Source organism: Hakea prostrata, chromosome 9 (genome assembly GCF_041222555.1).
Source record: "Hakea prostrata isolate BN-2017 chromosome 9, UWA_Hpros_2, whole genome shotgun sequence".
Lineage (NCBI taxonomy): Eukaryota > Viridiplantae > Streptophyta > Magnoliopsida > Proteales > Proteaceae > Hakea > Hakea prostrata.
Window position 1 is genome coordinate 18255503 of NC_142608.1, and position 72089 is coordinate 18327591.

General features: G+C 37.7%; 4 protein-coding genes and 1 pseudogene across 5 annotated transcripts; 4 read left to right on the forward strand and 1 right to left on the reverse strand.

Annotated features, from left to right (window-relative positions):
* Positions 1–1204: 1204 nt before the first annotated feature.
* On the forward strand, positions 1205–5714 carry LOC149004906 (putative aminotransferase TAT2; annotated as a pseudogene). The gene is made up of 7 exons (XR_016175539.1): positions 1205–1972; positions 2149–2489; positions 2594–2812; positions 3678–3737; positions 4441–4596; positions 4681–4774; positions 4909–5714. The product of XR_016175539.1 is annotated as a putative aminotransferase TAT2 (transcript).
* A 292-nt stretch (positions 5715–6006) lies between these two features.
* On the forward strand, positions 6007–9365 carry LOC149004907 (D-amino-acid transaminase, chloroplastic-like). Its single transcript, XM_089168247.1, has 5 exons — positions 6007–6269; positions 6373–6434; positions 7532–7707; positions 8300–8973; positions 9085–9365. Exons 1-5 carry the CDS (start codon positions 6251–6253, stop codon positions 9180–9182), a joined length of 1029 nt encoding a protein of 342 aa, XP_089024373.1. The 5' UTR covers positions 6007–6250; the 3' UTR covers positions 9183–9365.
* A 1480-nt stretch (positions 9366–10845) lies between these two features.
* On the forward strand, positions 10846–13174 carry LOC149004908 (reticulon-like protein B18). The gene is made up of 8 exons (XM_089168346.1): positions 10846–11586; positions 11681–11834; positions 11928–12002; positions 12076–12217; positions 12307–12376; positions 12491–12556; positions 12654–12776; positions 12873–13174. Exons 1-8 carry the CDS (start codon positions 11043–11045, stop codon positions 12992–12994), a joined length of 1296 nt encoding a protein of 431 aa, XP_089024472.1. The 5' UTR covers positions 10846–11042; the 3' UTR covers positions 12995–13174.
* Positions 13175–14544: 1370 nt separating this feature from the next.
* Positions 14545–22742, reverse strand: LOC149004909 (protein DEHYDRATION-INDUCED 19-like). The gene is made up of 5 exons (XM_089168575.1): positions 22385–22742; positions 22117–22256; positions 17933–18010; positions 17509–17786; positions 14545–15960 (listed from the first exon to the last, which is right to left on the reverse strand). Exons 1-5 carry the CDS (start codon positions 22455–22457, stop codon positions 15852–15854), a joined length of 678 nt encoding a protein of 225 aa, XP_089024701.1. The 5' UTR covers positions 22458–22742; the 3' UTR covers positions 14545–15851.
* A 30739-nt stretch (positions 22743–53481) lies between these two features.
* Positions 53482–69023, forward strand: CBP20 (CAP-binding protein 20). Its single transcript, XM_089168383.1, has 8 exons — positions 53482–53595; positions 60876–61099; positions 62641–62779; positions 62867–62900; positions 65037–65147; positions 68001–68048; positions 68232–68335; positions 68618–69023. Exons 1-8 carry the CDS (start codon positions 53578–53580, stop codon positions 68690–68692), a joined length of 753 nt encoding a protein of 250 aa, XP_089024509.1. The 5' UTR covers positions 53482–53577; the 3' UTR covers positions 68693–69023.
* Positions 69024–72089: the final 3066 nt, after the last annotated feature.

Here is a 72089-nt window from a genome sequence, read left to right on the forward strand (position 1 = left end):
GGAGCATAGCTTGCATCTTGAGGAATTGAATCTGCATTTTATTCATCTGCTGCTGGCTTTGATTCATCCGTTTTTGAATGATTGGGATCATCTGAATCTCCCTAATCTGGTCGTTCATATGGACTCCTCTAGCTACCTCTTCTTCCTTGTGCTGATCATCCTCACGAGCGTGATTCTCCTCTGGAGGAGCAAGATTTTCACCCGAAGGAGGTGGATGAATATGATTTTGATGCCTCTGAATCGTAGATTTGGTATTTACCATGGCTTTTTGAAGCATTTTCCACAAATGGTGCCAAATGATGTGTCCAAAAATTGATCAACCTTTGAATTCCTACAAAACAACGTTAGATGTGAGCCGACTCTGTGATCGGGAAGCCACCTTTAAAGGCTAAGTCAATAAGTGAATCGCCACAAAGCTCTAGTGCAGAGCTTAATTGAAAACAATAATGGAAGGAAACGATTCAGATAGCTTTGATTTGTATGATACTTTAGTTTATATAGTATTCACCTCTTATTCTCGATTATTAGATTCATTTATAGTTCTCTTTTATGGCCTTCTGATAGTAAGGTTTTTCCCCTTTCATCTGAGTTAGTTACAATTTCCATGTAAAGCACAATCACCTATCTCAGGATTGCGTCTCTTTCTATAACCGTCGAGTTTATTTATGCTTATGCTATCTCTTCACTCGGTTCTTGAATAGGTCCCAACCAGATTAATCAAACCGACCGTGGTTCATCCAGTTCATTGTTATTTTTTATTTATCAAGTAGTCATACATCTCAATTGAAAATTTTATAAAAATAAGCAAAACAAATCCAAAAAGTAACTTAATTGGATAACTTTATCGGATAACAATCAATAGAAAATGGGTATACCATATTATATCATATCTGCATCCTATTAATAATTGGATAAATTTATATATCCTTGCACGAATGCGGATGTAGATGTAAATTTAGAACTAAATTTCAGTTATCTATTTACACCCTTATTGGCTTGTGTACTTGTCTGCTGTCACGAATGCGGATGTGGATGTAAATTTATAACTGAATTTCAGTTATCCATTTACACCCCTTGTGGATTTGTCTGCTGTTAAAGTTTTACCTGTGGGTCCCACATGATTTGTGGTGGTAAAGCCGTCAGGAAGCATAGATTGCTATCCTGATGGGGTGATGATCCGAATTCGGCAAGGGAAGGCTTATGTCGGAACGAAAGCTACTCTGATAGGGTGACGATCCGGATTCGGCAGGGGAAGGCTTCTGTCGGAACGAAAGCGAAGCTATCCACATTTTAGCTGACCTGTCGATGAAACCACAACCAGAGAATCTTCGGGTCCCATGATTCTCCTAATTTGGTCCTTAGACCTGTAAACTCTGTCACGTTCCGTACGCCTGTTCCCGGTTTCCGCTTACCGTTGGGATTAGGTATGGGGGAATTCTCTCCAGCGACGGTGTGGGTCCGGTCCGTCGTGGACGAGAGGCGTGTCACTCTAGAGTCTAGACTACCGGGACGAGCGTTTCTCTCTCTCCCCCTATATATCTGCATGAGCCGCTTCTGAGTGGTCTCAGGCTCCGTTTCTGATAATAAGTAAGGTTTCTAGTCTCCACAGAAAAAAAGTTCTAATGGAGAACGGAAACGACTTGAAGATAATGGAGAATGGTTTGGGAGGTATGAGTTCGAGTTTGAAGTTGCAGAACGGAACGAAGAGTGAGAATGGTACACACTGGTGTTTCAGAGGGAACAAAGACCTAGATACACTTCCTGAAATCTCTATTAGAGGTGTTCTTGGCCTTCTCAAGGATAATATTAATCCTTCAGACCCCAGACCCACTATTCCTCTCGGCCATGGCGATCCTTCTCGCTTTCCTTGCTTCCGAACTGCCAAGGTAGCAGAGAAAGCTCTCGCCAATGCTCTTCACTCTGCTAATTTCAACTGTTATGCTCCCACTGTTGGTCTTCCTTCTGCTTCCAGGTAGTCATTAATAGTGGATTCCTTACTCTATTACTAGAATATGATTTCAGGCTTACCCCTTTTTGTTTTTTCTTCAAAATTTGTGGGTTAAGAATGGAAGTAACATAGGATTAAGAGATTTCTTAATTTTATATTTATGCTGTAGTAAATGTTCATCTTCTCTTTCACGAGTATAGGGCAGTGGCAGAGCATCTTTCAACTGATCTTCCATACAAGTTAACAGCTGAAGATGTTTTCATCACTATCGGTTGTACGCAAGCGATTGAAGTGGCATTATGTGCATTGGCTCGCCCTGGAGCTAATATTTTGCTTCCTAGACCGGGTTACCCTTTGTATGAGGTTCGTGCGGCTTATAGCAATCTCGAAATATCGGTTCTTTGATCTTCTTCCCGAAAAGGGTTGGGAGGTTAATCTCAATGCGATTGAAGCTCTTGCAGATGAGAACACAGTTGCAATAGTTATCATTAACCCTGGCAATCCTTGTGGGAATGTTTTCACTTATGAACGTTTGAAGAAGGTAATTGATTGACATTGGTTTGTTTATTTTTTTTCAAAAGAAAATTTTGGTTCTTGATTAGGATAGACGTTCACCCAGTTAATTGGGGGTTTGTTTTCCTTCAGGTTGCTGAAACTGCGAGAAAGCTCGGAATTCTGGTAATTTCGGATGAGGTTTATGATCACCTCACTTTTGGGAGCAAGCCTTTTGTGCCAATGGGAGTGTTTGCTTCCATTGTTCCAGTTCTTACTCTCGGCTCCATATCCAAAAGATGGATAGTGCCTGGTTGGAGACTTGGTTGGTTGGTGACAAACGATCCTAATGGCATTCTTAAAACAACTAGGGTAATTCTGATCCTTAACTTATCCACTGTTCTCATCCTACATTGGTTTTAGCATTATGTGTTTCTTCCATTGCCCACAATACACTTTGTCAGCTGTCTCCTACATTGAGTATGGAGCAGTCATACTTCTAATAGATAAGTATGCAATTCATAAAGGATATACTAAAATATTCACCAAGTAGAAAAATGATTTGACTAAGGGAAACAGCCAGCTCAGCATTGGATGGCAAGGGGCTAATGATAAAGGCAATTCAAGAGGGTGTTCCTTTACCTACCTCTATAATGTTGGGACAGAGCATTTGGGGGGCTAAAAGAAGGTTAAATTTGTCTGTTGGGATGACTTAACAGCAAAGCCAATGAATGAGGTAAGTTGCAAGGGTTTCTAGGGAACAGGGAGGGTAACACATCTTCTAGTTACAGAGGAGAGGTGTTTGGCAGTGATCAAGCTAAGAGCGGGGTAATGCCATTTTCTCTAGCCATAATTATGAAGGCAACGTCTTATTTATCACTCTTTTTTTTTTTTTTTTTTTTTGTTAATTGGGATGGGGATATTACATATGCCGCCAGCAAGGGTTGAACCCACAACACCTCTCCTCTGAAAGTCAGGTTCTTAATGATTCTACTAACCCTCCATTGGCTTATTTATCACTCTTACAAGTAAACGAGACCCAAAAATTTCCCTTTTTAACTACAACATGCATAAATTTGATTTGTATATGTAATTTACATGTACAGATAATGATTTACCAACAATATGAGTTTTTTTCCAACTGCTTTAGTGTAAGAGCAGACTAAAATTTTAACAAGTTATTGGTTTTTAATGTGACAACCTGTGCTGACTTCTATTTTGTTGTCATTTGCCTCAGATTGTGGACTGTATTAAGGGGTACCTCAATATTTCTGTTGATCCAGTAACTTTTATTCAGGTTTGTATATCAGATGCATGGTTGTTTCTGCCATACTTTTTATGGATAACTAAGTATGCATGTGTCATGCTCTGTAGTTCAAGAGTTGCTGGGTTTTGAAAACCATTTGATCCCTGGGCAAACCAACCACAGAAGCTAATGATGCCTCATTGGTATGAAAAAACAAAATCTGAAAATCGAGTGTTTAGATTGACACATGACCCAAGCAATCAAATGTGATCAATGATACTAGACAGGTAGACTAGATAGACTCATGTTAACTTGTCTGGATTGCATCCCAAAATAATAGAGGTTGCTCAACAACCAAAGGTATCCTGGCTTTTCTCCTGGCTTTATTCAATTACCATATATTTTCTGCATTTATTGGCTTCGACTATCTTGATTTAATTTAAAAAATGTGTCATTTTCCTTTCTTTGCTATGGATAATTAATTGGTAGCCATAAGCAACGTTAGATTTTGGATCAGTTTGTTTCTTAAAAGATTTAATTGCTGTTTACAAACATAAGTTATCCAAACATCAGATAAAATAGAGGAATCAGGTGAAATGTACTGTGTATCATTAGTTCTCCCAAGTCACTTATTTGAAGCTCATCTCTGAAACCATTACTGTTGGATGTACCCATTGTTCAAATTTTGTTCTTTCTAGAACCATTTAATTGTCGTGCTCACTTGATGTTTCATGACAAAATGCTTAACTCACAGGCAGCACTTCCACAAATCCTTGAGAACACAAAAGAAGATTTCTTTCAGAAGAACATAAATTTGTTGAAGGACACTTCTGACATTTGTTATCAGAAGCTGAACGAGATTGATTGCATTAATTGTCCACATAAAGCAGAGGGATCCATGTTTATAATGGTAAGGAACCTGGAAAATTGGGTTTGTTGCACTTGGAATCATATAGGAGCTAAAGGTCTTCTTGCTTTTTTCTTGCAAATGCAGGTAAAACCGAATTTTGGGCTTCTGCAAGACATTAAGGACGATATGGACTTCTGCTTCAAGTTGGCCAAAGAAGAATCTGTGATTGTTCTTCCAGGTGAGGGAGAAAATATAAAAAAAAGCTGAGAATTACTCATATCTTGAATTTTTAACTTGTGATGCACTAGCCAAACCACTTATTTTCAGGAATTAAAGTGCTTTGTAATGGATTTGGAATGACATTCATTGCAGGTTTTGTGGTGGGATTGAAAAACTGGCTCCGCATCACCTTTGCTATTGATCCATATTCTCTTGAAGATGCACTGGGGAGAATGAGAGCTTTCTGCCAAAGGCATTCAAAGGTGTAGAGGAACTAAATCAGCTGCTCGTTGGATGCCTGTCCTTACTCCTTAGGGCTCCTGAGCATTTCATCAAAGAGGAAATCATCTGAATAAAATAATTATAATGTTAATAAAGTAATAATAATTTTCATTTACAACATGTATATCATGGAATGTAAAATCTTCAATCAGCACTGGATTAAATATAATTAATACTTACAAAGTTATATTTCATTACATTAGAGCTTCTATTCCTATATCTTATCTGATCATGGCTTTCACAAATGGCAGTATAAACTTGAGATTAAATCTCATCAAATCTTATTGTATACTTCCACCAAGTTTATATCAAATTCAGGGCATGTAAACTCTGTTTATGGAAGAAAAAGGGAACTTTCTTCATAATAAAATAGTCCAGATCCGGATTCATTTCTTTATCAATTCTTTCAGTATCAACACTTGATATTCTGGAGCTGTTAGCATGAAGCAGTTACAAATATGACAGAAGATGACTCATGAACGAATCATTTTATCCGTTCCAGCATGAATATGGACATAACAACATTGTCTGATTTGCTGGAATACGAAAAAAAATTGACATAGCACCAGCAGCTCCACTAGTCTTCTTATGTAGCTGATGTGACAGAAATTCGAGCAACAATACCTTTTAACCTATCTCATATTTTGATCAAGTATTGCCATACTACATGGAAGCAAACCCATCATGGCGTCGAATCAGAATATAGAGGATCCCAATTCGATGTGGGCTTGATTTTTTGACCTTCGAAGGGAAAAGATAACAACACTATCTGAAGTCCAGTCATCATCCATTTTTAGGGAATATCATGGCATCAACGCAAAGCACTCCAAATCCTAACCAAACGTGGGAAACTGGAGAAGAGACAAGAAAGAGTGAGTCACAGCCCTGTTTTGGAACTTTCAATTCTAGTAGTTTATAGAGTTTCCTTGTTTTTCCCTACTCTGTTTTGGTTTCTTTCTGCTGTCATGTTGTATGCCTTTTCCGAGCAATATCAGTGACAGTACCAGATGGGATTTGAATTTCCAGTCTTAAAATGAATCCAATCATATATTTTGTTACTAATTCAGCTTAACATCGAATTTTTCCAATTCAAGATCATCATATGGTCTCTCTGAGCCTGAGTTAGAAGCTTGGACGGATAGTGGGCAGAAGGAGAAAATCAAAAGTTTGAGCCCTTCTTATTTTGTCTCGTCACTCTAATCTTCATTTCGCCATGGAGAACACCTCTTCTGGTATTTCTTCTTTAAAATTTCCCATTTGCTTCCTCTTTTGAAGGATGATGATCCTTTCATTTCAATTCTGATGGTTCTTCTTTCCATTTTTGGATCTGAATAGCTGCACCAGAGGTTGACAATGGTAGTGATCTTGCCGTTCCTGTCTATTCATCAGCGGTGGAGGTGAACATTCCTCGTATTGTTTGTGCTTCGTGTTATTATGGGTTACTGTTAATTTAATTATCATTCCACAATTTCACCTTTATTTTTGTTAGGATCGCATATTGGTTAAGAGTGTGATTTTCATGTCATCATCGACCTATCAGTCCCTTCACCAGAATATAGTGTTCAAAAAGGGCCAAACCTGTTAAACCCCCTTTTTTTCGACTAGAAACTTTTTTGTTGCAGAGGATCAAAGGAATCAGTTGACAGGATGACATAGGTTTAAAATTTTGTAACTACTATATTAATTACGTGGGCTTACATTCATGTCCATCTCTGTTGATTGGTTTGTGTGAATAATGTAAAAATTCTGAATGGCCTAGTAGTTATCATCCCGGCTACCTGTAGGGAGAGGATCCTGGCGGGTTAGCTGCACCATAACCACTGAACTCATAAGTGATCTGTGCAAAATTATAATGAATCCATCATATTGATTTATTACTTTGCAGGCATATACAAAAACATAAGAAGAGTAAATATATAATTTGAGGCAACTGTATCATGTAACCTACCAAAGGCATATACGAGGCAAGATGCTTGTGCCCCATCCATCCCCATTTATTTTTTTATTTTGCAGTAAGGAAGAAGTACATTTATGATGAGTTCATACAAAATTGGTAGCTAGATCCTGGAGATACCATCTGACCAGGTGGCCCTTCATGGTTGTCTATATACCGTTGGAGTGAAAATTTGTGTAAAGCTTCCAACCAATAGAGAAAAATGATTGTGAACTCAAAGTAAATTCTGGCTTTGATTGGTCCTTTTGGAAGATATTCAACAGTTGAACCATTTCTGTAGTTTCAGAGGGTGAGGTTGATAAAAATGTAAAAACTGGATCATGTGCTGAGACTTTGTATTATGCACAAATCGTGCGAGAGATTTTCATCACCTGCAATTCCATACCAGCCACTACTTATTGTAGTGAATTGATATCTGCATTTCTCATAAACTCTATATTGTTGTAAACTTTTGTTTTGGTTTTTTTTTGGGGGGTGGAGTGGATGTTGTTCACTTGTTCTTGCCCTTTCTTATTTTCTACTCCTGAATTCTGTCTTCAGTTACTTACGAAGCTGCAAGAGAAGTGGAGCTCACGCAAAGAGAAACCTTACCCAGCTATGTATTCTAGTGTGTTTGGTGGTATTATTCTTGACCCAGCGATGATGGTTATTCCAATTGATGATCATATGGTTCACCGAGGACATGGTGTCTTTGATACAGCGATGATTCTTGGCGGGTAAGAACATTGTTTCATTTTACTTCTTTGACAATTATTGTGTCTTGACCATGGCTCATATGCCCACTGGCACTGCATCAATATAGACCCCAAGGATGCTGCAGACTGTATGTTCCAACATCTTATGATTTTCTCAACAGTCTTGACTCTTTTTTCTTGTAACAAGAGTGGATCATCTAACCCCATCGTTACTGCCATCAGAAAATAGCAGTCAATTCATCTTTATCTATCCTCATTGGTGGATGAGGATGTTAATCAAGCATTTCTAATACCTTCTGAGCTCTGTGAACCTAGGACTTTTTTATATTTGTTTGGTTTATCTTTTATACACAGCATGAATCCATTTAGACCTTCAATTTCTGTAGGAAATATTATTTTTTATTTTTAAAGAAAAATATTGTAAGGAGGTGGTTAATAATTAGTTCTTAGATGTTAAGTGTAGTTTCAAATGTGCTTCAATTTCCCTTCTTTGATTTACCTTTATAATACATGAAATCTGAACTAAGCCATGAAAACTCACCTTTGATTGGTCCATTACACTTGAACCTATTAAGAATGTAGTTTTTTTTTTTTTTTTGGGGGTTGCTGATAGATACTTGTATGAGCTGGACACCCATCTGGACCGGTTTTTGAGATCAGCATCAAAAGCGAAGATCTCTTCTCCTTTCCCAAGATCAAGTCTCAGAAGCATTCTTGTGCAGCTGGCCGCAGTATCACAGTGCAGGAAAGGCTCTTTGAGATATTGGTTGAGTGCAGGCCCAGGGAACTTCTTGCTTTCACCTTCTGGCTGCCCTACGTCTGCATTCTATGCAGTAGTCATTGCTGATGACTACTCCCAATGCAAAGCAGGGGTGAAGGTGATAACTTCCTCTGTACCCATGAAGTCACCCGAATTCGCTACCATGAAGAATGTGAATTACCTCCCAAATGCCTTGTCAGTGATGGAAGCTGAAGAGAATGGAGCATTTGCTGCAATATGGGTGGATGATGAGGGTTATGTTGCTGAAGGACCAAATGTAAATGTCGCTTTTATAAACCAAAATAAGGAGCTTCTGTTGCCGTCGTTTGATAAGATCCTCAGTGGATGCACTGCAAAGAGGCTTCTTGCTTTAGCACCCAAATTAGTTGAGAAGGGCCTTTTGAAGAGTGTGAAGACTACCAATATAACTGTGGAAGAAGGTAAAAGGGCAGAAGAGATGATGTTTGTAGGAAGTGGTCTTCCAATACTACCAATTATTATGTGGGACGGAGAACCCATCGGAGATGGTAAAGTATTCCTAAAGCTGTTTTGTCAGTCCTCAAATGATTTTATTTTTATTTTTCAAAGAAAAATTAGTTATTTTCTTCTGATGGAAATGCTTGGTTGTATCTTGGCAGGCAAGGTGGGAGAATTGACACTTGCGCTCTCAGATCTGCTGTGGGAGGACATGTTAGCAGGTCCTGAAACTCATAGAATGGCAATTCCTTATGTTTAGGGATCAGAAATGATCATAGCAACATCTCCCTCAGAGATATCAATGTCCTCCATCTTTGCTGGTCATGTGATAAATATTAATAAAGACTCAGACTCGCCCTTCTATATTTTCTTGAACTTACTCTTTCCTTGATATCAAAAGCAGTTGAATAAGTTGTTGAGAAAGTAATTATGTTTGCTTCAATTCAGTGTGAGGTTGTGTTGCACTTATCATTTGATGGATGTTTCAATACATTGTAATTATATATAGCAGCCTGCCGTATTTTAGAAGCCACTGAAATTAGAGAACATGAACTTATATGTATTGGCTCAAAATCATATATAAAGAACATCAGCAGCCATTAAAATGTTTAGCAGTTACCATTATTGATAAATTGATCTGATCCCACCTCCATCCTGGCTCTGTTCCACAAACCCATTACAGGAACCCAAAGCATGTTTCCCCCATTTCTGTGCAATTTGTTTTTAGGGGCCCAACAACAGGCCATCAGTTTTCACCTACCAGGTCTCATCCAAACACATTTTAACTCAAAATTAATAATAATCCACCAATGCTATTATGAACCCTAGCAATCAGGGGGACTTACTCTGGCTTCTTCAACCTTCAAATCACCTCTATTTGTCATGCCTTCTAGTGTTTCAACCAAATCCTTAACAAACAGCCTGGTTACTAAGTGGCATCAGCATCTTCATACACCATGGAAACACAAACTTTGATTTCTTATACCTGCGTTCCTGACATCTGAATCCAGACTGCACGAGAATCTGGATGCATTATAAGGGATTGCCTGGCATAGCTGGTGAAAACCAGGAATGGGTTACCAAAAGACCAAACAGCCTCTGCTTGCCTGTTGAATAGGCTATCTGCCTATCCTCTATAGCCTCAGATAAGATAAGGCCACTAGGCAAGCCTGTGGGTTCCTCCAAAAGCTCCAATCCAAGAACTCAGATCCTCTCCATCCAGGGGCTGTCCCCCCAATAGTTGGGCTGACACAGGCCTGCCCTGTGTATCTTGGGCCTGCTCAGATGGAGAGGATTTGGACTCCTGATCCAACAGCTATTGCTAATTTCGCATGGCGAGCACGAGCATATTAATTCTCCTGCTGTAGCATTCTGATTTAGTTCACAATTTTTCTATAGTTCATTTTATTTTTTTAACAAACTCTACTATATAACCCTTGAATCAAACCATTGTTCCAATTGTTTATAACCTTTGATGGAAGGAGCTGGATAACCTACAGCCATGGTTTTAAAACCCAGATTAGATTAGGACACAGAATGCTCTCCATTATTCAAAATTGAATTGCATCAGAATTTGTCAGGAATCTGTCGAATACAAACGAAATTTTTTTCTTTTTTCCTAGACAAGGGGTTTGACAAAAGAAGCAAAAAAATTTGTTTTACTTGGGGGCATGGATAGAAGATGGTATTCCATGTTATTTTATTTTGTTTGTAGTTCAGCCCCTTTAATATCTTTTTCTTCTGGTAAAAGTTCAGGTTCAGCCCTTGATGTCACACGAAAGAGTCTTTATTTAATTATTTTCTCGCAACGGGCAACGGCTACAAAATTATTACATATCTCCCAACGTTATTGCATACCGGAAATTTAAACAAAGCAAGACTAATTAGTTTTCCATATCGGCCCTACAAATGGAACCAAAAAGAGAATCGGGTTCGATTCTTACCGTTTCTCATTCCTCTACGGTAGGTAATCTGGGCCCCACAATACCCCAAAATTCAAACTTCTGATTCCATTACCTCCTAACGGCTACTTTATCATCGTCCTTTTTTTTCCTTCATTTACTGCTCTCGTTTCTCAATCCATCACATGCCAGATTTCCTGCAAAAATAGAAAGCCAAGATGCATCATGCTGTCATGGATCCTACTACCCCTTCATCTCATCATTCAGGGCGTTTACGGAGAAAATCTGTTTCTTCGCTCCTTCCAATCGGTGTTTTAGGTGGTGAAACTGAAAATCTCGCTCCTGAGCTGATTACTTCCACTTCTCCCCAACCCAAGAAAACCCCTTCGCCTTCTCGCCTCTCTCTTCGATCCTCCACCAACTCTCTTCCACTGCAAGAACTATTACTACTTTCTCCTACCTCATCTCGACGATCTAGAACCCGTCTCTCTGAAAGAACGGAGATGGTGGAAGAAGCCCTTGAGCCGGTAAGCCATCGTAGACGGTGCAAGAGCAGAGCTGCTTCCATGGCTCTTATGGCCTGTTCATCCCCAAGAAATGCAAGAAAGACTCGGAAGCGAATGGAACTTGAGGTCCGAGAAGAGAGGGATGTGGGTTTGGGAGATGACATTGGGAAACCAAGGAGAAGAAAACAGAGCAGTCGATCTCGAAGGGAGAATCTGAGCATAGTCCCCTCGATTCCTTGTTCAAGCCCATCCCCAAGTATATTCGTAGTCTCACTTCCTTATCGTACACTTTTCTTATTCTTCTAGGACTCTGGTTCTTATCAATTTGTTGCCAATTTCTTGATTCCCAGGAATCGGCGATGAAGATCAAGGTAGCCTAGATCGTATAGGGCAGCTGATATCCGATCTCATTATGTGGAAGGATGTCGCTAGATCAAGCCTCTGGTTTGGGTTTGGGTCAATGTGTTTCCTTTCTTCTTGTTTTACCGGAGGATTGAGCTTTAGGTAAGCAATTCCCTATGTCTTCTCTGGAGTTAACTTCTTTCAGTTTCTTTGATTCTGGAAATATTGAGTTAGAGTTTTCTTTATCTTCTGCAGCCTTGTCTCTGTGGTTTCCCAACTTGGGATTCTGTTTCTGGGTTTATCATTTTTCTGCAATTCACTTTCCCAAAGGTATTCAAAACTCACTTTCTCTGAACTATAGATTTCATCTTTCTTTTTCTGAGCTGTAGAGTTGATATTGCAGAAATGAGGAACCCAAGAAGAAGGATTTCAAGCTGAAAGAAGAGGACATTGTACGGGCTTCTCAAGTGATACTTCCTGCTGCAAACCTTGCTATTGCTAAGATCAGAGAAGTCTTCTCAGGGGAGCCATCAGTCACTCTTAAAGTGAACCCATTACCTCAGTTATCCTTCTTCCCTTGTTTATGATTCCCAAAACAAAAACCTCAGAACACATTAATTGTTTACTTTTGCAGGTAGCACCCATACTCCTATTTGGAGCAGAATATGGTTACCTCATAACTTTGAGGAAACTAATTGCAATTGGTAAAGCAAAAATTTCCATAAAACCCACATCCCCAAACTTTGTTTACACACTGTTCTGGTGGTTTCACTTTTTCTTTAGACAAAATCTATAATAAATTCTTGAAATATCTGCAGGGTTTTTTGGAAGCTTCACTGCTCCCAAGCTCTATTCTTGTTACTCTGAGCAGATAAATAAAAAAGGTAAAGTCGAACAGGAAAATTCCCCCTATGCTTTTCAAGTTATACAGCTCTCCTCACTTGAACAGATATAAAAAGAAAGTTTATTCTGCTTAAGCAGTTGAATACTTGAGATATTGCGTATGGGATGCGTGGGGAGCTTGCTCTCACAAGAAGATTGTAGCAGCATCAGCAGCTACGGTCTTTTGGAATTTGTCTTCAGTGAAAACCCGTGTTTTTTCAGGTACCACTGTCCTATATTTTGGGCTATTATTTTCTTATCTGTTAAAAATTTAAAACGGCATGCTAGTGTTATCATGTGATCTGATACTCTGTGCAGCATTTATTTCTGTAGTAGTACTCCGCTACTACCGACAACACTTGCAAGTAGAAGCAGAAGAAGAAGAAGAGGATGAACAGAGGCAGCAGCAGAATCAGGCTTTGGTGGTGGTCGAAAAGTGATCAGAAGTTAGGAGCATAGCTTGTTGTAGACCACATTAAAATTCATTCTTTTAACCCTATCTATATATACTGGTGTTATCTTTGTTGTATGAATATATAAATTATTAATAACAATGACTAGTTATTACATCACAAGGTTTGTTGTGTTATCAAATTTCACAAAGCCATGGGAAAGAAGGCTGTTTTTTTTTTGGGGGAGATACGAAGATCTATCAATTACATATCAGCCGAACTGTCATAGGTTGCATTAACAGAGCTTTCCCTCTTATGGAACCCACAAATTGTGTTCAATTCTCTATGACTATATGAAATTCTGCATTCAAGAAGATGAGGGGCCAGGGGTAAAAGATCTGAGGTAATAGGGTACAGCAAGCAAGAGTAGGATATTTCCTTCCCTCTAGACAAGAGAAATGCACCTTTCTTGTTTGTTTCTATTTCAACCGAGTCAATCCTCATGACCAAAGCTTCAAGCATGCCAATATGAATGGTTGGTTTCACCCAAAGAAAAAGAAATATGAAATATGGTTGGCGTTACCCTTAGAGATATCCACAAAGCTATAGCTACCTATTTCAGACTTGGCAAATGCTGGATTTGTCGAAGAAACCACAGTTCAGTTGAGGTAAGCCTGAATGTGGATGGCTTCCATATACTAGTGAAAGGAGGGAGAGTTTGATAAGCTATGGATGGGAGAACTCCAAAAAGGCTGTTACCTCTGACAATGGCCTGCTCTAGAAAGTAATAGGACTTACCAAGGATACACCATTCCTTGCCTTCCACAGAATCCAAGCAGTGAAAGCTGCACAAGCTATTAGCTTGTTTTCTCCCATCTGCTTGGGGAGAAGATTATCAAAGCCCTTTTGAGAATAGAGATTCATACCTTGGAGAACTGATTTGGTTATATATGTTAGATCCATGACACAATCGAACTACTTATGGAGGATTCTTGGCAAGATATAGAGATAGCAAGAAGGATCTCCATAAGGTTTTATTGATTTGGAAAGCCACTGTTACTGTGTCCCTAGGGATTAGTTTTAGCATGTAATAGTCCAACAAGGAGTAAGACATTAACTATTAGAACTGAATTGAGAATGAAAAGTAAATGAACTATAACTGATTTCAGAGTTGCTATGATCAATTACATACTCTAAATGATCTGTTTGAAGTGGTATGGCCGTGCTTGAAAGTTGCATAAAGGATCCTGTGTAAGAAAGAGGCATGCATCCTAATTGAAGGAGCTAAAAGAGCTAGAGATAAGCCTAAAATGACCATGGAAGAAGTGAAGGACATGTATTTTCTGCCTCATATGGAACATGATCGACCTCAGATAAATCCTATTGAAGGCCAATGATTCACATAGCATACCTAAGTTGCAGAGCTGTGCCTCTTTTCTCGTCTTTGTCCGTCATCATATGTTTGGAGAGAGAGAAGAAGAAGAAGAAGCAAAGAAAAAAAAAAAAAAAACGATGATTGATTCGTGCTTGTCTCTCCTCAAATTCGAATTACTTCTCTTGATATCCAAGCATTGTTCATATCTCGGTTTTCTTCACTATTCTGTTTGGATTTATGTAGTCAACACTATCAAGTTGGAATTAAACTGAGTTTGTCGTTATTATTGTTTGGGTGTCAAGAAAAATCTAAGCAATATTAAACAAAATGCATAATAATACAATGATTGGTCTGTGTATATATCTTCCCCCAAATCCAGAATCTTTTGATTTTCTTTTTATTTCGTATGTGGTATCGAAACATATCCTAAAGTGAAAATTTTGAGAACTTGAGAAAAATGCTTAGAATAATCAATCAAAAAAGACAAAAGCCTAACCTAAATCTGTGCTCATTCTGGTTCAATGTAAACAATTTCAAACAAGATGTTGTGGACTGAATCCTTGGGGCCACAAACCTACTATGCAAGTGCTTAGGAAAAGATGGCACAATCCTTGAGGCCACAATCCCCAAAGGCTAATTATAGCAAGAACTTCCATACAAGTAAGACTTCCATACAAGTAAGATTGAATCTTAACCTATTTCAATTGGACATTTTCTACACAGCTGCATGATGATCTGCAGGAACATCAGACTTTATCCTAGGAGAAGAGGGTGAACCAAAGTTGGCCTAGTGTCCAGTGCAATCTTCACAAAGAAAACAACCCTGAAGAGACAAATGCACGAGGAAAGGTCAAAAAGTAGAGCACAAGAAACCCAGGAAATTTGAAGTTTTCCTGCACCAATAGAGCAGGAAAAGCACACCTACCCAGGGTAAGTAGAGTCTGCTGGTTCCATTGTGCAAGATTGATGATACCCCTCACTGTTTTCGCCGGCTTCTCAACACCATCCCATCACCATGAAATTGTGTGGGAAAAAGGGTGGCAAGTTTCACACAGCCTTGGGTTATCCTGGGCTTACCAATGAACAAGCGCAACTGACCACTAGTAAGTTTAAGACAGCTTTTTTTTACTTTATGATAATGCAAACAGTCTCTTGATAGCTAATTAAACAGGAAATCACAAATAGACATTTAATCCAACTATGATCCCTTACTAGTAAGGAATAAGACATCACAATGTCATAACATAGAATAGATTAACTAATAGTGAGAAACTTTAAGATGGTCAATCCAGAATGCTGGTTGACCATCCACTGCTCCAGAAGTTGTACATCTCTGGTGTGATGAAACAGCAGAAACGGAGGGGTTACTTCAATCAACATTCAAAACTGCTGTTTGAAACATCTGATGGACTGGATTGTGTCATCCCACAAAGCACTTCACCGACAACCATCAGGACTAAAACTGCCATCTCCAATCAGAATACCCAGTAGATCAGCTACAATTTGTTTGTGGCGCTCCCACTGACTCTTTTAATCTCCAAAAAGAGTGGACAGAAGCAGATCTTGCATGAAACCAGCTCTAACTGTAGCCTGTTTCATCTTCTGTTCCCGCTCTTCAGAGCTCAACGAGTAATCAAAACTGCAAGGAAAGAATGTAGAATTCATAATGGTTCAGAAGCACTATTTAATATATTCTTCCAACTTTACATGTATTGAAGCACTGAAATTTTCAATAAGAAAAAGTTAAAAAAAAAAATTAAAATGAAGAAGAACTAAAACAAAAAATGAATGATCCATTATCGAAAAGTCAAACTGAAAGACCTGACATGCTCTACCCAATTGTCCAATATGGAAGAGCAACGCAGCAACTCTGTCTGTAGGATAGTAGGTCATGGTCCACTTTGGGGCCTTCCATTCATTTTTAACCATTTTTCAAAGGGTTCCTTTTCTTAAGTAAATTTTAAAGCTAATAATTTGCAACATGGCCTACTCCCCTTGAACTGAACCTCGACATGAGCAACTGAACCTCCTACAATAATTTAGGCCCCAGTTGCTCCATAGCATGCAGATAATATGGCCATACAGGGGATCCATATAGGCCATGCTGGGAAACAGATCCAATATGTTAAATTTCTCTCTATTTGATCATCTGCTCAAAGGATTGGTTTATCTATGAGATGACTGACTCCAAGGAATGGAAATAAATAACCTAAGAATGTAAATACACACACTTCACAATTTACAATGAGATTGGTCTTTTTTTTTTTTTAAATAAAAGAAAGGTCCCTATAGTTGTTGGTTACTGTATCAAATAATCATGGAGAAAATGTGATTTAGCAGAAGAGGGAAATGAGAGGAAATGAAGGTCTGTTTTTCTTCTTCTACTTCTTCTTCTTCTTCTTCTTCTTGGGGAGGGTGTTTGTGATGTGCAAGTCACTATAAAAAGTGTTGGTTGAGTTCTACTAGGAGTTCAACTCTATTAGAGTTTTTGTTCATGTAAATTTTTATTTCTTATTACCCAAATAAGGGTATTTATGTAATAGTGTTCTTTCTAATTTATTATAAATAGAGGGCTTGAGATCACACTGATCAATTTAAGTCATTCTACCACAATCGGCCTTCTCAACAAAAAGTCAAGTTATTAAGCATTGCAATATAATTATGGGACAATCAACTACTTAAATTTCCTTTTAACCAAGCATGATGGAAAAGGAAACAAGTGGAATGAATATAGATATTGTTCACCAGAATCATATTCATAATTTGCTAGTGTAACCTACCATCACTTTAATGATCATAACTAAATAAAACAAGAACTCACAGAATATATTGTTGTCTTTAGAAGCAACAAACAAAAACAATTTTACTGCCTGCCAAGGAGAGGAGAAGCTGCTGACACGGGCAGTCAAGAAAATCTATTTCATTATGCTTACGCATAAAGTAATAGACAGCTAGCAATGACATCTGACTCCATTATTTTGGATGTAGATACGGAAGGATGAACAAATGTGTGGATAGAATACAACAGCAGTTCCAAGGAAGGGAAATTTCTTTTGAAAACTACTCTTACGAACTTTGCAATAATAGATTAGATTAGCCAAATCAGACAAACTTATACAGGACCTATAAGTCTAGCAGATAAAGATGCTTTATACAAGTGAGGGGAGAGAGAGCATTAGCCCAGTACCTCGATTTCCAAGGATGTGTTGATGATACATTCTTTACAGAAATGCCATCTACACTGGAAGCTGCAGGTTTTGAAATTTCATCTGCTTCCGATGTAGGAAAGTTCATTACAAGTGATGAAAGAAATGAGTCAGGAACTGCATTAGATGCATTAGCATTGCTTGACCAGTGTCCACCACCACCTAAGAGCATCTGTAGATGGGCCTCACGAAGATCCCGACCTAGAATAGACAGAGTCTGACTATTGGGAATAGCAACCCTACGTAATCTGCGTCGTCTCTGCAAGTGATCTCTTAGTTAAGGGAAACACTCTGCTATTGAGATTTATTAACCTATGACTTACTGGACAAGCAGACACTACAGGATCATATAGAACATATTAAATTTAATATATTTCGTTTCCAGTATGAAACTTGTAAGGATACCTTGAATAGATTCCCATGTTGCAAAGTAATATGACTGAGAATGTCTCTAGAAACTTTAACAGAGCAAATGGGACAAACCTGCAAGCGAAGAGTAAAAACAAAGTTAAGCAGTTCATAATATCATAACCCCATGCAAAATCAATCAAAATTCAAATCCATAATTGTGAGATGGATGCAATTCAGTTTCCACCAATTCTGCAGGTGGAATTAGAAAAATTTGCGAGAATGGATACTATACTTCCTCAAATCTTTTATCCTTTTCTTCTCCAAGCATGTAGTAGAACTGATACAGATTGGGTTGGGTTATGTATGTGCTGGGTCTTTGATTCAATGTATTCTCATTTTAATGGGCCTCCAATGTGGGTAGAGGCTAAGCATACTGGATTACTTAGTATCTTTATTTCCTTATTTTAATTTCCATGAATTGTTTCAGCTAGGCGAGATATGGAATCTGTTAAGTCTAGTCCTCTCTCGTCTCAAGTAAATTTCTTCATTATTCCAGTTTCCTAGTAATTTTATGTTGCCTTGCTTTTTGTCAGTTGAAGATGGGGTTAGACCTTTCCTTTTTAGTGTTTAACTTTGTTTCTTAATCTTCCATGTAAGTTTGAGAGGGGGCCCACCCTTTGTAAATGAATTTGATTAGTGAGATTTTAGTTCCACCCTATTCTTTATTCTGAGAGATTCAAATTTTCTGTGAGATGCAGTGCTATCTGGTGGGACTTCAGTCAACTTTAATTTGAATTCTTGTTCACATTTTCTTCTTTGTTATTCTTCTATTTCAATATTCAAGTACTCTACTGTTTTCTATGACACCATATCCTGTTCAACAATCTCAATATCAGTAATGTTCGAATTAGTTCAATTCTGCAACAATCTAATGCTTGCTGCTACAATCCAAATGCCACTCATACAAATGCATGACCCCATTAAAAAAACCTGGGAAACTAAGGACTGGATCTCACAATTTTCAAGTCTACTTGAGGACTCTTAATTGATTAAAGAATCTGTTCAATCAAAGGTTGTACACAGTGCACAAGGCTCCAGCCTTGTGCAGTCTCTGGACTGTCAGAAATAAGCAATCTACCCTGTTTCTAGAGAGGCTGTTTCCAGGACTTGAACCTGTGACCAAGCGGTCAGCAAGGAATCAGTCCCATCCTACTATCTAATTTATTAATCTGAGATTAGACTATGTTATCATCCTCTGTTAGATCTATTTATGCCCTTATCTTGAGCACCAATACCAACTTGGTGGAACGTGGAAGGCCAGCAGAAAATTGGAAAATCTCTGAGAAGGAACTCAAAGTCACATGGGGGAAGAAAAGCCACACAGGCACAGTCACACTTCACTCACATGTTAAGCACATTCCAATCAATTTTTTATTCTACTTTGTCTATCTCTCTGGATGCCTGCAGGCATACAAAGATAAAAGCAAAGACTCCTTACTTGGACTCTTTTTGGTATCAATTCTCATTCTCTATTATGCCTATTTAAAAGAAATAAGTAGAAGAATTCATTATTGGTCAATAATGAAAAATGATTTGGTGAATTTTTTCGAAAATAGATTATGAAATGAAAAATAAGTTTGGTGTCAAAATAAAAAATTGTTAGGAAATGATAGTGAACAAGTGAGAAAAGAAAGAAAAAGTATGATTCTTATAAAAAAATATGAATTGACTATTTTACTCTCCTCTTAATTATAAAATTTTAAGTAAACTTGTGCATAAATAAAGAGGATGAAATTCTCACATAATCCATAATTGACAAAAACTCTATTATGGATTTTGGAGGTTTTTTTATTATTTAAAATAAAAATCAGACTGATAATAGATGCCAAACAATTTAAAATAATGAAAAATTCTCATAATTAAGAATGATAATTGATACCAAAAAGAGCCTTAGACTCTAAAGCTGAAAATAATTTATAACCAAATTCTATCATCTATCTTCTACATATCCTACCAAAAGCAAATAGAAGAAAATAGAAGGTTTAATATCAAACTTAGCTACTTCTAACCCTTGTTGAATCAAAACCCATGTCAGACCACTTTTGTCTGAATTTGAGTTTCCAAACTATAATGCTTGTCTAACCAGTGAACTGCTACTCCACAAAAAATGGCAGCAGGGAGCCCTAGGATCGAAGACGAAAGCATATGTGTGCTTTATATGTTTATAAATTATAACACTAGATATTTTACTAAAGAGAAGTACAGGTGATGTAACATTTGAACAACTTTCCTCATTTTACGGCTGTTTTCTCATTAACAGATTGATGGACCTATTTGGTGTACTCTGAAGTAAGTTTCCATATTGCATGGGACAATTTGTAAAAAATAAATAAAAAGATTTTCCATATGGCTAATTAGACATCAATATTAGGTTAAATAAATTAGATTGAAACAAGCAAGAGTGGTCCAGATAATAAATCCCATCCCTTAATTTGGGGGTAGAGATTCCAAATGATGGGTCACCTTATAACTGATGCTCACCCCATACAAATAGGGATTTAACCTAATATTGATGACAATAGTTCTTGCATTGCTGTTGGTTGGGAACCCCCCCCCCCCCCCCAAAAAAAAAAAAAAAAAAAAAAAAAACACATTATAGGTTCCTTCCCCAAAAAAAAATGTATTTAATATTTTAATTAAGTGAGAAAAATCTAACCTCAAGCAGACTACTAGACATATTTCTATTTTATGAAATTATCTCAATTGACGCACCCAACAAATTTCAATTTCTTGACAAGAAATCCATTTGTATACTATTTCATGAAATTAATATGAAACTGAAATCAAAATTAAACCAAAGATATCCTTTAGTATTCTTAAACTATTGCTGAAATCTGTTAAAATTTTGACACCATGTGATTTCTGGTTTGAACACCATGAGATCTCCCAATTACAGTAACTTCCAAATATTTGTTTTAGAAGAATCTTATTCCTAACAGGCTACCCTTACAACTACAGATCAGACCATTGAATCAGACATCTTTTGAGCAGTTACTTGGCCAATCTATTTTGGCCAAGTAATCTGGGAGACCTGTGATCTACATTTATGCCAATCTAAGTTTCTGATTCTCTACTATCAAATTTCCTTCCCTCTGTGCCTAGATGACATGATAACTAAGCTAGAAACCCAAGTCCCCAATACCACGGGGAAAACACAACCAACTTCATGTGAATGCAAAACAATTCATGGAAAAAATCAGGAGGAAAAAAAAACTGATTGGAAATATAAAGAAATTCAAATAAAAGGTAATAAATTGCCTGGAAAACATTTTAAGACTGATGTCATGTGTATATCTCCATCATTTCACCAGGCAGTATTAACCATCCAGTACAGGGTCTTGGTTGCAATTCAACTAGATTAACCAACATATTACAGATTACAGATTACATCCCAGGTGTATTTGACTCCTCTCTTTGGAGGGAATCTTCCAATGAGTGCCCAATGAGTTGTAGGATTCAGCAACATATAATATTCTAACTCAAGGATAGTTGTCGGATTTATCCTAGCCCTTGGATTAGAATATTAAACATGGGCACTCATTGGGAAAGCCACTCCAAGGAGATGACCCAAACTCTGTCTAGGTTAAGAACGAACTTCCAACTATCCACACACCCTGCAGTGGTCATCCCATCCAAAACCTATAACACAGAGTTTGAGATGGTCTCACAAGGATTCCCATCGTCAAGTGAATCTCCACTTTTAGTGCACCGTAACATGTTGTTCAGGGAAATTCAGGGAAAGAAAGAAAATTTTCAACAATAATTCGTGGTCATCAATTATTTATGTGTCATTTTTCAACTCTTATAATGAGATAATTGTTTCAATTTTTTTAACTTATTTTATTTTATTTTTCTCGGAGTGGAGAACAATGAGCAAAATCACAGCAACAGAAGGTAATAGCAGATACATGGTCTTTAGGCACAAACATCAAAATACGAATAACGGAAGAAATTCAACATCAAAGCAATCGAAATTAAACAATCAATAAATTAAGATTCAAAGATTACCCATTTTTAACCAAACAATAAATAGATGTTTCCGGAAAAATCATCATTGGAGGAAAATGTTGAAAAAGATCGTAGAGTTTCGACAGAATCAAACCAGACAACATAACCACTGCCCCCAAAAAGAAAAAGAACTACAGGTCACAAATAAGTCAATTAGAGAAACAACTCACGGTAGCTCTGGACTCAAATGGGTGTTCGTCTTCGAGATGTGAACACAAAGAAGCGATATCGTAGTCCTCAAAGCAATACGGGCAGGGAAAATCAGGTCGAACCTCCTCTTCAACTTCAACATCGTCCATGTTCAACCGATCTAATAACAATCACGTCCACCAAAAGAAATCGAAATTTAAAAAGGATGTAAATATCAAATGGTGAATTGAAACCCGCAAAACTACAAAAGGAACAATATCAAAGGGGAAAAGAGAAGGAAAAAAGAACCTGATTGGGAGTTCTGCAACGAGTACTGACGTTTGGCAGCCAGAAGACGAGATATCCAGAGATCGGAATCCATTGATCATGAAAGGTCGAAGACTGAATAGAATGCACCAAATTAACCAAAACGAAAATTTTGATTTATTGATTTCTCCTTCTCCTCTCTCTTCTTCTTCTTCTTCTTCTATTGATTCATTTTTTTCTTTTTCACGTTCCGTTTGATCTTTCTTGGATTTGCTAATGGCTTGCTAAGAAGCTTGGCGATGGAAGATATTCAATAGAGCCATGAGAGGAGATAAGCCATTTTATTCTGAGGTTAAAGCTGTTATGCGGTCTTTGCAGGAGCCAGACGAGAGAAAAACGACGTTCAACTCACCGTTTTAAAAAGAAAATATGTGGCTCTGCTACAGTGCTACTCGTATCCATGGTTCTCAAAATAAAACCAGACCGGGGTTACCTCGTTTGTTTCGCGGTTCTTAAATAAACCGGATCAGATTTGTATTTGGCTCCTCTCTTTTGAGTGAATCTCCTAATGAGTGCCCATGAATTATAGATTTCAGCCATGTATAATTCTAGTCTTAGCATTCTCCAAATTGTACCATGATTAAATTTTATAAGTCAATGGACACCCTCGATAGAGTTTCTCCAAGGAGAGGATCCAAAATAATCGGGATTACTTCATTTCTAGCGTATATGTGACTTGATGCTTTATACCATATTGTATTACTGGAACCACATTGCTTGACATCCTTATTTTACATGAAGGTTAATACAAACGAAATTAATGAATCGTTTACCTACCACATGTTATGTGTGGATAACACGTTGAATGAAAGGCTAGAAACATCCCGAAGCATTGTTTAAAGTATCACACAATACGTATTCATATTAGATACAATTGATACTATACATATCGATTCAACTCTCTCTCTCTCTCTCTCTCTCTCTCTCTCTCTCTCTCTCTCTCTCTCTCTCTCTCTCTCTCTCTCTCTCTCTCTCTCTCTCTCTCTCTCTCTCTCTCTCTCTCTCTCTCTCTCTCTCTCTCTCTCTGATTACGTATTTGATTGCACCAAAATGTATTAGCCAGTATGATACAATATTCGAATACAAAACCATACATCTCTTAAAAACATCTTATTGATATGATACTAAACCTTGTCCTTGAACCCAGAGATTAAAGATTGTTCTAATTGGCTGATATTGACATTTCATCAACAAGTTCTTTTCACAAAAACTTTAACCAACCTCTTTGGCATAAAGCATGCTTATGGTACTTTGTTTGTTGTTTTACCCTTACCAAACAAAATTCAATGGCGAATAATCAATTTAATGTCTTAATCAAAAAAATATAATTACTCCTTATGAAAGAGTTTATAGGAGATAAATCTTTTGGAGTGAAGGGAAAAGTTCCATCATGTATTTAGATTATTGTTCGTGTCAAATCTTCCGACGCAATAGACCAAACCAAATTAAATTGTCCTAATCTGAAATGGTTGAACTTTTGCTTGCCTGAAAATGATCCCAAGAACAACATTAGAAACAAAGCCGATCAACTTTCAGCGATCCGTCTCCCACAATCAAGTCAATGTAGTTTGAGTTGAGGAAATCTAGAGTTCCAAGGAACCCTAGGTTCAAAAGGCTAAAAGGCAGTGAAGTTGCAGACTAGTTTCTATGGTTTTGAAGTATTGTACCTTTGCATTTGTCTTTCTCCAATTTATAGGTTTCAACTTCAGCTTTGATTTCATATGGACCATTGGATGCTTATCTCTCAATCGATGGTCATGATTTGTCCTGAGTGTAATGTGTGGTTCAACATTACTTTATACTTAGACTGCCGGCGGACCAGATATGAAGCAATAAATGGTGGTTTACCCATAAAATAAGCCCCCAAACCTATTGACCAGGTTGACTTTTGTTTAGACTCTGGTTAGGAGGCTTAGATTATATTCTTGATTCGGGTATCAATGAATCTTCTACAGGACTTCACTTGAATGAACTTCACTGTTCCATCTTCTTACTAAACTTCCTATGAGTTCATCTCTAGTCAAGAGAGTTCATCATAATCCGTCTTGAGATAATCTATTTGATCAAATCCCACCTTTCGACTTCTATGGATTGCGTGGCTGATTTTTAACCCTTTAACACCTGATATTCCTTGGGGACTGATCATTCATTGCATTTTTATCTTGCTTTGAGATCATCTGGATCCTAATCTTTTCTTGCGTTGGGAACATGCTTAGCCCTCCTAATCATTTTCAGCTATCTAGTAAAGTTTTTCTCTGTCAGTTTTCACATGCTTCTAATACATGCTTGGTTTTGATCATCAAATATGCCAAGACTCTCCAAGCAAGACTCTGCGCTTTTTCTTTTAGCTAACCCGCTCATTCCACGTGGTTAGTCATCTTCTTCCAAAATGAAAATTGAATCTTCTCCTTTCCCCAACCGTTGGTTCAATTGAGTCACAATTGTTGATTTAAAACATTGTGTTCTTTCCCTCCAAGTTCAGAAAACTTCCAATCGCATTGTTTCACTTCCCTTATTTATTTGTCTCCTCCATTACGCTTTTCTTCATCTTCTTTAGCCCTATTTCATGCTTTTTAACTCCGAAATCTTCGTCTACAATTTTGGTACTTCTGTGTAAGTTTTTGTCCCTGTTTCCTCCTTTTTCTTTACTTTCAACTTTCTATCCCTTGTAATTGCACCTTTCTTTTCTTTTTTTCTTTTTTTTTCCCCCTTTTTTCTTTTAAAGCTTAGAATCTTCTCATGGACCCAAGTAATGGCCCTACTAATCAAACCATGGTCTCTGAACCTGATCCTTCTTCACCTCCTATTCAAAGAAATGCTCCTCCAAGTTAGGTCCCAATTGATCCCACCGGTGTAGGACCCAACAGATCCCCCATTTATAGTTTTGCTGCTAATCCTAACTAGGTCCCTATCCCCTATGTCATGATGAGTTCATCCTTCCTTACAAGTCTTAAAAAAACCATTGGGAAACGTGATTCCAACACGACTAGTCTTGAATGGTATCCCTCAAAAATCAAGAAAGGAAAACTTCCCTTCTTCCTCCAGGAATTTCACTTTCCTCCGGATTTTAGGGCTTGGATCCCTAGGCCTAATGATCTCACCTTCTAAATTGATCCTGGCGTGATTGATATTTATACCAAATCTCTAGAGGGAAGTTTTAGGATTCCTTTGAATCCCTGGTCTCAGTCCATTCTTGATCATTATCAAGTATGTCCTTGTCAACTTACCCAAACAATTGGAGAATCGTCAATTGTTGCTGGGCTTTTGTTCAGCGTCTTGGGTGCAAGCCCTCTATCAACTTGTTTCGTATCACTATTCTTTAAAGGTTTCTAGGGGAACATGGCTTTCTTCAATTCTCTAGAAGAAACAGTGTGAGGCTCTGAACTTGGGACTGATTGTTTCATTTTTGTTGATAAGTCTATCCCTCATGATAGTAAAGTTTGGAGAGAAAAATACATCTTCTATTCAATTCCTTTTCCAAACTATCATTCCTGTTGGGCTTCCCATTCATTGGAAACTTTGGCTTCTTCAAACCAAAAGCCAGCTTTGGATGCTTACGACCAGGAGTCTCTTCTAGAATGGTGAATAGATTGACGTTAATGAGTTCAAATCGAAAAAGAATTAACTTGATATGGTCTTATGACTCTTCTCTCATGTACATTTTTCTTCCTCCATTCAATTTACATCTTCTGGTGTGTTTCTAATCATATTAACATATTTTGTTTAGGAGTTGACATCTGGAATGCTCCCAGTATTGTTGACATTCAACAGGCTGCCCATGCCGAGAAGGAAGTTGATGCTGGTTTAAACAAGAGGAACAAGAAGAAAGAAAAGAAGTCCCCAACCACTACAAGGGATGGCAATGTTTCAAAGAAAAGAAAGTTCAATGTGAAAAAGAAAGATTCTGACAAAGATGATGATGCTTTAGAAGAAGAGAGTGAGAGTGATAGAAGGAGAAAAAAGGAAGGTGCAACAAAGAGAAGAGGAGAGATGGAGGAAAAAGAAAAACAAAAGATTCTAATGAGGAAGAGGATGATGAAGGAAGGAAAGGATAGGATAAGGAGATGGAAACACAAGATGATGAATATTGAGATTAGTGGCAAGGCTTAAAGTATCCCACGATACCATACAATACTAGCCAATACATATCTATATTTGAAACAACCGATACGATACATCTCGATATGTTTCTCTATTGAATTGCACTAAAATACATTAGTCAAAATGATACAATACTTGATACAGGACGATACATCTCTTAAAAAATCACCTAATTGATACGATACTCGATACCGATACTTTAAACCTTGATTATTGGTGCTAAGGTTGACAAGACCATTGCCAAAAAAATCTTCTAATAGAAATCAGGCTCCAAGGATGAGGCTTCGCTCTATGGGTCCATCATTTGGTCAATAATTAACCACTTGTAGAAAAGGTAAGAAGATGCGGACGAAATCTCCCATTCTGAAAGAGAATCTTGGGGGGTATAAGGAGTACAGAGGGGGCAACAACTTCAAACCTGCCCTCTGGACCTGTTGTCTTGTCCTTGCCTTCCCCAATTCACCCTCCTGCCAGTGAAGAACCTAATCCTGCCATGCAATCTTTAGAAATTTTCAACCCTACTAATTTTTCTACTTTGCCACTTTTTTTATTAGATTATTAGAGAATCCCATGCTTCACCAAAAAGAATTCCTAATCACAACTTGAGAGCTGGAGACCCTCAAGTGGGTTAGGATGCTGATGATGCTTAGATCAAACAAGTTGTTGAAGATATTGTTGTTCATGCAATTGAGGAGATAATTGAACAACTGGATGACCAAACCTTTAGAGAGGAGAATGATCCTAGAACTTTTGGAATTGCCCCTGTTGTGGTAGGGTTTGATGTCCTAGTTGAGGTTGAGCCCCAAGTCAACAATGCAACTAAAGTGGTTGACCACCTAGTAGCTTCTAATGATGTGGCTCTGATCCCCTCATGGTCAAGAAGTTTTAGGACATGCTCCTACTGATATTGCTAGTCCCTCTTAGGCTGATGACACCCAAAGTGTTGCAGATTATTGGGGATAATTTTCACCCAAAGTGGAGCTTGAAGGAAAATCACACGGTTGCCTAGATTTGGTGTGCAACTTGCGAATGGGGTACCAAGGATAGGTTACCTCGAGACAAAAGAGAGACTACAGACATGTCTAATCCTGATCTTTATCGTCATGGATGGGGGCAAATTCTTGTAATCTTTTGCCTTATTATTTCTAACCCCTCTGGTTTGCCTTTGAAATCACTCATCTTCTATTGCAGATGTTTTACTGCCACTTTTAGTGCTTTTGCAAAGATATTGGAGAGACAAAAGAATCTTTCTATTAAGAATCAAGAGCTCATCTATCAAAATCTTGAACTGGTGAATGAGGTATAGAGTCATAGAACTAGTCTGGACATCATGCTAAGAAAATGGAAACTGCATAAGCTAAAGAGAAGGATTTGAGTTCAGATCTCAACGGTTTGCAAGATGACTATGATTTTTGTTCTGATCATTGTCGTGAATTGCATGATGAAAGTGCAGGTTCAAGGGCTTTGCTTTGGAAACAAAAAAAGGAGATCGATCCCCTCGAAGCAATGAAGGATAACGTTGTAGAAAGAACCAATCTTGCCACTCGTGATTGGGACAAACCTTGTCTATTGTTGGAAAATTTGAGAAAATATTTGCAGAATTCTCAATCTAGGTTTGACCAGGTGACCATATGGTCCAAGAGTTTTGAGGCTGAACATAATTGTCTATGAAGGCAACTCTGCGAGGTTGAGATTGAGAATATCAATCTAGATAGAACAGAAAAGAAACTCAAAACACTCTAAAATCCTCCATTCATGAAAAAAACTACCTCAAGGTAGAGCAAGATAATCTGCTAAGGACCCTAGAATCCTTTACTCAAGAAAAGACTGCTCTCAAAGAACAAATAAGTAAACTATAGAATGACTATAACACTTCCATTAGAGCAATGTCTGGTTATGAAAAACCCACCGAATAGAACAATCAGCAAATAAGAGAAAAGAAGAACACAAGAATTTACGTGGAAAACCCTTAAAGGGAAAAAAACCACGGGCAAGAGAGAAAACTCCACCATAGATAAAGAAATATACAAGAGGGAGGATTTTGGGATGAATTACATGTAGAGGGGGAGGCATCCTTTTATAGCCTCTCCCCATCCTACCTTCTCCCACATCTACTCGAACTGGGACTAAAACTCTCAACAAACTCCCACTTCTTTTTGATGTGGGATAACAACTCCTACTTCTACTAGATGTGGGACTAAGACTATACAACAATCTCCCACTTGGAGATTAGATTGAGAACCAATTAATCTCCACACCATTTTCTATCTTGCCACCACCATGTTGTCTACGTCTCTATCAAGCCATACAAGGATTTGTACCAAATGAACTTGTCAGTGTTGATTGCCTTTGTCAATGCATCTGCTAGGTTCTCTTTCGTGTGGATTTTCTGCATATCCACCCTTCCGTCTTCCACCACTTCACAAACAAAATGATATTGTACTTCTATGTGTTTTGTCCTAGAATCAAAAGCTGGATTCCTTGCAATGTGCAAGGCACTCTAACTATCACAATACAAGAGAATCTTCTCGTGTTTTTGCCCAAGTTCTTCCATTAATCTTCTTATCCAGATTGCTTCTTTACAAGCTTGTGTAGCTACCATATACTCAGCTTCTGTTGTAGATAGTGCTACAATTGTCTGTAGTTTAGATACCGAGCTCACAGCTCCTCCTACAATTGTAAACACATAGCCAGTAGTGGATCTCCTTTTATCAAGATCACCTGCAAAATCAGAATCAACATATCCTCTGACAGTAAATTCAGATCCTCCATAACATAGAGCAGCATCCGAGGTTCCTTTAACATATCTTAGGATCATCTTCACAATAATCCAATGCTCTCGTCCTGGATTCGCCATGTGATGACTAACCACTCCCACTGCATGTGCAATGTCTAGTCTTGTACATATCATAGCGAACATCAGACTCCCCACTGCTGATGCATACAGTACTTGAGACATCTCCATCCTCTCTACTTCATTGCTAGGACACATACTTGATGATAATTTGAAATTAACAGGAAGCGGGGTAGAAACTAGCTTACAATCTTGCATATTGAAGCGGCGCAAGATTTTCTTTAAGTAACTCTTCTGAGATAGCCAAATCTTCCTATTATTTTTGTCTCGGTGAATTTGCATCCCTAGAATCTTGTTTGCGGGTCCCAAATCCTTCATTTCAAATTCCCTAGCCAATTGAGCCTTTAATTCTACGATTCGATCTTTGTTGGGGCCTGACACCAACATATCATCAACATACAACAGTAAAATGATGAAATCATCAACACCAAACCTCTTGTAATACGCACAAGGGTCTGAAGCAAGTCTGTTGTATCCAAGGCTCAATATGAAGGAATCAAATCTCTTATACCAACATCTTGGAGCCTGTTTTAAGCCGTATAGAGATTTGTTCAACCTGCAAACCAAGTTCCTCTTTTCTGGTTCTTCAAAACCTTCTGGTTGGAGCATATAGATTTCTTCTTCAAGATCTCCATGAAGAAATGCAGTATTTACATCTAACTACTCAAGATGTAGATCAAACGTAGCACAAAATGCCAGAACCATCCGGACAGTAGTAAGTCGAACCACTAGAGAAAAGATTTATGTAAAATTGACTCCTTCTTCCTGAGCATATCCTTTGATCACCAATCTTGCACGATACCGCTCTACTTGATCATCACTATTTCTTTTGATCTTGTAAACCCATTTGTTACCAATGGGCTTCCTTCCGTGCGATAAAGGTACAAGCTCCCACATCTTATTCTTATAAAGAGCTTCTAGTTCTTCCTACATAGCTGCCATCCAAAGTGAGGCTTTTGAGCTGTCAATTGCTTCTTTGAATGTTGATGGCTCCCCATCTTCTGTTAGAAGACAATATGCAACATTGCTCTCCATAATATAATCAGACTACCAGGTTGGTGTATGTCTTTCACGAGTTGACTGTCGAACTTCTACAGTTGTAGACTCAACTGGTACTTGTTCCTCATTTTCTGATTCTGGCTCTAGAAGAATTTCTTGGATTGGACTTCTCTTCCTCCTAAACTGTAGTACTCTCTGGAATTTCTATTGAAATGCTACTTACATCTTCCTTCTGCAGCCTATCTTCTGCAAAAATGACATCTCTGCTGATGACGACCTTGTGGGCATTGGGATCCCACAGTTGATACCCCTTGATTCCATCAACATATCCCAAGAATCTGCACTTTCTGGATTTTGGATCCAATCTCGAAATTTCTTGGGAATGATACATCACGTACACAGGACTCCCAAATGTGTGCAGGCGTGAATGGCTTGCCAATCCACATCTCCATCGATGTCTTCAGATCAATCGATCTTGATGGTGATCGATTAATCACATAGCAAGCAACGTTTACGGCTTTTGCCCAAAAGGACTTAGCCATACTTGCAGTTCTTAGCATGGCTCTCTTTCTTTCCAGTAGAGTTCCATTCATCCGCTCCGCTACTCCATTTTGTTGAGGAGTGTAAGCCACCGTGAATTGTCTCTTGATGCCTTCTTGATTACAAAACTCAACGAAGTCATCCCTTGTATATTCTCCGCCATTGTCCGTCTTGAGGCACTTGATTTTCTTCTCAGTTTCTCGTTCAATTTGCGCTTTAAATGTTTTGAAAAATGAAAACACATCTGACTTCTTCTTGATAGGAAACACCCAACATCTTCTGGAATAATCATCAATAAAAGATACAAATTACCTTACTCCTCCAAGAGATGTAACAGGTGCTTGCCAAACATCAGAATGAACTAATTCCAGAATACTTTTACTCTCCTGGAAGCAAATGCATTGAACTTCAATCTATACTGCTTACTTGTAACATAGTGCTCACAAAAGGGTAATGAAACCTTTGTGAGGCTCGAGAGTAATTTCCATTCGGCAAGAACCATCAACCCTTGCTCTGACATGTGGCCCAATTTTTTATGCCACACTTTTGTCATCTCTTCCGCAATATCGGTTGATGCAACTGATGCTTCTGCCTCCAGACACGTTTCTCCCATTAATTTGTACAAATTTGCAGTGCCCCTTTCAGCCTTCATTACAACTAGCGCTCCTTTGATGATCCTCATCATTCCATTTTGGATGCGTGTCTTCACCCAATTTCATCTAATTGTCCTAAAGACAATAGATTCTTCTTTAAGCCCTTCACATGCCGCACATTTTGAATAGTGCGTACCATACCATCGTACATCTTCAACTTGATGGTGCCAACTCCAGCAATCTCCAAGGCATGATCATTTCCCATGTACACAGACCCTATAGAGATAGGTTCATAAATGTGAAACCAATCTCTGCGAGAGGTCATGTGCCATGTTGCTCCCGAATCCAAGATCCAAGCATCAGTGAGCTCCAATCTATCCTTGGATACCGTTGCTGCTTCGTTGTAAAGAATCTCTCCTTCAGCAATGCACCCTTGAGATGTTTCTGCCTTATCTACACCTTTTTTGAATCAACACTTATTTTTTAAGTGTCCCCTTCTACCACAATTATAGCACTTGAAATTCTTCTTACTTGGATTTTGACCTCCCTTGATTGTGATTCCCACTTGAATCACGCTCCGTTGACCTTCCTCGAGTCATAGACAGAGCTTCTGCTTGTTGTGAGCTTGCCTGCCTATCTTCCTTGCCTTTTCGTCTATTTTCTTCTTCAAGAATTGTAGAAGCAACATCATCAAATACCAGATAATCAGAGAGGATATTACTGGTTAAATTGATGATGATTGGGTCATATGAATCTAGAAGACTTTGGAGTAGAATTTCAACACGTTCCTATGGTGAAACATTATGTCCCAACGTTGAAAGTTGAGAACATAATGAAATCAAAATATGTAAGTGCTCTATAACTAATGTAGATTCTGCCATCAATAAGGTATACAACTTTCTCTTCAAGAAGATTTTGTTGTGAAGTGACTTGGCTTCATACAATTTGATGAGGTGATCTCAAACCTCCTTAGCATTTTTCTTCTCTTCTATGCCCGCTAAAATATCATCAGATAATGCTAGATGCAAATTGGAAAGGGCCATTGCATCTATTCTGTTCCACTTTTCGTTATCTGTGATCTCCGCCGGCCGATTATTGATGGCTTCCGGGTAGTTATCCTTTATCAATAATGCCTTCATCTTCATCTTCCATAATGAGAATTTTGTGCCATCAAACTTGCCGATGTCGATCCTTACTGCCATTGCTTCTATCACGAACTTTTGTTGACTACAGAATAACTCCCACTATTTCACGTAAAAAGTATCTCCTCATGTTACTTCCAACAAGTATATTGTTGAACCAAAGTACACCAAGAAACTCTCCAAGAAAGACTGAAGGGACACAACCGGTCCGCTTAAATACTAGACTCCTTAGACAAAATTTTCCTAGACATGCACTTAATCACCCAATATACCTTTCCAAGATACTCAAAAAGAAAACAAACACGTGAATAATGACTTCAAAAAATTTTTGCAGCACCTCCGTAGGATGAAAACAAAACCTCGCTCTGATACCATTGTTGGGTTATGAAAAACCCACCGAATAGAACAATCAGCAAATAAGAGAAAAGAAGAACACAAGAATTTACGTGGAAAACCCTTAAAGGGAAAAAAACCACGGGCAAGAGAGAAAACTCCACTATAGATAAAGAAAATATACAAGAGGGAGGATTTTGGGATGAATTACATGTGGAGGGGGAGGCATCCTTTTATAGCCTCTCCCCATCCTACCTTCTCCCACATCTACTCAAACTAGGACTAAAACTCTCAACAAACTCCCACTTATTTTTGATGTGGGATAACAACTCCTACTTCTACTAGATGTGGGACTAAGACTATACAACAAGCAGTTCATGAGGATATTGATCAAAGAGAATCTAGCCTTTATGGGCTTCTATCGCAGTATGTTCAAATCCTTGTGTGATGAAGTCTAGGGTGAGGTACTCAGAGTTCAACCCATTTTCAATTTCAAAGGAGAAACCAAGAGTAAGTTGAAAGTTGGTCCCCAGTTCCTCCCTACAAGAGCATTCTTCAACTCTCATGGAATTCAATTTTCGGAAGACGATAGTTCTTCAGAGGAAACTAAAAAGTGATTCTAAAGACAATGTTGAGATTGAGGATTAGGAGGTTGAGGGTGAAGGTGAGGCAAGGAATGAAAATGAACTTGGTGATGGTAAATTTGAAGGCAAAGAAGAATTTGATGATGGAGATTTTGATTCTAGAAGTGATGAAGATGAGGAGGAAGACGCTACTAAAGATGATGCTCAACCTTGAACTCTTGTGTACCCATAATATAATTTTGAATTTTTATCAAGCAAAATTTGTAACCAGGGTGTTGTGATGCACTCTTACTCTCTGACTCTTCCTTTTCTTTTCTTCTTCTTCTTCTTCTTCTTTTTTTTTCTTCCCACATTTGGAGTCATCTTCTTAAATATACTTTTGAGTTTCGACCACTTTTGAATGTCTAACCACTTTTGAATGTCTAATCACTTTTAGGCTACTTGTGGATCATTTGAAGGTATTATTTGTAGAAGAATTTTTTGTTGAAATTATTCTGCTTGATTAAAAACTTCAAACAAAATTCTTTTCGTAGATGGCTTATTAGAAGCCTTAGTAAGATGGCTTACCATAGCATTTATGAAAAATGGCTGACTAGGAACCTTAGTAAAATTGGCTGATAAGAGCCTTTATGAAAATGGCTGGCTAAGAGCCTTTATGAAAAATGGGTGACGAGGAGCCTTTATGAAAAAGGGCTAACAAGGAGCCTTTATGAAAAATGGCTGATGAGAAGACTTTATGAAAAATGGTAGATGAGGAGCCTTTATGAAAATGGCTGAGGAAGAGCCCTAGGAAAAATGGTTAATGAAGAGCCTTAGGAAATGGCTGACCAAGAGCCTTTGCACAACTAGCTGACCAAGAGCTTTTGTGCAACTAGCTGACCAAGAGCCTCATTGACCAAACTCAACATGATTGATCAAAGAATTTCATTCAATATCAAAGTTGGTTCTTATAACCTAGTACATATTTCTCAATAGTCCCTGAATGGATCATCCAAATATCATTGATAGTATTTCTTTAACTGCAAAGGTCTCCGTAGTCAATTGCCCTCTAAGTCTTTAAGCCAATAAGTGTTTGTGCTAATGACTTTGACCACTACATATGGTCCTTCCAAGTTTCGGGAAAGCTTTCCAAAGTTCCTTGGGTCTGAGACCAATTTCTTCTTTAGAACCAAATCTCACCCTGAAGGACCTAGGCCTAACCCTTGCATTGTAGTAAGCTTTTGTCCTTCTTTGATATTCTATGTTCCGATATAGTGCATTTTCTCTTGCTTCATCAATAAACTCCAAGTTTGCCTTTAATCCTTCTTTATTCATTTCTAGATCAAACTCTCTTATCTCTCAGATCTTACAACCACTTCAACTGGAGCTTGAGCTTCTGATCCGTATATTAATTTGAAAGGAGTTTCGCCAGTTGGAGTTTGCTCTGTGATTCTATATGCCCATAATACATGTGGTACCTATTCTATCCACTGAACTCATGCTTCCTCCAACCGTTTTCTTATCCAATTGAAAAGTGTTCTATTAGTTACTTCAACATGTCTGTTATATTGTGGGTATGCAACATAAGATTCTTTTATATTTAATACGATAATGTGCACATAACTCTTTAAACCTGTCATTGTCAAACTGTTTGTCGTGACCAGTGAGGAGAACTTTCAGTATCCCAAACAAGTATATAACTTTGTTTTGGAAGAACCTCTCCATCTAATTGGTTGTTATTGTAGCAAGAGCTTCTACTTCTACCCATTTAGTAAATAATCTATGACAACATTCTCCAAACTTTCTTCCACAGAAGCTGATGAAAATTGTCTTAGAATATCCATTCCCCACATAGAGAACGGAACTGGGCTTAATGTTGAAGTGAGCTGATCAGCTAGTTGTCTTTGAATTGGAGTGTGAATTTGGCATTGATGGCATCACTTTACATACTCCATGGCATCATGTTGCATTCTTGGCCAGTAGAATCCTTGTCTTTTCGGAACTTTGGAAGCCAAAGTTCTTCCCCCCATGTGACTGCCACAAATGCCTTCATTAATAGTTCTCTTGTAAAGTAATCCATTATTCAAGACAAATTTTGCTGATCTTCTCTTTAGGTTTCTTGCTTTTTCTTTATCTTTTGGGAGGATGTTATCTTTGAGATAAGCTATAATCGGATCCATCTAGCTAGGTTCAACATCTATCTCCATGATCTCTGGGTTTTGAATAAGTTGGTGAGCTCAATTCTTTAATGTATACTTCTGGAAGCAGTGACAAAATTTTTGTTGAGGCTAATCTAGCCAGTGAATCCGCCATTGTATTCCGCTTTCTTGGTATTCTCTTTATATGGAACTGATCAAATGCAATACTTGGTCATGCGGTTATCTTTTGCTTTATAAAACTAATTTGACTAACCACCAACTTTGAATTGCTTATGATCTCAATGTTTTGAACACATAATGATTTGGCTAGACAAAGTCCAACAATCAAGGCTTCATATTTTGCTTCATTATTTGAAGCATATAACTCAAATTGAAGAGCATTATGAACAATAAAGCCCCCAAGACTTTGAAGAGTTAGTCCTGGTCCTAACCCCTGAGAGCAACTTGAGTCGTCAATGTGGAGAATCCATCACCAAGACTTATGCTATAATTTCCTCCATCCATAGGTGGCGATACACTCTTAGTAATAAAGAAAGCTAAAACTTGTGCTTTGATGTTTGATATGGGTTTGTAGTCTATATCATGTTCAATCAATTCTATTGCCAGGATACTAGCCTGCTTGCAAGGTTAGGCTTATGAAGAATTTTCTTCAAAGGCCAATTGGTCAGAACAACTATAGAATGAGCTTGAAAGTATGGTCTTAGCTTCTTGTAGCTATCACCAAGGTGAAAGCTTGTTTTCCAATCTCATGGTATCTATATTCAGCGTCCAGTAAAGTATGACTTACAAAGTAGACTGGATGCTGATGAGCTCCTTCTTCTTTGATCAATACTCTGCAAACTGCTGCCATGGATGATGCTAGATAAATCTGTAAAACTTCTCCTGGAACAAGCCATGAAAGAATAGGTGGACCAATCAGTCATTTCTTTAACTCTTCAAACAATGCTTGGCATTCCTTTGACCATCTGAACTCATTTTGAGCCTTCAAATTCTTCAATGTTTTAAATAAGGTTGCACATCTATCACCCAATTTGGATATGAGCATGTTCAATGCCGCCACTTTTCTTGTCAGACTGAAAATTTCCTTCATATTGCTTGTGTTCCATATCGATAATATCCTTAATTTTTTCTAGATTTGCTTCCATTCCACGCTGTGTTATCATGTAACCTAAAACCTTTTCAGACGATACACCAATAGCACACTTTTTCAGGATTAAGCCTCATCCCATGCTTCCTTAAAACACTGAAACATTCTTCCAAATCAGCCAAGTGATCAATCTTCAATTTACTCTTCAAGAGAAGGTCATCCACTTAGACTTCCATGTTTCAACTAATTTGATTAGAGAATAACTTGTTTATGGTTCTTTGATATGTTGCTCCTGCATTTTTTAACTCCAAAAGGGATTACCTTGTAACAATAGCTCTTGCGGCTAGTCATGAACGTTGTATGAGGTTGGTGTTCCTTTTTCATGAGAATCTAGTTGTATCCAGAATATGCGTCCATAATACTTAGCATTTGTTGACCAGAGGTAGCATCTATCAACTGATCAATTTGAGGCAATGGGTAGCAGTCCTTCGGACATGCCTTGTTCAAGTCTGCTTAATATCTCCACATTCTTCACTTACCATTATGCTTTTTCACCATTACAACATTTGCTGGCCAGATTGAACACTCAATTGGCTCAATAAAGCCTGACTTTGTAAGCTTGTCAACCTTAGCTTTTGTCGCCTTATGCTTCTCTACTAAAAAAATTTCTTCTTCTTTGTCTTATTGGCTTTATCGTGCTATCAATCCAAAGGCTATGCTATCCAACATCCCTACTTAGACTTGGCATGTCATGTGTTGACCAAGCAAATACATCTGAATTTCGTTGTAAAAAACTTGTTAGTAGCTTTTTGTCTTCTTCAAACTGTTCTGCTCTAATCATGGTTATCTTCTCTTGATCACCAAGTTTGAAGTAAAAATTTTCCAACTTCTCCACCGATTCTCCCCTTTGGACTTGTTCTTCATCTCTGTTGTCCATAACTTCAACAATTAGAGCTAGGCTTTACCTTAAGCTTTTGTATCTTAAGGAAAGTTGTATAATATTATCTTGAAAAGCTTTGATCCAATTTACATTCTTCAATTCAAAATTTCATCTTTAAATGCCTTATAGACACAATTGCCCCTATTGCATTTAAAGTTGGTCTATTTCAGGATCATTTTGTATGCTGACAAGCTTCTGATCACTATAAATGTTGTAACAGTTGTAATGGTTTTTAGTTAAGTCCCAAGCGTAATCATCAACTCTACCGTTCCTTTGAATGGAGATGATTCTCCTAAGAAGCCAAATCATCTGGTCTCGCAAGGTTTTAATTTCACAAAGTCAAGTTTCAATATCGAGAAAACTTCATATGGTAAAATATCTACCAAAGATCTTGTATCCACCAAAATTCTATGAACATCATGATTTGCAATTTCTGCAACCACAACAATTGCATCATCATGTGGCTCTTGAATTCTAGCAATTTCTTCTTCTGTGAATGTTATTTCCTATGCTTTTTTTATCCACTTTGGAATTGATTTTGACTCTACTGAATGAATGAACCTTGCATGTGCCTTCGACTTATCCACAAAAGTTAAGACAATGCTTCCAAAGATTGCCATAGCTGGTATTTGCTTCTAAGGCCTTGGATCTTCATGGTCCTCTAGTGGGGAATCTATTTGCTTGTCCTTTTTCACTTCTTCATCTTTCTCTGGTTCTTGATGGTTCCGTCTCTAAAGTTGGTCTCTGTTTCTCTGCTGATCATTGTTCCTATGTTAGACATAGCGATTCCTCCTTGGCTGATCAACAACTCAATTTCATTTTTTAAGACTCTGCATTCATTTGTATCATGTCCATGATCCCAGTGGAAATGACCTAATTTATTTGGATTTTGATCTTTTGCTTTGGCTATCATTGGAGTTGGCCACTTTAAGAATCTTTGGTGCTAAACCTGCATCAGTATGTTCGACCGTTTGGCATTCAGTGGAGTATATTGATCAAGATCTCAACGTTGATCATTTCTTTTGGCTCTATTTTCATTTCTTGCAAAATTCCTTTCATTTCTTCTGTCTCTCTGGTCAGAACGTAGCATTTCATTTCTTTCTTCTTGTCTCCTCCACCATCAATTTCCTTTCTCGCTTGCAAAATCTTACTAATTATAGAAAGTCGTCAATTCCACCCCATGCTTGCCGGTTTGTTCATGATTAAAAATTTAAGTAAATGTTCATCTATTAGTCCTCTGAATGTAGCATCATAAGCTACCGCTTCATTCAAAACCTTGATTTGGATCGACTCCTAATTGAATCTCTTCATGTGATTGCAACTTGACTCTCCCAATTTTTGACGAATCACCGCTAGATTATATCCGTTGTTTTATTGCTCTTCATGCTGCTTTGGAATCTCAACACAAACACCTATGGTAATTCTTTCAAATTCTTGATTGAATTTGGCTTAAGACTGAAAAACCTAGTAGTTATAGGTCCTTTTAATGATGAAGGAAATGATATGCATTTTAAGGCCTCCAATTCCCCCGTTACCATCATAAGAGAGTTAAACTAGCCAAGAGAAGCTCCAACAGATCCATACTTCCATCATACATAGTAAACATTGCAAATTTTAAGCTATGAGGAAGTGGAGTCTCCCTCATTGATTTTACGATATTTTCGTCATCCTCCTTGTTCACTAGCCTCTGAATTTGGCTTCCGAGAATCCAAAGTTTTTTATTGATGTGAGATCCACGAATGCTAGAATGACTACAGACTGAAGCTTGCCTCTTCTCCCTCCGATCTCTCTTGCTTCCAAGAGTTTTTCTCGATCTACTCTTGCTTACAAGTGTTCTCTTGTCTTTCTGAGTTGAAACTTGATCTTCCACATCTATAGGAGGAATAGAATGCTAATTTGGATCAAAACTTTGTCCATAGCCTTCATGGTTCAGATCTAGTTCTCCATGGCGTTGCCTCAATTCTTGCCTCCGAGGAAGTTGGTTCGGGACCACTTCAACTCGGGAAAGAGGAGTTTGATGCTCAATTGGTAATGCCTGTGCAGCTACTCCTACTAGTGGTGGTACTCCAGCTTGATGAATATACATCCACACGAGATCCTAAGTTTCGAGGATCTGATGTTGCATATTTTCCATTGAAACAAAATCAGTTGCGGATCAAACACCGCTTGCGATGTTCTTGGTGGCATCTCTAGTGGATGTTCTTCCTGCTGATTCTGAAGTTCTAAGATTCGAGGAGATTGTCCTTCAAGAGTTTTATGTTTCTAACAAGTTAGCATCGAAGGTGCCAATGGTGGCAACATTGCTTCCATCATCTTTCTTTGTTATTCTCCCCTCGAGGATCTCTCTAACTTGTCTCCATGGCTTCAAGCAATGGCAAATTATCTTGCTCTTCCGGTAACTGAGCCATAACTTTCCGTAGTGCCCACAGATGGTGCCAAATGTTGGTGTCAAATCTTCCAAGGTAGTAGACCAAACCAAACCAACTTGTTTTGATCTAAATTGGTCGAACTTCTGCTAGCCTACAAAAGATCCCAAGAATAGTGTTAGAAATAGAACCGATTGGCTTGATCGATGATCCATCTCCGACGGTCAAGTTAGTTTAACTTGAGTTGAGGGAAATCTAGAGGCTCCAAGGAACCCTAGGTTCAAAAGGCTAAAAGGCGGGAAAGTTGCAAATAGTTTCTATGGTTTTGAAGTGTTGTGCCTTTGCATTTGTATTTCCCCTATTTATAAGTTTCAACTTCTACTTTGATTTCATCTGGACCGTTGGATGTTTATCTCTCAATTGACAGTCATGATTTGTCCTAAGTGTAATGCATGATTCAACATTACTTAATATATAAAAAGCGCCTTGAAGATGTAGTCGTGGTGCGCGCAAGCTAGCCCGGATGAACCTCATTTTCAACACAAATAAATAAATAAATAAATAAAATTACCCATAATAATTATATATATAAAAACAAATCTGAGAATGTAGTTGGGTTGCAAATAAACCGGTCCGGATGAACCTCAAGTCTTAACGGTCTAATTCACCTCTACGGATTCTCTCTTTTCCTTTCACACTGAATGATCTATTAACCATAATATGACTTTAAAGTATCATATTATACATGCCAATACCAATACAAATCCATCAAAGTTCAAAACAAAATATCGTTCTTGTGTCGTTGTCAAAAATGTATACTACCTCTACGAAAGAAAAAGAAATGCATACTACCTGTTAGAAAGGCTCTCTCCCATAAATAAATGCAGCCTTATCCGAACCTCCTCAAGGCATAGAAGAGTTTCTCCAGGCTGATAGTAATTTTCTAATTTGGGTGTTACAGCCCGTTTTCATATGAAAAAAAAAATTTACAACCTTATCCAGTTATTTTTTAAGATTCATTTAACGGGAATTATCTAACCTTATCCTTGCTTTTATCAATATTTAACTAAAAGAAAACGATTCTTGAAAGTGTCGTGAAAATCCAATGGCACAAAGCAAAACAAACTAAGGGTAACCACAACTAATTTGATGCCGATGCCAATGCCAAGAATAATTTGGAAGGTGGGAAAAAGGGAATGGATTCTTCATTCTTATGGAATTGTGGGCAACGTTTTGTTTTATTAGGAAAAAAAAATGGAAACTTTTGTGTTTTAGAATTAGTCTCTATGCTAACTGCCACTGGTAGATTCATTCTATGTTCCAAGAATAAATCACTGTCACTTTAATAATAAAATCTCTATTTGTCCTCGGATGCTTGTAACCGAAGCATTCAATACATTCTTGGGATCTCGGTTATATTTACATTTTGCGAGTGTTGGATTCAAGGAACATTGTGTCGGCGATACATGACGATATATCGCCATGTCGCTGGGGGCGACATGATTCCCCCCAGCGACTTAATTTATTGAATAAATCGGCGATATATCATCGACATTCGATTTTTTCAGCCAGTGTCGCCGTTTTTTGTGTTTTTCAGGGATGGTGGTGACCGGTGACGGAAATCATGGTGGTGACGGTGATGGAGTCTGAGATTTGAAGAAAAATCTTGTGCTCTCTCATCTTTGCGCTCTTTTCTTATCTCTCTCCATCTCTCCGATCTCATCTCATCTCTGCGATCTCGTTGTTGCCGCTCATATCTCTGCCGGCCTCATCTCTGCGATTTCTCTTCTGCTTTCTCTCTCTCCCTCAAACTCACATCTACAAGCAAAAACCGCCCATCTAACTAGGTTTCCATGGTAAGCATCGATAGAAATACTGAAATATAATATAAGTAATTAAACAAACAGTCCTAACTGAGAAAAGAAGGAACATAAAGAAAAAGTGTATTATAAGTTTATAACCCTAACCGGCCAGTATTATTTGGGCTCTTGAAATCTTCATCCATCTGCAAGCAGCCCACCTCTGTGATTCCAATTGGCGATATTTCTAACCCCATTTTTCAACCAAAAAACACAAGAATTTCAACCTAAGCTGATGCACGCCTACAGCCTGCACCGATTCTGCGGTGGCCATGGCGGAGCGAGTGTTGGCAACAGGAGTTCTAGGAGGCCCTGGTAGATTTACAGCAGCATCATCTTCTCTTCTCACTTTCTCTCTCAAAGATCCAACAGGAACAGAAAAGCCCTCTAGCCAAAGACGATGAACCACCGGAGAAGACCCTCTGCCGAAGACAATGAACCACTAGAGAAGACGATGTTAACCCTCCCAAAATCTCCCAGACTTTTGGCGACATGTCTCCCGAGTCGCCGTGTCACCAGGGTTCGACACGGCGACACGGGCCGACATGCCAAACCTTGGTTGGATTTGGGTATTCTCTGTATTTTGTAGGCATATAATAAGAGTCTGCCTCCAATTATAATTGGAATAGGTTTTAGATCTATTACTTACACAAACATAGAGTTCTAATTATATAAAGATTAAGGTATTTTGTTTTTGTAAATATTGTCTTTGTGGGATAATCCAACGACTTAATTACACTTTATAAAGTAGAGTGGTGTAAAAAGATTTTAAGCAATAATGTGATAAGGAAAAATATTAACCAACTGGGTTCAACCGTCATCGGGTTAGGGACCTCGGTCAAGACTGATTCAAAGGTTGAACCATTAAAGTAGCGTAGGTGTTAAGGAACCCGACAATTATGGAAAGAGACATGCTCCCGTTAAATTCAGGATAAACGATCGTGTCATGCATGGAAACTACAACTGACTCAAAATGGAAGGGGGAAACCCTACGATCGGACGACCACCAAGAAGGATCATGAACAAATCCAACGATCGAGAATAAAAGGTAAACACTATATAAACTAAAGGGTCACCCAAAACAAAGGTATCTGAATCCTTTCCCTCCATTATCGTTATTCAATTAAGCTTTGCATCTAGCCAGAGCTCTATGGTGATCCATTATTGACTTAACCTTCAGAGGTGGCTTCCCGACCGCCAAGTCGGCCCACTTCTAACTTTGTTTTGCAGGCAAGCATTAAAGTGTGAACAACTTTTTGACGCATCATTTGGCGTTGTCTGTGGGAAATGCTTCAAAAAGCCATGGTAGACATTAGATCTATGATTCAAAGGCATCAAAATCGGAATTTTCAACCTCCTTTAGATGAAAACTTGGCTCCTCCAAAGGGGAATCATGTTCATAAAGGAGAACAACACAAAGAAGAAGAAATAACCAGAGGAGCCCATTTGAATGATTCAAATGGAGAAATCCAGATGATTCCAGTCATTCAGGAGTAGATGAATTAAGCGATAGATGAATCAAATGCAGATTTAGTCTATAGAGATGTAGGCAATGCTCCGAATGATGGCCGGCGCCTGGGAGCCCCAAGGAACCCAAATCTCCATGATTGTGAGGAGGCGAGAAGGCAACCCCGAACGATTGAAAGGAAAAATTCCCCAGTAAGAAGACGTTCTCCTCATAGGGAAAGTAACCCGATTAAGGGCCAGAACTTTCACCAACCATTGAAAAGGAATCAAGGCTTGTAGGAGACACAAGGAGAACGGTCAGGAATAAGAAGGATAGGTGAGTTACCAAGGAGAGATGATCAAGTGAATAGGATCGGTTGCAAGGAAGTCAAATAGGGACTTTAACCAAGATCAAGAGAGGAGTACAAATGCACTCAACAACATCCCAACGATCAAATAGAGATAGCATTCCGGATGCCAAATACCAGAGCAGTTCAAATTGATCAAAAATTAGAGGATATAAATCAAAGATTGGGGTAGCTCACAAAAAGCAAAAGGACAAATGATATATGCTCAATCATTAGAAAGACTCTGTTCGTTGAGGTGATAGCCAAGTATGAATTCCCCCACAATTTCAGACTCCCGATCTTCTCTTTGTTTGATGGATGTGGGGATCAGGTAGCTCATATGAGTTACTACCAACAAACGATGGCAGTTGCTGAGAATTCTAGATGAGTGTTCAAGTCCTCACTAATTGGAGTAGCTTAAAAGTGGTTTTCAAACCTACCATTGGGAAAGACAGTTGATCTCGATGAACTTGCTCGAAAGTTTATCAATTGGTTCTAGAGTGGAATACAGACCAAGAAAACCAAAGAGACTCTGTTCACCATCAAGAAAGCAATAACCAAAATGATAGGGCTATTGTGATCCAGTCGGTTGCTTGGGGCGTTTGGTTGGGCAAGTGACCACCCTAAGCGACCTCCACTATTCTAGAATACTTCCAAGTCAAAAATTCCAACTTTTGATCTCGAATTTTAATCCAATTTTTGGCTGATCTAGATCTGAATTTCATCCTTAAGGAGCCCACAACACAAGCACGAACCAAAACCCTATAATTCTAATGATTCAATATTCACATCATCTCCTTTAATTAGATCTATCCTTTATTCGGATGCAAGGATTCCATTTGTGAACATGATCTCATCAAGATCATTGATGGGGGAATAGAACCATCACAATTAACTCACTACCAATCCAAGGAGGATGGATCCACACCATTCAAAGAGATGAGGAAAGAATATAGAGGTTGTAAGATCGACTTACCTCCAATTGATTAGCAAAACTGACAAAGGATTGGATCTACTTCACCAATCACGCTTCTCTCATCTTCTAGCACTTGTTATTTGCCTCCTAACCATCCTCAGTTGTAATCCCGAATATAATAATGAGTAAAAAGGTCAAGATTGGCTATATATAGAAGAATGGGGCAAAATAGGGTTTAAAATCCCGTAAGCAGACCTAGCAGTTGCCAACCGCCTTAAGCAACCGCCCCCTAGTACTTTTCAATACTTGGGTGCTTTGCTTAAGGGGTTGATCCCCAACTCAAACCTAACCCTATACAGCATGTGGGGGAGATCTTACCTTAATTCTAGACATCCTCAAATACATCTCGACTCCAATTGGTGATTCACTTTCCAAGTCCATCAGGGTTTCTACTGGTTCTTCTTTGGATTCCCAGTAAGGCAAGTTCTTCTTAGGTGGAATCCAGATCCATGGGCTTAGGGTATGGATCATGGACTTCAATCTGGATACTCCACAACTTATTTCAGCTGGACCTTCGGGTACTTGGACTTGCAATATGGATCCCGGGTTAGAAATACGGGGGTTGTTAAAGTTGTTGTTTGATATGACTATGAATTGAAGAATATCCTGGCTTGGTACTCCTAACTTGGGATATCAGGGGTTATGGTATGAGACATTGCCCTTTAATGCCCTCAGCACTTTCATGGTTGATGCACCTCATGACTTGGATCTAGATGCATGGTTGGTTACCCACATATGCTTTTACCCTTTTAGTAGGGGTATTGAAGCCGAGTGACCCGTGATAGCAATGACTTGGTCTTGTGGGTGTTCAAAAGAGGTAATCAGTCCATGAGGAGAACAATGGCCCACTATTTATCATACAATGGTATTGTTGCATATATTAGGGTTGGGCTCATGGGAGTCTAAAAGATGGCTTGGGTGTTGTGAGGAGATATGAGAGGCATCCGTCCCAATAATATGTGGATGACCATAGGATTAAGGAATGTGGTCCAAAAAAGGTAACTAGTCCATGAAGATTTACATTCCTAGGTAGAGAAGGATATTGGACCAAAAGAGCACTTGGCATGAGGAAAGGAATCTAGACCACATGTAGTGTGTTACCATATGACTTTACATTGGGATGGAATCCCTGACATGCTCCAGTACTCAGACCAATGGTTGTGGTAAGAGAATGTGGACCTATACCCAACCATGGTTGATGATAAGGACCATAACCCTTAACTGAGATCCCAATAGAGGTAGCTAGTTCATAAGGGATCAGAGTGACGAAACCTACCTAGAGGAGGGCTGGTGTTTATCTTAAAGCATGTTTGCTTAGATAGAGACTCGCAAGTTTTGACTCTTAGTTGCATTCATAACCTAGCACTTCATTTATTCGTTTCCTTAATATTTTATGGTCATGGTTTATGAATGGAATTGTTGCCTTATAGAGTTCGCCTTGTGGGTTTTCTTTCTTTTCTTCATATGCCTTTGCATAAATAGGTGAAATTCCCTATGTATGTGAGAACACCCTTGAAGAGATACTGGAGGCGCTAGTGGGACCTAATTATGCTAAACACAAAGCTTCCTGCAAATGCATGGAGTGCTCTTATAGCACCCATTGACCATAAAAGAGCTTTGGTTGTTCACCGCATAAATAAAGGGATGAAGGAGGGTCTTATGACTCCTTTCATAGAGAGATTCAAGATAGAGTACCCTAAAAAGCTACAGGATAATAACAAACCATAATGAAACACTTTTGTTGTTAATTTTGGTTCCGATGATACTTTCCTATTTGATTCATTTAGTATTCATTCTTGGATTTTAAAAACCTTTATTTCCTTAATTAAATATTGAATTGTTCTTTTGATCTTGACTATGGGATTGTGTCTTATTTATTATTGATAGTGTAACTAAGATCTTGTGGCTATGGATCACACCCATAGGTTGTCGGGGCGGGTCCGATACCATTAGGTGGGGTGTGACAGAGGTGGTATCAGAGCTAGGTTACATGATTCAATATTAAATAACATACATAACACCTGAGAAATTGGGATCATAGATCCAAAAGTGACCCACAACACTAGAAGTGAATAATGGTTACAACCATACATTAGTAAGTGGAATTGTAAAGTAAAATGAATTTTGAATTTGCAAATGTTACTATAAATAAAGTGAAACACATCTCACAGTAATGAACATCAAGAAAGTGCATAAGAGACAACAATCTTAAATGAAATTAGCATAACTGGTATAATAAGTTTCTTTACATCAGTTAGAGCGTGCTAAACTCATGCTTTACAAGAAAATAAAAACCATAAGGGAAAACAAAAAGTGGTAATAAAAAGTCAAAACTAATAAGCTGTTTAATCTAGGAATCAAAATAAGAAGGAGCGGGATCTAGTTTTGCAGCAGCGGTGGTCGTGGTATTGGACTCAGCTGGCGAAGGATGTCATGACACTTTGCTAGTTGGCCATTCATCACTGTTTAGCACTGCTCTAGATGCTCGACCTGAGTAAGTATCTCACCTAGGACTGTGTCTCCTGCTCGAGTGGGTCCGATACCATCGGGTGGGGTGTGACATGTTTGTTTGCTAGTAAACACACGGTGCAAGTGCATTTATTAGAAAAATAAATATCACCATCCAAATTCTTAAATTTAGGAGAAAGGGAAAAAATATGATGACCAAAGGTGCCAATGCCAAAGATTCAAAATGGGAACCAAGAGGAGTTTCAAGAAGCAATGGGAAGGGATGTTCCTAAAAAATAGAGACCACCGTGTCTTTTACCTATCGCAAAAGTCATCTTCGTCTATTGGTCCAAAAAATGGCAACAATCAGGAAGAAAACTAACATGACAATTAAACTGTGTAGTAAATTTATTAGCAGACAACAAATTTTATTGAAATGACGGTACATGTAAGACATTGGATAAGGAAAAATTGGAAAATAAAGGAACAATTCCAACATTTGTAACTAGCACATTAGACCCATTAGGTAAAAAAATAAAAGAATGAGGTTTAGATGGGGTATAAGATGAAACAACTTAAAGTCTAAAATCATATGGTCAGTTGTTGCACCTGTACCAATTATCCAGAATGACGAATAAGGGAACGATTAACCTAATACCATATTAACATTTCCTTTGAATGGAGTTGAATGAATTACGATAACAATGCAATGAATGTACATATATATAAAACAACTTCAACGGCTAGTTCAATAGCTAACTCTTGGAATTATGCTAACTTACCCAAAATCTATTTCTAACGTTTCTATGAAGTAATACATATGAGCTTACTAATGTGAAAAACACAATATATGGTTACCGTATTTGATGCAATGGTCAACATCAGCTAATAGTAATGACCATGAATGATCATAAAGATATCAATAGGAATTTAAGGTCAATGATAATCTATGCTTGAATTTGAGTAAATTTCATCCAATAAGCAAGTCCACCTCATCACATATGGTCAAGGTCTTTAAGGCTCTCATATTAGTTCTAATTGATATTCATGGCATACTCACCACCCATGATCAATGTCATGGAGGGCCTAATTACCATCCTTATCTCATGGGTCTCACTCACAAAAAAATCAATTAAAATAAAAGAAAAGTGAAAAAACTAATTTTGGAACTTAATATAAAATTAGATTCTATTAAAATAAATCTAACATTAGTTCTCTTTTATTTATTTCCTTATTTCCCTTCCCTGTACCATACCTCTATAAATACCTTTCTCATTTGGAACTAAGATAACTTTTTTTTGGGTCTTCTCCTTCTTTGCTTTGTAGTCTCAATTTATTAGACTTAATGTTTAGGTTTCAAACATGATCCCAACGCCGGGCCAGCGGCTATTGTTTGATCATGTTTTTTGGTTTTTTTTTTTTTTTTGTAATCAATTAATCAAGGTTCTTTTTTTCTTTCTTTCTTTTTTTAATCATTATTTAGAGTTTAAGTTAGTACCTTCATCTCTCCAATCCCCGCTTCTATATAGCCTTTTTATTCTTAACTTAGGATTTTATTTTCAGCCTTTTATTATTGTTTTGTTCTCCCTAGGTCTTGATCAAAGATGTCTATAGTACTTCCAAGTTTCAACCCTTAAAATTATTTGAAAATGGATATCCTAGTTGCATCTCTTCAATAGATCTCTACCAATTGATATGAAAGAAACTATCAATCCAATGCCTAGCCTCTCGGGAAGGGAACCCAATTGGAAGTTCTTTACTAATGGGAGCATAGAACAGCCAAATGGGACTTCACTTTCAGCATATCCTATGGATGCAAGTTTCACCACTTGAAAGAAAGGATTAGAGGCTATTAGGTTTCAATAACATGTTAACTTATTCCACTTGGATAGTGGAAGAAAGACTCTTTAGTTTATCTCCGATTCTTAAGTACCCTTGACTGTTTTACCATTTGGAACTGATATGGAGAAAATATAACCGAACCTCATTCAATCTTGGTTCGACCCTCAACCCCGGTCGGGACAAAAGGAATCGACTCGCTTCCGAATGAGCCGGGTCCAGGAGATAGCTTGCTAAGGAAGAAAACTAACTCAGTCACAAGCACTCCCTATCCGCTACAATCGGAATAAACTATTCGACAAAGAGACGGGTAGCAACATTTGGCGGCTATCACTTATCGCTACTATATGGATAACTACCATATAACGATCGAATTATCAAAGGAGTCATCTACTAGTTCAACCTAATAGGGATCTATCACTTAACGGATCTATTTGTTAAGATCCAACGACTATCTGAAGAAGGTTCAAATACATCCAACGAAGGAGATTCGAAGGTACACTCTACCTTTTCTTGTACTTAATCACCAACTCGGGGGAGGAGCCTGCAAGTAGGATGGCAGAGTGGATGCCATGTTGACGCTCACCCCGGCCGGTATCGAACCCAACTGGATCGAACCGTCGCTGAGATCATCCACTTCAAGTGAAAAGGTCTTATTGTATTGATTCCCGAAGTGAACTTACCTTTAGGGGTTCGCCTTAAGAATGTGGAGATGGATTACTTTTCATATAAGACATCACCTACTCACAAGGTAGGAGGACGGATACAATCTGAATCGTATTCTCGTTATTCATTCCTTAACTCTGTGCTCAAGTAGAGTCGTTTGTGATTAAGTTCATCAACTGACTTAGCCTTCGGAGGTAGACTCCTGATCCCAGCGGTCGGGCCACATCTGACATTTGTTTTTGCAAGTCATTCTCAGCAGATCTAAGGGCTGAGCAGATTTTGGACGCATCAGGAACTAATGTCAGAACTATCACAGAATTCTCCACCTACAGATCTTATGGTTTCGTCTAATTTGGATGTCTTAAATTTTGTGTTAGGCTTGGCATTTTACTCTTGAGCTGAGTAGCCATGCCATTTGTAGTTCCTGATCAACAATGCTATTTTTAATTCCTGATTTCATTAAGAAAAAAAAAAAAAAAAAGAGGATGCCGCTTGTCAATTGACAAGAAGGTGACATATTAGGTCAGTGAACCTTGCACCTCACTTCCCAAAGAACTTGGCACGGCTGATGGGTGACCTAACACTTGCAGCTTCGTGTTCGTTCATATTTCGCACTCTCCATGGTTCTCTTCTTGTCTAGCTGTTGTGGCATTTATCTTCTGATCAGTAAATTATATGTAGACTCCTTTAGTTTTACCATAAAAAAATTTATTTAATTACATTTGTATTTCCGATGTTTCAACTTATATAAGAAGAATAGGATTACAATGATGATTTACTGCTCTTATTTATTTATCCTTGAACCTGCTTATGCTTTCAAGAAGAAAGAAACAAGCAGGGAAGATGAAGAACAACCATAATTATTTTTTTAATATTTTTTTCACTTATAGAAGATTTAAGGTAAATATATCTTTTTTTATTTTAAAGCTAATGGCTTTATGCAGAAGGTGACTTTGTAACATAATAAATTTTAAGAAAAATAAATATAATAGTTTACAAATCCAAGGATGCATATATAATTTGTTGTTATTTATTTTATTTGGTTGTCCAACTCTTTTATTTAAAATTACAAAATGAAGGAAGACTTAAATTTTCAAAAGTAAAGGGCAAAGACCCTTATCTATGTTTGGTAACCATGACAAGAAAAGAGAATAGTTATGAAAAGAAAACTTGGAACAAAAATGATGATTGGCACCAAAAAAAAAAAAAGATAATGATGAGGATGATGTAATGATTGTTTAATGTGTTTAGATATTTTTAAATGTCACAATGTTTTGAAAGTTCTCCATCATCTTCTTTTCTTTTCTTGGCCACCCACGACTCAGTTTAATACATCATTTTGTCAACAAAAATATTCAAATGTTTGTCTTCAAGAGGATAATAGAATATTTTGAACTTCTTAATGACAAACCTTTTAGAATTTGTAGAAGATAGGAAGTAAAGTCAATGGTCAGCTTTTAAATTTTCTCTTTTTTTTTTTTTAATTTTTAATTTTTTATTTAAAAAAAAAAAACTAATTTGACTTTTTAAACTTCAAGATAAGATTAAAGGATTCTGCACAAGGCAATTCACGTGAGTGAAAAACATGAATAATAGGCTTGTCCAATGCCAAAATTGCAATATCAGTGGTAGGTAAATAATTAAAAAATAAAAAATTACAAATTAAAATTTCAGAGTATAAAGGTATAATTTAGCAAAATTTCCGTCAAAGAGAAAATGCGATGTCAATGATTTTAGAATTTTCACCATTCAAAGTTGTGAGAGTTTTATGTTGTTAGAAATTGGTAGACGGGTCTTAGGTTAAAGTTTACACCCTCAAGTCTCACCTTGTATGTTGTGGAGAGTAGTTTGTTTTCTCCCCTATAAGTAGTAGATTTGAATTCTTAATACTTAAAAAAAAAAAATTAAATTCTTTATATTACTCAAAGACAGTTTGAATCTTTCAGATGAAAAAAGAAGAATATTTTTATGATATGATAAAATAAAAAGTGTATTTATGCATACCTGGAGAACTAAGTTTCATGATTAGATTAATTTTTAGATGAAACTTTGACTTGTCAAACTTGTTTAAGGTGATTTTTTTTTTTAAATACTTAGCTAAAAAATTCTTGAGTTTATACTATAGATTAAGAGAATGAGATCTAGAGTTTTTATTTTAGAGGATAAATTATTTATTTTATTTAGTTCAATTACCAGGTAGTTTGATTATTCGTAATGTCTAAAAAAACAATTAAATGCATCGAGTTTATCATTATGAGAAAAAAAATACTGAGTCTTGTATGACTTAGACGACTAGTGATCTAGTCTTCACATTTTTACTCCGAATGTAATCTATGTGAATTTTGACCAAGCTTTTAAAATTTTGACACAACTCGACCAAACAAACTTAGTTTTCCAACTGTATATGGTGATGCGTCACAATTAAATTTCTGGATCCGACTGAGCCTTCTCTCATATCCAAGATGATGAGTCCTGCAAGAAATGTTAGATGCGGGCCAGCTGGTATGCCGGGTAGCAACCTTCGATGGCAAAGTTAGATGATGAATAAAGTGTATAAAAGCTACACAAAATTATACTCAGAATGTATTGGATGCTTACCGGAGAGGTATGTCCCCTATCTTATACCGTTAATGTTACCTTATATGCATTTGGTAAGTCTATCCGACGGGGCTGTCATTTCTCCTGAGATCACGCATTCCTGTCGTCAATCCCGTGCAATCAATGATGGAGTTGACTTTCTTAATAGAGAAAAGTTGTCATATTAGTCGAGCGTTCATCGTGCCTCGATCAATCCAGTTGGTTATAATCCCGAGTGAATGTGAAGCTCCAACCGGACATAACCTGATGGGTTAGAAAACTTGTGCCATTAGAGGACCGACCGGATGTGGAGCCCCAACCGGGTCTGACCTGGATTGGGTATGAAACTTCTGTATCATATGGTTACACATATCTCTCAATTACATAAACTATTATATGTGAGGGAATGCGTTTTTCTAAGAAAAAGAAAATTTCCTTTATTTTTCTTTCTAAATGATAAACTTATGGGTAGCCTTCCATTTGAAGCTACGAAATTGTACGTCATTAATATATTTACATAAAATCACGGGCATCAATGGAATTCCACCACAACCCTCTAAGAATGCTAAGCTTGCCTTTATTCCATTATGAGGAATTTGACTCTCTCGATCCCTCCATAGTCACAGATTTGATGTTGCCTCTTTCTAGTTTGATATTAAATTTTGGTAAGATGAAAATTCATTAATTAATAGATCTAGTATAAGTATTGGCATCTGAATTATACATGTTCAATGTTCACCAAAAATTTTAAAAAATTACACATGTTCAAAAGACACAACACTAGGAAAAAAAATATGAGAGGGTGTTTTGGATGGTCAACTAGTGTTGGACACAACATTAGGAAAAAAATCTGAACCCCAAGAGGTGGCATAGTTGGCAAAAGACCAACACTTCCACATAGGAGGCACAGTTCAAATCCTCTCGGGGCCTGGGGCGAAACCCCTTTCTATATTAATTATATAAAAGCTTCCTTGAGGATGTAATCCTAGTGTACGCAAACTGGCTTGGATGAACCTCAGACAAAAAAAAAAAAGAGTCAGCTGCAGCCAATTTATTATAACCCATTATTTATAATAGTTGTTCTACCAAAAAAATATTATTCATCATAGCAGAGGTTTACGAGGTTACTGGGAGACCAGGCCCAATAGAAAATGGGCCTAGAAGGGAGAGAGCAGGCCCAATAGCAGTGGACCAATAGGAAAAGAAGGGTTTAATGGGGGGGAAGGTTGTGGGAGAGAGTCGAGGACGTCAGAGAGTTGGAACCTGGAAGAGAGCTTCGACAGACGGGGTTGAGGAAAGAGGAGGAGGAGCCTGCGGAGGGAAGGTAGTTCGAAGCAGGCATGGCTTGTTTGTTCAAGGTACGAACAGATAATATTTTATTGTATGGTCTCGATTTGAATTTTTCCAAGTGAAGCTATGTTTGAAGTTTGAAGGGTTCGATCTAAAGTTGCAAAATACTTGATATAGTTTTGCACGCTTACCTAATGTCCACATTACTAGCAACTAAGAACTAACTGGGAGGTTGGGTACTTGCTGAGCCTTTTTTTTTTCTTTTTCTTTTCTACTTTGCATCAAGTTTTTTCTCTTGTCGTAAAGATGTACTGAGTTGAAGTAGGAAGCTGATTTTGTTCACTTATTGTATGGAATTAGAGATGTTCTCTTTGGGGATAATTAATATACTAAGATTCTAATGGATGTTCTTTTTTTTTTTAATTTTTTTTAATTTTACTTTTAAATGTTTTTGTATTTCTGATCATTAATCAAAATTTACCTGTAAGCTGTAAAGGAAGATGTGAGCAAGAATGATTTTTTTTTGGGGGGGGGGGTGGGGGTGGGGGTGGGAAGGGGTATTCCAAAGGCTAATAGGAAGGTTAGGTAAACCCCATTATTCATAACCTGAAACTAACCTTGCTTTACGCCAGTTATGACCAAAATAGATTTGTATTACTATGTAACTTTAGTTGTATATCCTTCTTGTGTTTAGCCTTGCTTTGACAAAACCCTGTTGGTATCATTACTCAACTGTCAGGTAAGTTGTGAAGATCATTTAGTGAATTAGTGTGCACAACAGCATGAAGCAGATCGCAGTGCGTGGAAGAAGAAAACTTTTTGGATGTGAATGTGGTTCAGTTTTTTGAGTCAATTTAGGTCGTGGTTTGATAATTTAGTCTCAATTTAAGCCCCAAGGGTTTTATGGGTCATGGACTAAGTAATTTCAGGTTCACCATTAGAATAACCCACTTGTATGAGTGCAAGTAGCCTGGCGATTGATTCCTACGCGAAAATAAGAATTATTTTCAATTTTATTTTGTTTGGATTTTTCGGATTAGGAAACTTGTATTTCTAAGGTTGGTTCCCTAAAAAAAGAAACCTCTGTCTCTACTATGTGGAGGTTCCTATTAGTTTCTACCATGGTGGGAGATCTCGCGAGATATCTCGTTTTTTCACCTTGGCGAGACGAGATGGAGGGCGAGAGCAGAGAGTTGGGATATCTCGCCATATCTCGCTATATCTCACCATATCTCGCCCTGGATCTCGTTGGAACTCTCAATTTTTACATTTTTTTTTGTGGATTTTGGTTGAATTTTCACTTGCAACTACTCTTAGCACATCTACAACAAGGAAGATCAATCGTTCTCTACTTGTCTTATGAATTATGATTTAATGACTTATATAGAACTTATAATGGTTGTATAATTATTTTATTCTTGAAAATTGAGATTGTGATACTTATATGGATGGAATTTTGATAACATTTAAGTTAGTTGATGTATTTGATATACTTGCTTTTCATTTATATGCCTTAAAGGTTCTATATTACATGTTATATAACATTACATTCCCTAATCCTACTACATTTCGGTTTCACACTGTGGGTAGACTTAGAAATCATACATAGGGTTGTTTCTAACAAATCCAAGGCCACCAACGTGTTCAAAAGGCCTTAAATAAGCTAAATAGCAAGTTTCAACCCAATTGGGACCCTAAAACCCACCGAGATGGGCCACCGAGTTGACGCCAAAAAATTGTATATCTCGACCGAGATGGTCGAGATCTCTCTTTTTCAAGGTGGCAAGATCTCTCTCGAGAGCGAGATCTTCTACTATGGTTTCTACTACTTGCAAAGTTAGTCTGTCATATAAGCAAGTTTAGGGATCCAAGCTATTTTGACAATTTTGATAATGAAGGAATACTGCTTTTTGCCTTTGTTTGCTGTGAGATACATTTGAGAGATCAGATTTATTTTATTATTATTATTTTTTCCCTTTTGATGGGAAACAAGCTTTAATACCAAATATTTACATAATTACATGACTACCTTCAGACCCTATTTGGATCCAAAGTAACTTACTTAAGAACTGGACCTGTTCTGGACTATCAACGAAGGATACATTATTGCCTATGAGAGGTTGTATCAACAGCAAGTAAGATGTCAATAGTATGGCGAGGTCATTTGAGGCATTGGTAATAGCTTCCCCGGGAGCTGCGAGTTAGATACCACCACCTTAATGGACAGCTGACAATGAAAAGCTTCTTGTACACCAAAATATAGTCCTAAGACCAGAAGCTCCTCCTGCTGGGAGAAACATGCCTGACCAAGATATAGGACCTTGCAGTGTCCTCTATATACAATGTGATCAGGTGTCTTTTGAGTTAGTGGTTTAGTAAGATATTGACCAAGGCCATAGATGAGAGGGCTTGATCATATCCCTCTCTTCTATTCAGCTCTTTTGTTTACTTCAGAAGATTCACCATGTTGTTCAATGATTTCTGCTCTAGTTAGTTGCTGTACAGGGACAATTGGGTACTACTAGTCATGACAGGATTGAATTGAATTCAGACCAGTAAAGAAGACTAATCTAACCTTGTGATAAGTTTCAAAAGGAGTCCAAGATAACAGGACATCAACATCCAAATGTGATTAGATTCAAGATAAACTTCTCATTTGAATAAGAGATGTGAGTGTATGCACTGGTGAATGAGTCACAGCCCTTGTGGTGGACAAGTAACACCTCAGGTGCTGAATCCTTGGTTTGAGAATTGTGGTGAAGCATTTCCTTCAGGCGGTAGATGGTCAAAGCCCACTGTTATCTCCTTCTATCTTTTCATCTTCTTTCTTTAACTGTTATGCAGAAATTTCAGCAAGTATATGCATGTAAATGTGGCCTAGGGTGATTTCTAATCTCCAATATATGTTTTTAACTATAATTTCTATGATTCTTCAGCTAATATTCTGCATGACTCCTTCATGTTTCTTCTCGAGACGACATTCTTCAATTCTGGCCATCAGATGGGCGTCAATTTTAGAAATGCTATTCCCCTTCTTTTGTGTCTTCGATTTTCAGCCAATTGATTATAATTTGTATAATTTTCCTTAACTTGCAATTGGCTGATTCATATACTTCTTATTTTCTATTAGACAAGTTTATGTCTGTCCAACCATTAATTCTCTTGATACATCAACCACAAATCCCATAGATAGTATATTAGTTTCATCTTGATTGAGTTCCTGAGTTGCAAATTCTGTTAATGTTAATTTTCTGCCGTGTTAGGTTCATTGCGATTCTGGTTTCTTTAGGTTTCTTAGTGTCTGTTTGTTCCCCCCCCCCTCCAAAAAAAGAAAGAAAGATTGGCTTACCTTCTTTTTTTTTTTTAAACAAGATACATTTCATCCTGTTCGATGTTTGCTGCTACCCTCAGATATTCTACAGTCACTTGAATGCTACTCCTTACTAGGGGATTGGGCTGTAGTTGAACCAGACCTGTCACTCGTCTATTTGATCCTCGTGGTTACGAAATTTTGACATTTTCCTACTGCAACTATCTCTGGTAAGTTGTAACTCTGATGTTGCCTCGAGTGATTGAGAGCAACTCTTCCAGTATCTTATCAAAACCAACGTTAGCTTGAGGTTCAAATTAGGGTTTCACAGTTTTAGGATTAGGGTTTGGGAATCTAGGGCAGAAAGGAATTAGGGTTTAGGATAGGGTTTGGGAATTTAGGGCAGCAAAGGAATTAATGTTTGGAATAGGGTTTGGGAATTTTGGGCAGGAAAAAAGGAACTAGGGCTTACACTAGGGTTTGGCTGGTCTGATGAGGGCTGGAATTGGGATGGAAGGTCACTAGGGTTGGGGGGATGAGGTTCCTATAGTTTGGGACAGATTTAATGGTTAGATTGGCGTAGATTTGACCTTGAATTTTGGATCTCTTGAAAAGTTCAAAAATTTAAGAAAATAAAAAGAAAGACAGGGAGTTGAATTAAGTGCTAAATTGTTATTTATCTGTAACACAAGCTTGATAATGGTGTGATGGAGATGGAAAGAAGTGGAGGCAGGCTACAAGCACTGCGGGAGGAGAAACATTCAACTATAAACCCTAGGTTGCTGACTCGATAACATGGAGGTTCCTTACCATTGGCGAGAAGCTCTACTAACACGTTGCTTGTAGGCAGTGACACTCTCTTTATTCTGAATTCTATCATCTGTTACATGCCTAGGGCTTTATTTATAGCCTTACATAAGAAGTCCTAGTGAAATTAGGACGTAGAAACTAACACCGGTAGTTGCACTCAACATACTAATCCAAATTCAAATGGGACTCTTATAACTAAACCTAAAAAAGATTCGTTGTCATATCCTAGACTGACTCAAGTATTACTTAAACACGAATAAAACATGAAAAGGATCAAGTATTACTTAAACAAGAATAAAACATTGAAAAAGATTATTCTGTCCTACTAACTTAAGTTGGGCAGATTTTACATAATTAGACCAATTAAACTAAAATAAAAACCTATTTTCGTACTTGGCCTAAACACTCTATGGGCCCACAGAATAGGCCTGTGACCACTCAAACGTAAGAAACAAAGGCCCAAACCTTGTATCTATCAATCCTAGGTTGATTTCAAAGGAAAATAGGCCAATTCGATGCCGAACCTGCATCAAACTCCTAATCTGTTTGGCAGATTGCTAATTTGAGCAGGAGTTTTCTTTAACCATTTGGATTCTTTCTATAAGCCAGAATTTGACATTCATCCACTGGTCAAATCATTGAAACTCAGTGAGTTTCTAATTTTAGGTACTAGTTTTAAATTTCATGTTTTACTCATTTCTCTCAATTGAGTCATCAGTTAATTATGTACATGGAGAGTAGCTTCGCTGCCTTGTCTTTATTACTGATCCAATTTTGTCCTGTTCGGGAATGCTTTTTGGAAGATTTGTAGGGCCCAAGATTAGTGATAAGAAGATTTTATTCTTGGGACATTTTGAAGCTTAATTTGGTATCTACGTTAGTAGTTATTAGTTTCTATCTTGGTTATTCTTGCTTATGGCTGAATAGAGTCTAGTAGTTTCTAAAAGTTATTTTTTATTTCTCCTAGTTTCTAATTTCAGAATTCAAAAGCTTCTAGTTTTTTTTGTTGTTGTTGAGAATCTTAGCTAAATAATTCAGCAAAGTCTAGCTTCTGTTTTAGTAATTAATAGTTTCTATTTTCACTGTTACTTGGAGAGCAAACTTTAAAAATCCATATATTTGTGAAGGCTCTGTTGAGCTTAAGCCAGATAATATGAAGTTAAGGGAAGAAGCTTCTCTTTCCTGCTGCTTTAAGTATGCTACTCTCTTGTCTAATTTGAGTGATAAGGACTGGGAACCTTGCTGTGAAGGATAAACTCCAAAGGCTGGAGGAGCCTTTTGGAGACGGCTAAATCAGTCTATCCTAACTTCCTGTTTTCTTGTTTCCCCTTATATTTATTCTCTTGTCTGAGTTTTATCTGAGTTGAAGACTTGAACTTTTGGTGCCATTGCTTGGGGAGCATTAAATCAACTGCTGTTCTGTGACTTGGTTGCTGCAACAACAGGACCATCTTTCTTCTCTTTATGCCATTAAGAATACTAGATTGATCTAGCCTCACTAGAGGCTAGTCTAAGGGCCAATTCGACCAAGATTCTTGGTTAGAGTTCAAAATAGACTTCAGGCCAAAATGGGAAAAGTTAGTTTAGGTTCAATTAGGTTAGGGCTGTGGCAGATCTCTAACAAAGTAACAATTCATTAACTTCTGTAACTAGTGTAAGTAGTTTGACTGGAATAACCTAGGGGTCTCAGAAGGGAGGTTTGGGTTAGATTTAAAAGAAAATAAGTTCAGAGGCTACTTGGTGAATTTCTTGAATGTAGTTGAAATAGAGATATCTCTGAGAGACCATTTGTTTTATGGAAAACGGGGTCAGATAATTGAGTCTGTGGGACCCACATGAAGTATATGAAGAGAAGGCTGGGAAACTAGGGGAAAAAATAACTTGCCTTCTCCTTTTCCACGAAGTCCCACCAGTTTGGATGGGACTTTTTTTAACATATGGGGTTAGAAAAAGTCATTTCGAGCCATTTCTATCCATTGCAGTTATTTCTGCTACTCCACTTAACCAAACAAACTTGCCTTTTGGCATTTTGGGGGAAATAATACACTTCTTCTACCCCCCCTCTTTGTCCGTCCTGATTTGTTTCATCAAACAAACGGTCTCTAAGTTATGGGTTTGGGAGGCTTCTAGAGTTCAGAATCCGAAGAAACTTGGCTTGAACTTAGGTTTTGCTGCTCGGGATATGCTCACTAAATTTGAGCTCATTTTGATTGTTAAATCTCAAGTATGGAGTTTTCTGATTTTAGATTCTCAAACTGAGAGTTTTTTATATATAGGGTTTGGCTGGTCAGAAAAGACTCGGGTTTGGATTGAAGGTAGGGGGATTGTGGGGGACATTGTGGCTATATTTGGTTGGATCTTGATTTAGAGTTTGAGAGTTAGGTGGTTCATGGCTTTGTAGGGAAAGAAGGATAGAATGGGGGTAGGGGTGTCAACATTAAGGTTAAAAGGAGAGGGGGACGGGAATAGGCTCCAAGATTACCTTGATGGTTGGGCAGCAAGCCTGGGGGTTGCCCTGTGTCTTGGGTTTTCACTTGGTGTATGTCTGGGGACCTACATCAAGAGTTCTCAACACCTCCACTCCATCTGCCAAATGCATCATCAACATACAAACACCATCACGCTGATATTCTATCATCAGAGTTCAGTCACAGTTTCCACCCAGCTTTAGCACCATCAGGCGTTCATTCGATTCAACTTTGAAGCTTTGCTGTTATGATATTTTGGCCTGCAACACCTGAGTTACTATTTTGGTTTCTGATGGTAGATCTTGCAACCCATCATTGGATTTGAATCAAATTTTCTGTAGTAGTTCTTCTGCTAGTTGACTACAGACTGATGCCGCCTGATTGTATATCTGCCGTCTGGTTTGGCCATGCACCCTAAACTTCTAAACTTGTCATCATGTTTCTAATTTGCAATGTGGGTCCATTTGGGGCTAAATTGATCTTAATTTTAGCTCTACATTATGTAGAAATAGGATTGGACTGTTCAACTTTTTGGACTGGACAGTATGATCTGGAGAGTGTTTTCATATAATTCCTGAAGTGTTTGCCACATAATAAACTGGACTGAACTGGATGCCTGAAAACCAAACTATTGATCCCCAGGCCTAAACTGGCTCCAGTCTGTTTCCACTGGAATTGCTTCTTTCCCAACTTACAGCTTTGTCTAGTCTTTTTGTTTGTTATTACTATGTATCAGTAACTGACGTGGTTTCAATTTTAGGATCCCAACAAGCTTTCAGCATATCGGGATAGAAGATTTCAAGGCTCTCAGGAAGAATTTGAACATGCACTTCTAACCTCGACAACTGCTTATGTTGGGAATATGTCGTTCTACACTACAGAAGAACAAATTTATGAACTATTCATGCGAGCTGGGGAGATTAAAAAAATTATCATGGGGTTGGATAAGAACACCAAAACCCCTTGTGGTTTTTGCTTTGTTTTGTAAGGCTCTGTCTTTTAATTTAATACTTAAATTCTCTTTAAATAATGATTCTTACATGGATTCTACTCCATTGTACCATTGGGAGCTCTTCATAGTTATCAGGACATTTCCAATTGTTGCCTAGGCGATGCCAAGATTATGCAAAGGCTTTCATAAACATTTGGAGGATTGGGCAGGTCTTCATCTTATTGAAAGGCACTTTGCTCCGTTTATATTGGTGTTGAATGATTAATTTCATTTTCATTCAGTTAAGATTTTATTAACAAATAAGCAAATGCACTTCTATTTGAATCTAATAAAAATTGTTAAAAAAATCAAATTTCAAAATAAAAACAGGTCAACTCCCAGTTCAAGAAGAAAAATTGGATTTTCACTTGTAGGTGAAATATCAACTTTCTAATTAATAGTAAAAATTTGATGAAACATTGCTAAGATCCAGTTATGTTGTAAAACATTCATTTGTTTTGTTATATTTTCATTCATAATGATACTAATGCATTCAGGTACACAAAATAAGTTTCACTAGAACACAACTCCTTCAACATAAGTAAGATATATTTGGTTTTGTTGGAAAGCTGGATATAGTTCTCTATCTGATGCCAAACAAAAAAAGTCTCATGGAAAAATTAAATTATCTGACTAGTCATATATCTTTGAAATGAGCACATTCATACTAATATGCTCTATTGCTATATGAAAATTTGCATTGTATGGTTCTCTTAAACTTGCTTAGCATATAAGTAGAATTATATAATTTTGAACATGCTATTTGTGGCAATTAAAATGGTTATGTTAAAAATGAATACTAGAATGCTTTGTTCGCCATGGAGATGCTTTATGTTTTCTCTAACACCAATGCGCATAGGAAGACCTGTAATTCTTGGATTGTCTTTCATTGATAATTGTAGAGCTTTCACTTTTTTATTTATTAAAAGTGCATGATTACTGTAGAAAGAACTTCATTGGTATATGAGAATCTGTTGCAAATTAATGATATCTTGTAGTTCGTTGGTAATGGTTTATGTTTATTAATCTAGTTTGTTAATTTTATTTTATGTTTTATCTCATAAATACTCTGTTGAGTGCTTGATCAACTTGTCAAGTGATTGATGATCTGAGTACACTTCTGCCTCTATGATCTTTCATTTTCTAGAAAAATTTCAATTGCCCACTGCCCTCTTTGCTTACGTTGCTCACTTTAAGACACTAGAGCTGGCTTGTTTGACGTAGGTGCTTGTGCATATTATATGTTCACCAAATTTCGAAGTTCTATTTTATTTTTGGTTTGTAACTGTAGAATAAATGCATTTTGTGCTTTTAACTCTTGAATCGTGCATTACTATTGTAGATGTTGCTTTCTCTTTCTTTTCTTATCAACAATCTTCAGTTGGTGAGACTTAGTTTTTGACATCTTTAAAAATTTCCATTTGGTTGAGCAATGATTGATTGTGATTTCATTTCCACAAATTTCACTGGAGCAATCCATAAATCCTGAAAAGTGACATCTTTTTTTATTCTTTTATAACCGTATGCTGATCAGATATTACTCTAGAGAAGATACTGAGGATGCTGTAAAATACATAAGTGGGACAATTCTCGATGATCGCCTGATTCGTGTGGATTTCGATTGGGGTTTCCAAGAAGGAAGGCAATGGGGTCGTGGTCGAAGTGGTGGACAGGTTTGTTGCTATCCAACTTTTCTGTCATTTACCCTGCCATTTACTGCAATCTATTTATTTTTGTCTGGACTTTCTGTTTTGGCACAGGTGCGGGATGAGTATCGTACTGACTATGATCCTGATATCCTTTTGAAATTCAAAACTTATTATTTCAAACTGCATTTGATAAAAAATCCCAAGTATTTACCTGGTGTGAAATTTCTGGTTAGCTGCAAGTTTATCAATAGGGAATTGTGAAATGGAAAAAAATTGGACCTTATTTGTCTTCTGGTCTTGCTTTTAGCTATGGGTGGTAAACTTGTATTTGCATTGTGCACTACTGCTTTCTATAATCCTTGGTACTTTCTACGGTTTCTTCGTCTAAGGATTTTTTTTCTTTCTGACTCAACTTTAAATTTTGGAGATCTTCACTAAATTGCAGTCTTGAATCTTGATATCATAGTTGTCAAGGCATCTCCTATGCATCCAGGTGTCTCTGTCTGAATGGTGCCTTGTTCACCTAGGTGGCTTGCTGGTGGCACCTTAATTCAAACCCCTTCACCCTCCCACCCAAAAAAAAAAAAAAAAAAAAAAAAGGAAAAAAAAAAGAAAAAAGATATGCCTTGGTTTGTGGAAGAATCATGGTCATACTTAAAAGATATTTGCCAAATTGCAGTGTTGATATCATCAAGGCATCACCTATGTATTCGGGCGTCCTTCCGCCTGAAGTGGTTGCCTACTTGCTGGTGTCACCTTAATTCCTCCTTCACCAGTGCCCCCTACCCCCCCCCCCCAAGAAAAAAAAAGGGGGGGAGGTGCCTTGGTTTGCAGAAGAATCACATTCAAATTCTAAAGATCTTTGCTGAACTGCAGTATTGGTATCATGTCAAGGCATTGCATAAGCAGCTAAACATCTTTGTTGGGACTGGACCATTGAATTGCCTAGGCGGCTTACTGGTGTCATCTTAGCCCCCCTTCTCGCCCTTTCCTCTTCTTCAACTGCCTTTGTTTGCCTATATGCCTTGACAATTGTGCTTGCTATTCCTTTTGTTTCTGCTCAAGTATTGGATAACCATTGTATCAATGCTCACATTGTTTCATCCTCCGGCAGAGCTCAAGAAATGCAAACACCCTTAACCTTCTGCAGCTCACCAACTTTGTGAGATGTTGTAGTTGGACTCGTCCATTTTGAAAATGGTTTGGTAATTGATTTGTTTTTCTATATTTTTTTTTGGTTCTGCATTAAAAAGGGATAGAAAGTAGGGAAACAGGAGTTTCTTTGGCTCAGTTTCTTCCCTTTTGTCACTTGATGTGGCAAAAGGTGGATTGAACATGTAGTGTTATCCCTGCAACATGTCTCCTCTCTCTCCCCTTCACAAACAGCCCCCACGGGGACCATTTCACCCTCTTCCTCACTCTTTGGGGGATGTTGGACAGCTAAATTGGTCTTTAGGGATGTTCTTTTCAAGTATGGTTGGCAGCATGTCTAGTTGGCTAGACTTGATTGGGTTGGAGTGATCATAAAATATCTAATTATATTTTGTCAAGATTATGTATCTTATGAAATTGCAGATGGCCCATTAAGATGAGCTTTTGCTTATAGGCCAGCAGTAGCCACAAGAAGGGTTTATCTCTCCAAGCGGACTACTGAATAAATAGGCCTTCTCTGCATCTCCACATCAATTATTTGACCTCCATATTGAATTATTGCCCTTCAATAGTTGGTTTTTTTTTTGTTGTTAGACAATAGTTGAATTCTCACCCCTTAAGCCACACATTCTTTAGTTGATATTGAAATACCTCCAAAACTTATATCACTGCCCAGCGGCACATGTTGGGGTACAAAATTACTAACTGCTGAGGCAAACAGCATGTGATCAGAATTTTAACACATTGAGTTGCCAAGGAGCAGATGTTTTAGGTTTTTTGCAATCAAGGTTAGGCTCATGGGCCTTGATGGGAAGTTGGGAACAGCATTAATACTATATGATGTTTGTTTATAGGCAAATGATGAGTCTGGTTGGTTTGGAAATTGAAGTCTTCTTGACAAGGATTACTTTCTCCATTCCCTCCTGTCCTGCCTATTTTATTTTATTTTTATTTTTTATTTTTTTATATGCATTGGCTAGTTTTCTTCTACTGTATTTTCTTCTGGCTTGCTTGATGACGTGCTTCCATGGTGCAGTTAGTCATGGTGTTCTGGGTAAGGCTAAATTTGATATTCAGCAAATAGCTATTTGATAACTCTTGGTCCTTCTGCTTCCTTGACATATTATACGTAGAGGTGGTTATGGCAAATTGGTTCAGAAGGAGCTTGAAGCGCAGAGGCAGCTAGTAGATTATGGCACAGGCTCTCTTGGATCTTTTCCGCCAGTTATGGCACCTCAGTGTAAGAATTTCTAGCCTTGCTCTTTTACCCTTTGGTATGACACACTTCTTTATCTGGGTGAAATCTATCATTTCACATCTATGTGTCTTGAGAACAACATAATGGTAATACACTTTCAAATTATAGTGAAACCCTTTCCTTACCCTTGACTGGACAAGAAACTTTTGGAATAAGATAGGGGAATCAAAAGAAACTTACAACTTCTTAATTCACCATGTTGGTTAAAATAAGATGCTCTGTTCTTTTAAATGATGCAAATACATTGATGGTAGTTGTACCTTTCACTTACTGCTCTTGATGGAGTCGGAATGTCTTGTTGTTGCTTTGTGGAGTACACATAAAATTCAATCTTCCTTCGCCTCCCCCCCCTCCAAAAAAAAAAAAAAGAAGAAGAAAAAAATTTGGTGTTTTTTCAATCCAATGCGTTGATTTTGGTCTACAATTCACATCATGCTAGGCAGGTACACATGAAAATCTGGGAGCAATTCAAGGAAAGGTTCACATGATTTTCTGGTTGCCCATATCAAATGACAAATGTTATTCACGCAGTTTGACCATAGTTCTTAAGTTGATTCATTGGTGGTAAGGTTTGCCTTGATGGCCAGGGCAACCAAATGCCTAAATTGGAGGTGCCATACTCTGAAAATGGTTTCGGCTTATGTTTCCCTTTGTGTACTAATTACTAAGCACTGTTTGATGTAGGCTTGGTTTGAATCGTCTGAGGGCAATTCTTCAGAAGATCTTAACCAGGACCAGCAAGGGTAGGATTTTCAGATCTCAAAGGAGAGTGGGGATGGAGGTGTCCTGAGCTAGGGTCTGCAGCCTTCAGAAGGGGATGGGGCTTCAGGGTTGCAGTTTGGGGCAAAGGTTCCAATCCCACTTTGGGACTGATGGTGGGATGTCAAGGCCTAAATTTTAGGGGGTTGCCCTAGGATATGACTCACCAAGGTATTGGATACTACAGACCAGCAGTGTCTTATGAAGGGGAAGATGTAGCAATGAAACTTCCGCAAGCTATTATTTATATTAACTAATCGGTCTCCTCAGAACTCCCACTAGTGATATTTATAAGCTGTAAACTTGTAACCAGCTTGCAAAGTCAAGTTCAAAAGAAATAACTTGAAGTCATAACTTTACCAGAAACAACTCCCTAACAGAACTATACTAGACTCAAAATAGATCCCTAATTTCTATGAACAAGTAAAATCAAAACCAAATTCCTCCACGTGCGGTGGCTTCAACTAACCCTTTACAACTTAATTAAATAGGAAAAGACTCTTGACCCCCCTTGCCTTAAATTGGACAAGCACAAGTAAACGAACCAATTGAACCAACATGAATCCTGGTTTAATTGAAATAAAATAATAGACTCAAAATAGATTGAGTAGATGCTAATGATGCTATTGTCTTTTTGGCATCACTGGAGGAGGCCCATAATCAATATATCTCTAACCTACGTATTTCAGGGAAAATAAGCCTAAAGTGGAGTTTGATCTGCAACATAGTTGTCTTGGAATCTCTGTGGACCAGGGCCTTGTAAGTTGTAAGAGTTGCTCCTTCAAGCGTTAGGGAGAACTCGTGTTATCTTATGGACATGCAAGTTTCCCACAAATTCTATATCCTAACCAGCCACAAGGAAAAACTCATTGAGAGCTATTTCTGTCCAATAATTTAACTGAATTGAGATCATTCACTGGTTGCAGTATTAGACTAGCACCATGGAATTAAGTCTCGGTCAAAACTGACAGCAATATTCAAGTTCTAGCTGACCTGTATGGTTGATGACAACATGATGTTTAACTTCATGATGCTGCTGATATCTCCTACTATACTATTCAGAACATAGCAAAGGCATTGGATCATGGAAGCAGAGGCCGAATACCAAACTTTAGTGGATAAGAAGTTATCGGCTGAGAGTATTGCAGCTAAAGCTAGATGGATGGCTTCCAACTGGGGTTCAGTGGGCCCTCAGTTTGAGGGGGTAATGATTTTGTTACTGGTGAAAAGGGGGTGATTTTTTAAATGGATAGTGCTAGATGGACTGGATCTTGTTGAGAGAGAAGATAAGTTGGCATTGCAGATGATGCCATAAAGTGGGCAACAAATATGAAGAGAAATTGCGAATCTAATTAACACATGGATGTAATGTCAAATGATGTCATCTAGTATGTTAACAAAGGTATCGTGTCATGCAAGGATTTAAAACTTGATTGCATTGAGCTCTGGCATGTGGCGTTGTCTTTTGAAGGCAATGGATATGAAGCTTTTCACATAATATTGACTTCTTTATTTAGGGGTCTCATGTCAACCGAGATGCCAACATGAGATTGTCCTTGTGATATGCTAATAGAAATAAATCTATTTTCTTATCCAAAGATCGTTTCCACCTTTTCCATACTTCGGCTCAGTATTCCAATGAGTGACATGCTGGCTACTTATATCAAGAGCTGTCTAAATATTCATGACTTCAAGACTAGTAGGTCAGCATTCAACTTGTTCCATCATACTGCATACTAAGGTTGTAAGGAACCAGTAGGTTTGCCAGGCTTGATCTATGTGGATTCATGTTCTTTCATATGATTGCTTTGTACCTGAAACTTGTTTACCATTTTTTCTTCAATTTGGCTTAATGTGTTGTAGAGGCTCAGAATCTCATCATCTTATGAGTCCTATCTGGTGTATTTTCTTAAAATCAATATTGAATTGATTATTTATTAATATTTATTTTAATGATAATGAGATAGATTGTCCTATGCCCATCTGAAAAGTAAGCACTACGAAGAAATTGACTGAATGTTTTCTGAGAAATGTCAAAGTTTTCTTTCATTGATTACTAACGTCTGGTTCCTGCAGATGGCAGACCTGGTGGAGGCTATGGGCACGGGGGTTCTCACAGGCGAGGTATTTGTGCTTAATAAGCTTCCTTGGTTGCTGCTAGTGATCTTGTAGCGTGCTAAATTTGCTGTAATATCTGATTCTTCATTTTGGTGTTATTTTATTGCTGAATTTCCCCATAATCATGCATGTCCTTTTGGTGGGAGATTTTATCTATATGATTGACAAAAAAGAGCCATAAATGAACAGATTACCATCGCAAGCGCCCCAGGGAAGATGATCGCCGTGCACCAGAGAACTCAAAGAGAACATCTGACTATGAGTCCCGAAGAACTGATGATGAGTCTAGACCGGTAATGACAATGGTTATAGTGTTTGTACGAGCTATTTCATCTTTCAAAGGCTGTAAGTTTTTATTTAATGAGTAGATACGTTCAGGCGGACTCACTCCCCCTGCAAGGTGGAGCAGGCAATGAAGAGTTATAAATGGTTACATTTTGAATTCTCTATTTCCTGCCTGCCTTCTAATGGGGGATCAGACCTGATAAAGTGCTAGACAAGTTAGGGATGCCTGTTATATAGAAAGCCATAATCTTCCTTTCATTCTTGCTGTCCAACTTTATTTTATGCCACAGGAGAAGAATCCCCGTTTTCGTGAAAGTGGTGATTCTGATGAAGAAGAAGAAGATGATCGAAAGAGACGACATTAGCCAGTGGTTGCTTGAATCAGCCACCTTGTGAAAGGATTTAAATTTACCAGCAAGAATATTTCTATGCTATCCATGTCTTGTAGCTCACCCGGAAGTTTTGGCAGATGCCGGAAGCAAGAATTTTCCTGCTGTATGGCCTTTGAAGCATGAGGTTCTTCTGCGTTGTCCTGGCTGTCAAAACTTTGCAATTTATTGCTTGCCGGTTACTTCTGAAGTAGCTGAATACCAGTGTTGATAGGGAAGATGCGAACATGAAGGAATTGGCTTATCATAATTTAGGCCTTAATGTTTGTATGATACCAATCTAATTGAATTTCTCTTGACTGACCTAGTTCCTAATTTTACCTAAGTTAATCATGATACTCTAGCATCTGCTGTGTTTTCTTCAATCCAGTTGCACCTTCCAAGTAATTGAGCCATATCGGTGGGTTGCAACTCAGGTTGGACAAGAGCTTTAGGATCCAGGTTTGGCAATCGATTTAAAGAGCTTAGGCTGAATGATGGAGTTACCTTGTAGGGTCAATACAATCTTACACTCATGAAATCATCCAACAAGAATATGAGCAAGAGTGCATTCAAACTTCGGCCAAGCTAGAGCGTATTGATGGTTGTCTCATGCAAGTTTTTAAGTATTGATATCATCATATCGTATTTGTTAGGTTATTTCAAGAGACGTATTGTGCTTACCGAGTATTCTATTGTAACGTATTTTAGCGTAACTCAATAGATAGGTGTATCGAGATGTATTGTTTTGGATTTTGCCCAAAAATTGCAACCCAACTACATTAGGAGATTTTAGACCAATTGGATTTTGCAATGTCTGCTACAAAATCATTTCTAAGATTTTTGTAAACCGATTGAAACTTCTCATGCAAAAATTGATCTCCTTCAATCAAAATGGGTCATACAAGATAGACATATATAGGATAACATTCTCATTGGTCATGAGATGATGTCTGTCATTAAGTAGAGAAAGAAAGTAAAAACAGGCTTAGTGGCAATTAAGCTTTACATGAGCAAAGTTTATGATAGACTTGAATGATCTTTTCTTGAAGCTAATCTACTCAATTATGGATTCCCTAAGAAATGGATTGACTTGGGTTGTATTTTGTGTGACTACGCCTTACTTCTCCGTCCTTCTTAACAGGAACCCACTTCAGTCCTTGAAACCTTCTAGAGGGCTAAGGCAAGGAGACCCTTTGTCTTCCTAGCTTTTTGCGCTATGTGCAGAGGTTTTATCTTCACACTTGGCAGAAGCAAACGAGAGCAAAAGATTGAAAGGTATTAGAGTATGCAAAGGAGGAGAGAAACTCACACACTTAGCTTTTGCTGATGACCTCATCTTATTTGGACAAGCAACTCATAAGGAAGTCGAAGTATTCAAAAAACCATCATAGAAGAATGTTGTTTAAATTTTGAGTAGCTACTAAATATTAACAAAACCAGAGCTCATTATAGCCCTTGCACCACTAATGCTTTAAAAAAGTCTTTATCTACTAATTTCCATATCTCTCCTTCTTCACAAATTGACATTTATTTGGGATTACCTTTGATTAGTGGTAAACTCAAGAGAAGCATTGTGAGTCTTTGGTGCATAGAGTAAACAAGAGACTACAAGGATGAGAAGCAGATTGTCTTAGTGCAGCTGGTAGAACAGTTCTCATTCAACCTACAAACTTAGTTGTGCCAAACCACTTCATGTCATGCCTCAAATTACCGAAGGCAACCATAAAGGAGTTGGACAAAGCCAACACGGGGAAAGTGAGCTAGTGCATACCATCAATTGGGACATGATATGCAAAACTAAGCATGCACGAGGTCTTGACATCAAGAAGTTGGAAACAATGAACATGACATTTTTGTCTCCATCAATTCTCTATGGGGAGGAATCATGAAACATAAATATTTCAAAGAAGTTAGCTTTCTTCATGCAACAACAAAATCCAATGCATCTTGGGGTTGGAAATCTCTAATTCAAGCAAGAGATTTCATGAAAGGAGGATTAAGATACTTAATAGGTAATGGGGAATCAATCAATCCTTGGAAAGACCTATGGATTCCTGGAATTGATCCCAATCAAACTTCAATTCCTGCTATTAGAAGCCCCAAAAACATTAGCTTTCTTTATCGATGAACAAAACAGAACTTGGGATAGAGATAAAGTTCGGGAGTGGTGCCTAAAAACTTGGCACAAGAGATTTTGACATTACATATATCCATTCGAAAGACCAAGGATACCATTATATGGACCGCAACATCAAATGGCAAGTTCATCGTTGCTTCAGCTTATCAAAGGTAGCAAACTCACTCAAGTTAGATCCCAGCTAAGATATGGCTCAAACTTTGGCATCTTTAGTTAGCTCCAAAAATAATGCTTTTCACTTGGAAGCTATTGCACAAAGACTTTCAACCCCATTTTTGTTGAAAGAAATTGGATGTAATATTCCTACACATTGCCAAATATGCAAAGCAGAGATGAATGACATGAATCATATCTTTCTTCAATGTATAATCAGTAAACAGGTATGGCTCTTGCTCAAATCAAACTTCTAGAATAACAAAAAAGGAATACAACAACAGGTACTCAATCATTTACAGCTCCCAATTTCAAACCCAGATTTGACAACAAACTTCTTGGTGCATATAAATTGCTTATGGTTGATTTGGTTGAATTACAACAATGTAATTCATGCAAGAAAGTCTGTCACTCCTTAGGTCATAGTTCAACAAGCATTTCATGTCACTCAAGACTACTAAACAAAGAAAAACAAAGAAGATAAACATGAGAAAAAGAGAGAAATCAAATGGACAACCCCTCCAGAAGGCTGGCTAAAAACCAACATTTATGGTTCATCCCAGAGAAGTCAAAATAACTCCATGCAAGCAGGTTATGAAGGTATTATCAGAGACAACATGGGAAAAATGATTTTTCTTCTTTTTCTTCTTCTTTTTTTTTTATTTTATTTTATCAAGGATGTGGCAACAAAACAACAATTGAAGTAGAAGCTTATGTACTTAGAAAAGCTTTATATTGGGCAAGAGATCTTGGTTTATCAAACCTGATTGTAGAAGGAGATAATCTTGAGGTGATCAAGCTAATTCAACCAAAAAAAAAAAAAAAAAAAAAAAAACGAACTTGCCTAGAAGATTAGATAGGTTATTTTTTATAACAAAGACCTTGCAACCTCCTTTGATTCAATTGAATTATAACCAACTCTTAGAGAAAGAAATTATGCAGTAGATTGCTTGGCTTCTAAAGGCATAGACACTCAACAATATTTTTTGAGTGATTCTAATCCTCCTTCCTTCCTACTGTGGCCTTTACTGTTTGATAACTTAAATTGTACTGTTAAAAGAGGTTTTTCTTTCAAATAAATCACTTCTTTACCAAAAAGAA

What these genes read in the sequence shown, in the direction of transcription:
- LOC149004907 (XM_089168247.1), top strand. An exon ending in TCTATTCATCAGCGGTGGAG is followed by an intron (nt 6,435 to 7,531) that starts GTGAACATTCCT and finishes TTCTGTCTTCAG; the next exon opens with TTACTTACGAAGCTGCAAGA. An exon ending in ACAGCGATGATTCTTGGCGG is followed by an intron (nt 7,708 to 8,299) that starts GTAAGAACATTG and finishes GGTTGCTGATAG; the next exon opens with ATACTTGTATGAGCTGGACA.
- LOC149004908 (XM_089168346.1), top strand. Translation starts at nt 11,043, where the DNA reads ATGCATCATGCTGTCATGGATCCTACTACCCCTTCATCTCATCATTCA. An exon ending in GAGGAAACTAATTGCAATTG is followed by an intron (nt 12,377 to 12,490) that starts GTAAAGCAAAAA and finishes AAATATCTGCAG; the next exon opens with GGTTTTTTGGAAGCTTCACT. An exon ending in GAAAACCCGTGTTTTTTCAG is followed by an intron (nt 12,777 to 12,872) that starts GTACCACTGTCC and finishes TACTCTGTGCAG; the next exon opens with CATTTATTTCTGTAGTAGTA.
- LOC149004909 (XM_089168575.1), bottom strand. Translation starts at nt 22,457, where the DNA reads ATGGATTCCGATCTCTGGATATCTCGTCTTCTGGCTGCCAAACGTCAG. An exon ending in AACATGGGAATCTATTCAAG is followed by an intron (nt 17,787 to 17,932) that starts GTATCCTTACAA and finishes GATCACTTGCAG; the next exon opens with AGACGACGCAGATTACGTAG. An exon ending in ACACATCCTTGGAAATCGAG is followed by an intron (nt 15,961 to 17,508) that starts GTACTGGGCTAA and finishes CTTTCCTTGCAG; the next exon opens with TTTTGATTACTCGTTGAGCT.
- CBP20 (XM_089168383.1), top strand. An exon ending in GTGGTCGAAGTGGTGGACAG is followed by an intron (nt 62,780 to 62,866) that starts GTTTGTTGCTAT and finishes GTTTTGGCACAG; the next exon opens with GTGCGGGATGAGTATCGTAC. An exon ending in CTGATGATGAGTCTAGACCG is followed by an intron (nt 68,336 to 68,617) that starts GTAATGACAATG and finishes TTTATGCCACAG; the next exon opens with GAGAAGAATCCCCGTTTTCG.